The sequence below is a fragment of the Platichthys flesus genome, chromosome 19, assembly GCF_949316205.1.
Source record: "Platichthys flesus chromosome 19, fPlaFle2.1, whole genome shotgun sequence".
Lineage (NCBI taxonomy): Eukaryota > Metazoa > Chordata > Actinopteri > Pleuronectiformes > Pleuronectidae > Platichthys > Platichthys flesus.
The window spans coordinates 16560385-16612646 of record NC_084963.1 but is presented as its reverse complement, the minus strand read 5'-3'; the positions used below and the strand labels follow the sequence as shown (position 1 = coordinate 16612646).

The 52262-nt window shown below is 41.5% G+C and overlaps 2 protein-coding genes and 1 long non-coding RNA gene across 4 annotated transcripts; 1 reads left to right on the top strand and 2 right to left on the bottom strand.

The window, feature by feature from the left end:
- Positions 1 to 2135: 2135 nt before the first annotated feature.
- Positions 2136 to 4266, top strand: LOC133974896 (uncharacterized). The gene is made up of 2 exons (XR_009924713.1): positions 2136 to 2243; positions 3933 to 4266. It is a non-coding gene; the product is annotated as an uncharacterized LOC133974896 (long non-coding RNA).
- Positions 4267 to 5113: 847 nt separating this feature from the next.
- On the bottom strand, positions 5114 to 22083 carry arsb (arylsulfatase B). 2 transcript variants are annotated; one of them, XM_062412708.1, is made up of 8 exons: positions 21615 to 22081; positions 19607 to 19793; positions 18819 to 19009; positions 18518 to 18725; positions 14240 to 14483; positions 12981 to 13051; positions 7568 to 7702; positions 5114 to 7042 (listed from the first exon to the last, which is right to left on the bottom strand). In XM_062412708.1, exons 1-8 carry the CDS (start codon positions 21876 to 21878, stop codon positions 6777 to 6779), a joined length of 1566 nt encoding a protein of 521 aa, XP_062268692.1. In that variant the 5' UTR covers positions 21879 to 22081; the 3' UTR covers positions 5114 to 6776. The 2 variants fall into 2 exon arrangements, with proteins under 2 accessions (XP_062268692.1, XP_062268691.1); XM_062412707.1 differs by having other exon boundaries at positions 18518 to 19009; positions 21615 to 22083.
- A 10626-nt stretch (positions 22084 to 32709) lies between these two features.
- Positions 32710 to 51718, bottom strand: dmgdh (dimethylglycine dehydrogenase). Its single transcript, XM_062412706.1, has 16 exons — positions 51471 to 51718; positions 50827 to 50995; positions 49183 to 49281; positions 48933 to 49097; positions 48312 to 48516; positions 41556 to 41804; positions 41249 to 41447; positions 40601 to 40770; positions 40360 to 40513; positions 38871 to 39036; positions 38639 to 38769; positions 35822 to 36039; positions 34721 to 34878; positions 34338 to 34397; positions 33611 to 33745; positions 32710 to 33509 (listed from the first exon to the last, which is right to left on the bottom strand). The coding sequence occupies exons 1-16, from the start codon at positions 51587 to 51589 to the stop codon at positions 33297 to 33299; spliced, it is 2610 nt and encodes an 869-aa protein (XP_062268690.1). The 5' UTR covers positions 51590 to 51718; the 3' UTR covers positions 32710 to 33296.
- Positions 51719 to 52262: the final 544 nt, after the last annotated feature.

Here is a 52262-nt window from a genome sequence, read left to right as displayed (position 1 = left end):
TGCATTAGGTAATTTAATGATTAGAAATTAGCATTTTGTCACATGTATGAAATAGTCAGATTCCCACAGTCCCTGTTATAAATATAAACTATCCACACAGCAGTACGTGAACATTTGTGCACCGGACACATCTGACTCTCTGTGGATCTGAGTCTTAACCTTCACAGGGAGGCTAACAGCTGAGCCAAAGACCCTCAGCCGACAGCAGTCACTCCAGATTGCTCGCACATTCTGAAGGCTTAGTCAGGTCCAACATGTCGGTGTCCATGCTACACGGCAGAAAGACATACTTTGCATTATTTCCGGATGTGTGTCTATGAATGCACCCACTCCCAGTCTGAAGACTTCTACTGTTGCCAAGTCCAGTTGAAATATAGGTCACCTGTTTGCAGCAGATAGGGTGACGTGCTGCAAAAACCTTTTGTATATTCATGTACGGTTTCCACGACAGCGTGAATGGTCTATTTCGAGAATGTTGTGTCTAGTAAGGAAACAACTGGTGCCAGGACCTCAGTGCCCTCTTATTTGAGCTTCTTGGTCAGTAAAATGAGACCTGAACGAACACAAAGGCAGTGGCACAACTTTGGTTGGAGAGATTCTTGCTAAACAGCTCGGCAGTTATTGACAATAATAACAGGCCTGATGTTATCCATCCAGCTCCTCATCGTGAGGATCAGCGTTACTCCGAGTGACGTCTGCTTTGATTGTCAGACTTAAACAACAGGCCGCAGTAGAACGACCTCACTCACCTCGGGCAAATGACTGATTGTTTCCAAAAATGAGTCTTAAGATTTATAGTTTATCTGAGATCTGACTGGACTTGAGGTCTCTGTAGTCAGTGTTTCAATTACAATATACAGGAACTTTATTTAGATAAACATAGAGACAAACAGGGGAAGCCAGTTGAAACTGGTGGAGCTTTCACAATCATTATTTCCTACGTTTTCCCATCAGATGTGTGTATAAATACACTTTTTAGAACCTTGCAATATATTTCTGCTATTTATGGCATTTTGGATTTAAAGCATGGATTTTATAGCAGCTTTTGTTGATTGAAAATTGTTAGTCAAGAAAGCTAAAGAGAAAGAAAAAAAAGTACAAGATGAAAGCAAAGATTCTGCAAAAATTAACCAACATCAGTAAAAATCCAGCAAGAAATGGTTGCTTCTCTGCAGATTTTGCCTTAAAAATTGATCTGGAACGAAAATGAGGATTTGACAGCGTTCTAGGTAACAGTGTAATTATTTAGTATGTATGGTTTATCAATGAAGAATTTATTAGGTATTGATACTCTAACAAATGCAAGTATGTTAAAAGAAGCAAGACAGCTTTAGAAATGTGTTACATAGTACCTACGGAGTATTTACCAGACAGTCACAGCATAGAGACAACTAAAGATGAAACTAGATCAATTACAAAACGATGTAACACTGCCAAACGTTTTTAATTACAGGGCACTTAGTTTTAAAACGTTTGTAGTACACAGTTACTAAGCCTGGATAGAAGGATCTTTTTAGCTGTTTTTAAAAATGATATAAAACAAAGAGGAATAGAGAAGTAGTTGTGGTTTTCTCTGGTCCTAAGATCAAAACTGAGGTTTAATAAAGAACATACAATAGCTTCTCTGTTATGCTATATCATCTCAGAGGTGTTTGTCATTTTTACTTTTTATATCTGTGATGATTCATTAAAAGACACAAACGCCTCTGTCTGACTCTTGACACTTCAACATCACCATGATCTAGATCCTCCCAAACGGTCAAACAGGGAAATCAAAACCGTTGAAAGGTTTTCAGAAAAAAATTCCATTGTCGGCTTCATGGCATAAGGAGCATCATAAGCTTATTGTGTCTAATAAAATGACAGAGTGTGTCAGAGTTCAAATCTGGCACACACAGCTAACTTAAAAATCCTGCAATTGAACACATGATAAAAATAAAACAATGTTTTATATAAAAAAAAAAAACAGGCTCATTCGACATAATTATTTGTACTTTTAATTATTCAAGTTAGATTTTTCTGATACTTGTGTACTTTTACTTCAATAAATTGTGTGTCCGTGCAGCAGCTCGTCAGCTTCATTGAATGTGATCCGCCCAACTTACAGTCATGCTCTCTGGTGGTCTCCCTGCTCGGTGAGGGACTGTTGGGGTTTTTTCTTTTTTCTTTTTGTCAGGCGCGATGAGCTGTCGGATTTCCCCCCCCTTCCAGGCTCAAGGTTCAACACATTCCAGGCTGCACTGGTCAGTATGATTTTAATCTGTTTTCACAGGCAGGGCAGCACACACAGACAAGACACAATCTCGTTCGGAATTCCAATTCCCTCTTTTCCACGAGAGACCTTCAAGTACACCACAGAGGGGAATGGAGGGGAGGTGGCTCCAATTTCTGTGTCCCACGTGTGCTCACCGTCAAAACATCTGGGCCTCTATTTGTCAAACCCAATTTGTGTGAAATCTATTGAAAATATTAACCAGGGGAAATAAAAACAGTACATAATGTATACACAGAGATTATATATACAGAAATGCTTCTCTTTGTAAAAGAGAGGACAAATGTGATGAGGACAATTTAGTATGTGTCCGATTTATTCTGGTTTGTTTGTTTATACCATATATATGATTAATTCAAAAGAAACAAGATAAAGTGGAGTATAAGTACTCTTAAATGTACAAACTGGAATAATTCAGAATCTATTTTCCTCTTAACTACACTGCTTTGATGTATTATCAATACAGAAACAAGCTGTCATCTTTATAATAAAATAACTTTGACAAATTAGTTTTTAATGATAACATTTGTCAGTAAAAGTGAGGGGATCTTTCATTAAAGCCCCAAATCTGACTTTTAGCTGTTTTATAGATAAAAGCTGTGAGCATCATGCCAGCCAGTCATATTCTTGACACTGTCATATCTTTCCTCGGAGGCCCACACTTTTGTGTCACAGCTGAAAAAACAACACGTGAGGGTCAGGGCGACGTCAGGGCCGCTGTTGATTCAGCAGGGGAGAGTGTTTGTCACTCTCTGGGAGGCTGACTTCACGGGCCGGTCTAAGTGCAGGATTAAGTGTGAAAAACACACCGAAACCACTTTGAAAAGTATGAGGAGGAGACAAGCAGTGGCACCGCCAAGGTTGGCAACTCATAATGACAAGGAGGGGAGGGGGGGGATAGAAGTTCACCGCAGCCCGGGTCTGTGAAATGCAGCAGTGGTCTGCAGCCGAGCTGAGGAACTCGCAGGCCTCGGTTTTAGGTGACTGGCGAGTGCTGGCAACATCTAATTATACCAACCATCCCATCAGCCTGAAATGCAGAGTTTTGATTGCAGAGTAAACTAACAGAATAAGCAAGTGACAAATTTATGGCCTCAGCAGTGTAAGAAGTGCTTTCTCAGAAACAGAGAATAATCGTGCGGTCTACTGGTAGTCCTCCATTACGGAAATCCAACTTTAAATTCAATATCACAGCAGTCGGTGTAGAAAATGGCCACATGCACTTGTGAACATGGTTGTAATGTCATTTCCTGTTAAATCAGAGACCAGCTTTTCTTAAAAAGCATGTAAATATATGACCAGTTTACCAACCAGGCCCAACAGTCTCCATGTGAGCCGTTCCAATTCATTCAAATTCACGAAATCCAGATTTGGATCCTCACCCTATTACATAGATGAGATAAAGGCCAATGTATTTCAATGTGTTCCTCCTCATTTGCTTCCCACATGAACCGTTTACCTGCGGGCAACCAAAGCCTGCTCAAACCTGATTCCTCAAACTAGTAATGGAAACCAGACGACTTCCCTCACCCCCAGATTCTGCATATTCTGATTAAACCTTAATTTCTGCTCATGTTACACCCATTAGTGTGTGTGTGTGTGTGTGTGAGGAAGAGGAAGAGCAAAGATGATGAAGCTTGTGTTTTCTCTCTATGCGCAGTTGAACTGGAGGCATATGATGGATAGAGGCCCAGACAGGGAATGCACCGCGCCTGTGGATTTCCCAAAGAGTACAACCAGCCCTGCTGAGGTCACTCCTCCACCTTCTCCTCCATCCATGCCTGCTGAACCACAGTCAGCAGACATTCCCCCTCCACCAGCTCTTCCATCCATCCCTGCTGAAGCTGCAGCCCAGCGACGGCTGGCTAGACTAGCCGTTTTTTGAAATACTAAATTTGTTGTTGCATCGCAATTCGTCTGTAACAGTCCTTTCCAGTTCTTGTGAGCGGCAAAAGTAAATTAACACATAAATTAAAATCTGGTTTCTTAGTTTGCATTTAAATACATCCGGGCAGTGATTTTGGTGAAAATCGGTTATGTGGAATCCAGGGGCTGCGTTCCAGGTGGCGCTGTTGAGCCATTTTGCCATGCCCATTTCCCTGCAGCGGTGACAGGTCTGACGACTGAGCCAAAACAAAGAAGACGCATCTATAAAAGAAACGAGCTTCACTGACACAACGAACCAGCTTATATGTCAAATGGCTTTTCAGCTCCACTGTTTTCCCCAGTAACCGCCATTGTTGCTGCCTCGCTCGGCCGCCAATCAACTCCCAGAGGCGGGTTAAGGGTCACAGCCCGCATTAGGACGGGGCCGCCCTGTCTCTGCAGGGAGCATTTCCTGTGGTAGTCTGCACGCTGCCGCCAGTAGGAGGTTAAACACCAAGGGGCCAGGGGTCAAACTGGGAGTATGTATAGAGGGGTTAGAGTTAGAAGTTTGTTTATCCCGCTCTGACTCCAAATATGCTAATTACTCCTTTGGAAGGATTTGATTTTTAGAGTTTAGTGTTTATCCTTTGTAACCGTCTAACTTCAGCTGATCAAATGGAAAATATCGGTTTCCAGAGCAGCAGAGAAATCTCCCGGTACGTCCATGAGAACAGACGTTTCATGAATGACCGGCATGTGGGAGCCCTCTCTGAAGCCACGACATCAGAGATACCTGAAGTCCTCATGAGATTCCTCACATTTTCAGTCTCTAAACAGAAACACCCAGCCGACTCATTTAGCGCCTACTCATTAGAATCTTGAAGGCAACAATGAGGGAAAGAAATTACCTCAAAATAAATCCACTTGTACTTCGCTGAATACTAAACAAATTAACTATGAATAAAACTAAATCTATTTCACAAGAGTTTAACATTTTTATTTAAAAAAAATGTATGATACAAACCAATATTTAAAATAAAATTAGTGGATATTTCTGAAAATAGCTTTTAATTGTTTGAACCGGGAGAGTTGGATGCCGCTCAAAGCTGAAGAAGTGCTCCAACTGAGAGACATTCAATTTTACATATTGAACCAGGGGCACCCAAAATACCTACAAATAATTAAATCGGTTGGAGATCCACAGCAAAATTAGGTTGCATTTTTCCCAGTAAAGAACAAGAGCTTAATGACAGTTTGCAGTAATATTTTAGCAGTTTGGGCAGAGAGCAGACATCTATGTGATCATGAAGATATCTTTTAAAGATACAACTTACTGTTGTAAAACAAGTGTAAAAGTTACATTTCCGCCTGTGGTTTGAATGGGGAACGATATGTGGAGGTAACAAATGCAGTTACAAGCCTCCATCAACTCCTGGGGAAAAAGGCCTTACTTGTTAGCAGTTAGTTACCAACGTGTCAAACTTTTTCAGACATGAACTCCAGAGGATGTTCACAGAATTGGGTCCAGACTTTCTCAGGAGTGTGTCTTTTGATTCTCCGGCCAGATCAGTTCACAACAAATCTCCAGACCGTTCAGGTGAGGGTTGGTGCAGCAGGCATACGAATTCAAATCAATAAAGATTATTTCAAACTTCAACCTTGACTGTTAATCACTCAGCATCGATCAACAAGTGACTCTGGTCCTCACAAACACTTTTAACTGATCTCTATAAAAACCTGCTGAATTCATATTAATGTTGCTGAGTTAACATCGCACTTTTCCTTTTCGCTTTAGAAATATCAACACGCCCACTCGCTCGTGGTGAATCCTGCCGAAGTTCGCCTGCTGGTCTCACCCCACCATTGGGTGTTCAGCAAGAGTCTGAAAGCAGCTTTTGTCTTTTTGCTTCCTGGTGCTGAGGAGAGTTCAGTGGACCCATCAGAGCTTTTCTGCTGATACAGCTTCCTTCTGCGTAGTCCAAAAGTATGCTGATGAGTGGGCCAATATTAAAGTCAGTTGTTGAGTGTTGTAGAGCAGAGGGATCGTTCAAGATGAAGTGTCATCTCTCTGTGGGTTCATCACTGTGAGTCACTTCATCGATTTTCAGGACAAAAACTCTGGTTTAGTGTAGCTTTAAATTTCAAAATGTAGTCAAAATCTACTCTCCATTCTATCATAAAAGAAAAAGCTTAGAAAAATACCCTGGAGAGGCCCCACAGTTTGGATGGTGACATGTTTCTCTCAGGTTAAATACTGCCTGCTATTCCTGTGGGGCTTTGTGTTTGACAAAAACAAGGAGCCTGCAGCTTCTCAACAGTAGATAAACCAAGTGCAAATACCTGAAACAGCAGGGGGAGGCTCTTTACAAATCAGCAACATGTGTCTCTAACACAGTTTACGCAATCGCTTTAATTTGACCTCTGACAGCCTCTATCAGTCAATTAATTGATGGATGACATGTCACATTGAGATTCTGCAAAGCACAGGAATAACTTACTTTCTCCTTTAAAAATCTGCAGCATAAAATTTGGATTGGTCTTCATTGCAAATAATCAATCATCATACTCTAAAAACTATGTCTTTCTCCACAGAAGAAAAACAAAGACGTAAGTCCTTCACAATGTTCATCATCTCCACCTAAACCCAGGGTCCCCAGGCTCTGTCAGGGCCTGGGTCACATTTGGGGTCATCGTCTGGGAAGTTTATCGGCAAGGCACTCTTCTGGTGTTGGCGGAGCCTAGAGAGGAGATAATCCACCACCGCGGGGAAGTCAGCAGACACCTCGACCCTCTCCTCTGGATCCTTGTCTATGTTGAACAGCATGACGGGCTTCAGTGGATCCCGGCTGGAGGGGCTCGCCTCTGAGCTGTTGTGGCCGGGCCGCGGGAACCACACGCTACAACCTGGAGGAGGAAAGATGGAGGACATTAGAAGTAGTGGCGGTAAGTACATTTCATCAAGTGCTGTGTAGCTTATACTTTAATTACATTCAATTTGTTTTACTTGATTGGTATTATCACTGTAGCTTTACTTCCACTGGAAATGTCTGATGGTTCCATTAAAATAAAGAAATTAATGAGACAAAGACTTAAAACTACATCTAGTTTGACCTACAGTGGACAAAGATTAGTCTACAAACAATCAATAGAGATTCTTTCCTCTTCAATTAATCATCTCATCCCCTTAGACCTGAGGAGTCATGATAAATGGTGGAGAAGAGCTCCTTTAATACTTTAAGTTCTGTCAATGGAACAGTACATTTCATGCATGACTTATTTTTACAATAACGTTTGAGTCTTCCACTGATTAGCAGAGATAAGAAGTGATAAGAAGTGAATGTGTGCCTGTGCGTATATACACACACGTTCTTGATTTTGCACTCCCCACTCAGACTAAACATGTCATTGTGGGCGACAAGAGATACTGACCTGGGTAGCCCGTCAGCAGCTTCCAGCCTGAGGATCGAATGGCGGCGTGAATGGACACATTGAAGCCGGACTTGGCCCACAAGTCTGCTCCGGCGGCCACCTCGGCCAAAGGTAACCGATGCTCGCTGGTAGGACCTGCACAGAGCGGAGGACAGAGCTGATCACCGAGGTCATCGATCTTTTTAAAACAAAGATAGAAACTGCAGATTAAGATGATATTAGAGTACCACTGCACACAGGACGTGCTGTGTTGGTAGACTGGCACCGAGCCGTGCATACCTGGAAATCAGTCTGTATTAAGTGAAGGTGTGAAAATACACAGGCTGGGAGAAAGACTTCTTTTGTGCAGAGAAATCTGCAGGGAAACAGCAGAAATCTGCAGCGGTGCAAAAACTGCCAAAAACAAAACAAATTCAGCACTATCTCTTTCTGTAAGAGCAGAAATGATTTGACGTATTAATTTCTTTAAACACACGGTACTTTGGGGTTGGAAGAATGTGACAAATTTGGTGGTAATGCGGTCGACTCAGCACCAGCCTTTCACGTCTGCCAAGCACAATGAATAATTTGACTCTGCTGTGGTCGGGGCAGATTGGAAATGGGTAAGAAAAGAATGAAGGGACTTAGATACCCACTGGCTTCATTTTTAAAAGTTTCACAAGGTAAAAATAAATAATTGATCCTTATTTTGCTGTGTCCAGAATTATTTGCAGCCTCCTGCATGCTGCCTTTTCTGTTCTCGTGGAACATGTCTCCCAGAAGTAAGCACATATGTCGAGTCTTTTTTTTTTATATGGCCTTGGGAGTATTCTCAGGTTCATTCTGTGGTTGACCCCCACAATATGGTCCTGATTAGACAGATTTGTAAGTAATTTTTGCCTCCTCACGCTGTCAAAAGCAACTATTTCCCAACATTCTTCACAGATGGACAGAGCCCCGCCCACACAGAGCCCACGTTCCCATTGAAACCCGTTTCATAGAGCTGATGGGACCACAGCGACATGACGGGAGAATTAAAACGTTTCAGATCTCAGCGGGTTTTTTTGCAACCGCATGTTAATGCTGCGACATGGAATTCTTCACTGCTAGCAAATGACATGGGGGTGTCTTAATTGCCCTCACGAGACACGGAACCATACTTGCATATCCAGGTTGTGAAGCTCAAATCCTTGCATAAGAATAGTGTGTTGACCTCTTGCTGTATTCTGGTGTTGACGCTCTTATGCAAGACAAATTGTTGGAATATGTAAACATCTGAGTGGGAAAGGGGCTTCGGTCCCCAACAGTAACTCAGTAACTTTTATTATGTTCATTCTTCCCACGGGACAAGAGAACATCATAAAAGACCCTGCTCATCTGGATCCACAGCAGGAGGATCCACAAGGAGGCTCAAGAAAAAGCAGGGAGGAGAGGGGGAGAACCGGTGGGAAGAGACCCTTAGAGAGCAAAGCAATTGCTAGAAGGAGAGCAGAGGGGAAATTTTTTTGGGGGGGGGGGATTTAAGACTTAGTAGAGTCCAGGGTCTCTCGCCCTGACTCCCTTGAGAAGTGAGGAGTTCAGGAAACCCCTCTGTGGCCCATTTCAATCGGGATCCCTCTTGTCACACAGTGCAAGAGCAAAGAGGAAGGTTTTTGAGCAGCGACATGAAAGGAGAACGGTATGCAGGAGAAAAGGGCCACGGTCTTTTTAGGAGCTAAATAGACAAAACCCAAAGAAGCATGAAGAGGGAGCCGAGAAGAAATGTGGAGAGCGCGGTTCCAAACAGAGGCCGGGTTAATAGGAAAGAGAGGGGGTGAAAGAAAAAGAGGAATCTCCGGGTGGAATGCACCGAGGGAGGCTGGTTGTCACTGTGGAGGCTGACAATAAAGACTCAAACATAAAACATGGGGGCGAAGGCTTGTAAAGCGTCAGGGTTTTTCTCTGATCATCCGAGTGATTGAAATGGTAACGACCAGTAGTAAACTTGGAGGATAATTTGAAGATGGTTGGTTTAAGCTTTATAAACAGTCAGTTCTCAGAAATGCAACTTTCCATGGACATTATTCATCACACAGAGACCACTAGTATCCCAGTAGGTCTCGGCTACTTCTTAGCCATTAGAGGAAAGAGAAAGTCAATTTGCATTAATTTCCTTTCCTTTTTAATTCAAAGAGCCACAGTTTTTCTATTTGCATATTGACAACTGATAAATATTAGTTTAATGTGAAAGGTGACTTTGCAGATCCCCTCAGATCTGTGGAATGTTTTAGTGTCACTCAGCTAATGGTTTTGGTTTTACTGCCTGAACCATTAATGATTTGGTCTTCACACTCCATCAACCTTGTTTATGGTTGCGACAGGAAGCCGTATTCAGATATACAGATGTCATCGTACACAACCTTGCCTGGCACCACACAGCCCACAGAGAAAGTTAGCAACAAGCTGAACAACAGGGAGGAGTCCGATTTGTGCCTCAGGAGTTGAAAATGTGTCTCATAGGGCTTAACAAGGTGCCACATCCTCCGTCATCCAGCCTCAACAAGAAAAAGTACCTAAAAAACTGTATTAACAGGGTGAGAACCTCTGTGGGCCACATGTGAGGGAGCCATGTGCAAAAAGGATAAAAAAAAAAAAGCAGATCAACCAGAAACTCTGCGATACCTTCATGCTGGATCAAAAGCTGAGCATCTGCTCTCTTGTGGAATCATTGTGCGCCTATTATGGTCCATCTGTAAAACATTTTCAGGACAAAAATGTACTCCTCCTATACCTCTTCCATTTCTGAACGTTCGACAAAAAAGGTGCAGCGTCCTCCACAAAGTCAGAAATAGTGGCCTCTCACCGGGACCCCGCTTCCTCCTCAGAAATGGCGGTGGTTTGGTTCACCTAATAGTAAGTGGTTCAGGCAATAATGAGACCACTCCACCGGGTCTCAAAGCAACAGTAAAGGGCCGTCGCAAGACCCATTTCCTGGAAACCTCCCTACAATCACAGAGTTTAAACTGTATGCGCCCTGCCCTCAAACGTCAACCCTCTTCGATGACTGATTACAGTTTCCACAGTGACGGAGTACATTTTCAGACCCCTGTCCTCGGCATCCCTCACATGAAAGCACAGGGCAACTGTGTGCGGTACAGTGATCGGTCCACAGATACAATATTTTCTTAAGAGAAGTCAGATCCCCTTTGCCCACAAGTGGAGAAGGTTAGATTTTAATAAGGAGCAGGCAGAATTTATAAATAGTGGCTAAATGGGAGACCCACTGATGATAATCCAGAAACCACGTGCGATCAGCCACAAACAACATCCAGCCAGAGACTCGCAGTCCAAACAAACTTTGTAATGAGCATAATAGGCTAATAGGCTCAGTTTAGTCAAATGTTATGTAATACGCTTCCCCCGTCTGTTTTAACCTGCGTCAATTGGATTTTACAATGTCTGCTGTTTGGGACTTTTGGCCCAAACAATCAAGCCTTGATGCTTGTGGCCATGTTTGGGAAAAAGAGTGAGAGAGAAAACAGCAGAATAACATTAGAAAAGAAAGAACACGCTTGCCAAACAAGAGTAAAAAAAAGGGATCACACGTTTTCCATCTACTCAACATCCCATGTCAAATTGATACCTTCAGTGGAAAATGAGTTACGGCTCTGAGGGCTTCCACCAGCCAGGGCTGTGCACGTGTCTGCACGGGTTTCCTGCCACAGTCCAGAAACATGCAGCTTAGGTTAACTGGCGGCTCTAAACTGCCTGCAGGGGTGAATAGTTGTGTGTCTGTTTGTCAACCCAGTGACAGGCCGGTGACCTGCCCAGCGTGCACCCCTCCTCTCTCGCCCTGTGCGAGCGGGGAGGCTCCGGCCCCCGGCATCCATCCATGCATGCATAGATAATGGGTGGATGGATGGGGTTTAAACTAGTGGTTCCCAACCTGGAGAGAGGTCAGCAGATAATTAAAGGGATATAGTTTACAGACAGTGGGATCACAACCGTCACAAGGCTCAACCTTCTTGGAACTGTGAATGCTTATGCACATTCTTGGAAAGCTATTTTAAGCATCAAATAACATCCAGAAGTTTTAAATGAAGACTTCAGGTCCAAAAAGAGATATTTAACTTTCCAATCTGCTGGGGCTGCTGAAGGACTAACTCAAGAGATCACCAAAATCATGAGGATGTCTCCTCTCAGGAACATGAATGCGTCTACAATACATGTTGGTAATCCCTCAGGTGAATTTTGAGATATTTCTCAGGATATGATGAAAAGTCTGAGGATCACCATCATTACTAGGATCCAGTCAACACAAATGTCTGAAAAGAGCTCCATGACAATATCTCCAAAAAATAGTGAATCAATTGAAAGTGACACTGCCATCCATAGAACCATATGCAAGGCTAAGGAAATTTTAAAAATCTCATCACACAATTAATGACTTTTTGTCTGTGTCAGTGTGTGTATGGGTGAAAAAGAAAGAGCTCTATATAAATACAGACCACTAACTAGTCATATCCATAGTAAAGCTTCAACCTGGAATGAAAGACCACAGGCAGACATTTTCTTATTTTAAGCCGTCTAAAGACTGAAGAGTTGGAAACCAATGGGTTCAAATTCTTTCAATATGATTCTCTTCAAGGCTGAGAATACAATTTTATATGCATTAAATATATATAATATAAACCCTGCTCTGGTTGGATTTGGTGGTTCGTTCCACAATAGAAGTACTCCAGACCAGAGTGTGGACGTGCAGTGATGACGATGCCAGACCATGTTCCTTGGAGAAACGCAGAGTCAAGAAGAATGATTTACATATAGAAGTCAAATCATATCAGCCTATTGGCAGGACTCGCTGGGATCTGTTTAGCTTATGTCAGTCAATGTTTCTATTTCACCACTGTGTGTTACAACATTCATGTCAAAATTCTCTCTTCACCAACTCTGGAAAAGAACATATTCAGTGTATGGTACATACATTAAGCTGTGGCTCAGAGCACAGGGGAGGCAGAGTCGCAGCGTCCAATAACTGCTAACCAGAAGGTCAGAGGTTCAATCCCCGGCTCCTCAGCTCTACGTGTTGAAATGTCCTTGGGCAAGACTCTGAACCCCCAAATTTCCCCTGACGGCTGTGCCATCTGAGTGTTAAGAATGTGTGATAGAGAACTGCTAGTGTGTAATAGTTTGTGCACAGCCAAGTCATCTTTTTAAGCAAAAATGCAAACAATTCTCTCGCTGCAGCATCTCCAATAGAAAACTTTACTACTTTTCATGGTTTTTATATGCGTGTAACCTGAGTTATGTCATGATGGGCACTCTTTAGAATTGTCTGACATTTTATAGATTAAACCATTAACTGAATAATTGAGAGAACAATCTGAAAGTTACATGACAAAATCATTAGTTGCATATGTACATGTTCTGATATACATTGAAAATGTGAACTTACATGGAGCAATATCAATAAAGAGAGGGTCGATGTTGTGCAGCAGCTCCAGTCTGGGTGAGGCCAACCCATTGCTGTAACATAAAAGCAATGTTACTCCTAAAACACATGAACACAAAACCAACACACAAACTCAACAAAAAAAACACACACACACAAACACAGTCTAACTCAAGCACTGCAACATTTTCTGGGATGTGTAAATCTGAGCCAGCTGGCCGATGTTCACCATGCAGTCATATGCTCTGACCGCACTGCACCACAGAGAGAACGCACCGCTCTCACTGACCACAGTGTCTGATAACACAACTAAAATAACTCTCACTCTCTGCTGCCTGCCTACTGTTTTGGTTTCATTCGGTTCCTATTTCACGACCGGAGCCGTCAGGCTGCTGTTTTCTGTAACCGGCGAGCCCATTAAAAAGACAAAATGAAACTGTAAAGCAGTGCAAACAAACAGCAGTTTGTTCCCCGTGTTGTTGTACGGCTCACACGGCAACACCAGCGGTCAGCTGATGTGCGCCAGCCAATCGAGTCAAGTGGAAGCTGTGAGTAGTAGTTTGTGGTCCTGGCTAAGCCTGGATTTTCTGCTGGGGCTCTGCAGTAGCCCTCAATTTTACCTCTTTCACTGCATCCACATTTAGTTTACAAATATAATTTGTCAGTCAAACAGGACTTGGCGACAGCTTGTTCGATGACCTGAGCACAAACTAACATGGAAAATTGGCTTAATCTGATTTATCAATTTCTTTGCAATGTTCTCCAAACCATGGAACTTCAAGACCACATGATTTAATATATTGAGCATAAAATAAATACAACATCTCAGGTTTGTTCCACTTCCAACTTAAAAAGATTTGCAGATAAACAAATTAGCTGATAAACAAATTAGCTGACATAAAAGTAGGCTTTAATAGTTCTGAGAGGCAGATGTAGGGATGGAGAGCACATAATGGCAAAAAAACAGGGGGATGGGGGGGGACTACTTATTGGTGTGAGAGTGACTGATGGAATTTCCTTCTCTCTGAGCTCCCATTGCCACAGTAACAAAGGGCTTATTGAAGGAGCAGGAGCTCCTACAAGAAAAAGACGCTGGGTCAGGGAGACAGACGGAGAGAGTTGGAGCGAGAGTGCACTGGGGGAAGGATCAGGAAGGGGCACAAAGAGAGGGCCCGCTGTCAGAAGTGAAGAGCAGCTCACTGCAGGCCACAGGACGACCTACACATTCTCAGCAGTGAATTCAAACCTTCATCCCTGCTCACCTGATTGCCTGCCACACGTTGAATCCATCAAGAGGCTTTGGGGTTTTGGGGATCGCTCCTGCTAGGCCTACAAATGTAGGCAGCCAATCGGAGATGTGGATCAGTTCGTGGCTGACGGTTCCGGGGTGGTTCAGCAGCGGACTGGCGACAAATGCGACTCCTCGGACGCCACCTTCCCACAGTGACCACTTCCTGCCTCGCAGTGGCCAATTGCTGCCACCGGACATAGTCTGACCTCCATTATCTGCAGGAGGGACAAAATGTAAAGAGACAAGCAGCTAAATACACAATTTCAAGTAGGGCTGAACGATTTGGGGAAATAATCTAATTGCGATTTTTTTCCCCAAAAATTGCGATTGCGATTTAATATGAGATTTTTTTTCTCCCAAAAAAAACATAATGAATGATTTAAATATGACCAACACAATATTAGATATATTAACTGTACAATATTCTTTCCCACATTTTTATTTAACTGCTCATTACAGCAACAAGACAAACAAATCAGTGTGCATTTAAGTAATTTAATCAAAGTCATTGTAAGTATAAACACAAGGATTGCACTTTCCAATTTTGAGAAGTTTGAAAACGTATTCCGTTACAGAATACATGCCCAACCAATTTGAGTAACTTATTCAGAATAGTTGGATTTCTTCCACATTGAATTTAAGTGTTGGAAAGCGGCGTTGTTATAGTCAGTGGAGCAGCAGCAGTTTAGGCTCTGTGTCCGCGGATGCGGCGGGCCAGCTGGATGCGCTGGAAGGGCAGCGTGCGGATCAGCAGCTCCGTAGATCCCCGTTCATGTCCGGGTGGTCGTGCAGCGGTATGGAGGCGCCGGGCCTCAGCAAGAACACCCCCATGCTGAACACCACCGTCTCGCAGATGTGCATGTATGTGACCGGGGGGCTCTGGAGCCCCGCCGCCCCGGAGCACGGCTGGCTTTTCCGCGGAGTGATTTTCAGGTCCGCCGCCCGCACCGCGGTCAGCAGCGGCATGAGCTCGCTCTGTGAGTCCGCCACGTCGGCCGAAGACTTCAGAACCCTGTAGGTGATGCAGGCTTGCTTCGCTATCTTCTGGATCAGAGGAGTTTTGTGGTCCCGCGGCACTCTTGCTGCGGGTGAGGACAGCAGCCCAGTGCCCTACTCTCTTTCGCACGTTTTAATCGCGCACGCTGCGATTAGAAAATCGCGTTTTATCAAATCGCGATTTTATCGCAAATGCAATTAATCGTTCAGCCCTAATTTCAAGTCAGTGAATATAAAGATGACAGACAGGTCAATGTACAACAGCCGCACTAGCCCCAAAAGAACTCAAACTTTAGGGTCAAAGGCAGAATTTCCATCAAGGTTGAATTTCATCTGTGTTCCCATGAAAAACAATTCAAATTCAAAACACATAATTCTTCTCTTTACATCTGCTGTACTGATTTGGGTCTTTATAAATACAATTGAGTTAGCTTTTAAAGCCTGGCAAAGAAATATACAAGTTACAATTTTAAAACATGAGGGATGCAAGAGATGCTACCGAGTTTCCTAGATGAAGAAGACGAGTAGTGTGGTGCAGTCTGTCAACAAAATATCTTTCGAAGATGGCAAACGTTTCATCTTTCCAGACATAAAGTAGTAGATATCAGTGAGATCATAAATGATCCAGATATTATGCTTTTCTGTACCAAAGTTCAAGAAAATCCACAAGAGACAATTCACTCTAAAGTACAGATTTCAACCTCATGGTTGTGCTTCATGAAAAGTCGCACGCTAACAAATCAATCAATAGGATTTTTCCTCTGGGAACAATGACCATAGGATTATGAACCAATAATCAAAAATAATAAAAGCCTGATAGAACCAGGAGAAAAGTCAGGGGCTCAACACATTATGCTTCATCTTCTGGGGACCATGAATGATTGCAAAAACATGTATAACACTGCCTTCCAATAGTCTACGGGTTATTCTAATAAAAGCTAAATATCTGGTTTATGAGCAAGAGATCGACAACTTCAGAAAGTTTCATCTTCTGGGGACTAAGAAAACCTGCAAAAACATTTATGGCAGTCAATCCAATAGCTAAGTCTGGACCAAAGGGGCAGGGTGACTAACAGTAAGCATTGATAAAAACAAGTTATCCAAGATATTCAACAAACAGAAATATTCATCCCTTTGTCCGACCTGATAGACAAATATTCCTGCACCCCGTCCAACCATTACACAAGTGCACACACAAACAGCGAGGCCGACTGTCATTCTCCCAACAAGCCGGTCCAGTATAAACACACATGGCCAATCGCATCCCGACAGGGCTCCCCTTTCAGCGGCACAATGTCGTGCAGGTCCAGGAAGTAGTCTCTGCCGATTCCCGAACTGTTCTGGAAAAGACCGTCTCGCTCCTTAATGCCTTTTCAAGCTGCCTTGGCTCTCTGCTGCTGGCCACCCCTCCCACCGCCCCACACTTTTACTGCAGCTTATTTGCTTACAGTCAAGTCCCAGAGAGGCGGTCAGTTTGCAGTCAATTTCATCACAAAGGAACAAGTTCTGGGCTCATTGGTTTCCTGCGAGGCCTGATGCATGTGGGTCAATAGCAACAGCTTGATCATGAGAGAAATTCAAATTATCAAGATGGAAATTTCATTTTTTTCACCCCTCAGCCTCAAATCAGCAGAGTCAGTGTCTGCACAGCACATGGCTGACTGAATCCTCTGAGTCAGAGCCAACCAAATGTGTGGAAGAACAATGAAACAGGCCACCTACCGCAGCCCACCACACACATTAAAACCTCACACTTTACTTTCACAGCATTGTTCCTGTCTTCTAATTACCCCTTTAAACCCCTAAAAATAACCCTTCAAGGAGTTACCTACTTCAGATGCAATCCATTATAAGTTCCACGTGTGGAAACCAGTGAGTAGGCACATGTTTAGATGATGGCTCTAGCCTCGTCTTGGCCTTATTATGTTCCTCAAAAGGTTTAATGGGATGGATATTTTTCAAGATTCAACAGAACTGAGACTCCAGTGGTCTATTTGAAGACATGAGCCAAGTGAAGTCTTCCTTCTGTCTGTATAAGTCTCTGTGTCCTGCTCGACCCTGATAAACAAGATTCACGGTTACAACATTAATAGAAAAACACTGGTCTCTAGTGGACAAACTGGGTATAACAATGGCATTTTTTTTCACTGGAACCAGTCCTGTATTTGTGGAGAATGACTCAAAATCACTTAACGACAGCAAACATCCAACATGCAAAGCATGGGTAGGGGCTCAGGAACAGTTTTAAAGAAGGGGCCATGTTTGTCAAATGTTTAAAGCTCTGGTTCTTGGTGTCTAATAAACTGTATTATTAATATTAAATCTGAATATTAAATCATACATGTATATCTTATTGTTTAAACACTGATGGGAAATGTAAGGAAGTGAAATGCATCAAAAGAGACACAAATGAATAAAGTCTTCTAGGATCACTCTGAAGTGGATGTTTTGATGGTTTGGTGTCATTTTATGTCTTTTCAATAATTTTCTGTTCCTTTATACAAATCTTTTGTATTTTTGTGTTTGGGCTGTCACTTTGTTCGTCTTGCTTTTCATTTGGTTCCTCTTTGGTTGATTTGTTTCCATTTGTGCTTTTTTTTTATTCTCTTTAGAGTTGTTTTTAATCTTTTCGTTCCTTTATTCGTGATTCATTTTCCAACCAGCGTCACTTATAGAGCTGACAGTGTCCAGTCAGCCTATTCTGTAAACAACCAACTCCCTGTCACCCTCCGGCTCTGGTAACCATGAGCGCTCAATCTGAATTCTGACGCAAAGAGATCCACTTCATTCTAAATCAAGTTGTAAATTAAAATGTGCCATCGAACCCTCTGATGCATTGATTAAATAAACCTGGAACTAAGCCTTCACCTGAACTCCTCTTCACCCTGGAAAGATCTGACTTTGATGCTCAAAGGAAATCAGATTTTCTCTCTGCAAACATAAATGGGACTACTCTTTTACCTCATCAGCATCCACTGATCTGGTTTCCATTCTGGCACACTATAAAAAAATCCACTAGATGAAAGCATTCCCAGTGCTGTTCATGTGATTATCCCTTTTGTGGATAAACCATGTTTATGACTTGTACTGTAGCCAACCACCAGGGGGCGGTCAAGACACTCTGGCTTGACTTTTGGGAGCTATCCCGTTTTGCCAGCCTTATATACACAGTCTATGATCCCGAACAGTGGTTCAAATCAAAACCAAGAGAGAGACAGTGTGATTTATTCAGTGGCTCAGTTCAGACACATACCTGTCGAGAACACAAGCACCGTGTCGTCCCAAAGTCCTGCCTTCTGCAGAGCCGCAGTGATGTTGCCCACTGCCTCGTCCATGGCAGACACCATGCCGGCGTAGAGCTGGCGCTGGCGGTCTTTGATAAAACTGTAAGGGGCCAGGTAGCGCTCTGGCACCTGCAAGGGAGCGTGGACTGCCTGCAGCGCCACATAGAGGAAGAGCGGCTGAAAGATAGAGGACAACATGTGAAGTCTAGTCTCTGTGGGTGTGGCTAACTTTAATTGACACAAAAAACCTGATCTGCATGTGTGTGTCACCTCGGTGGAGTTGTGTTTCTCAATGGTGCTGATGGCCCTCTGGCTGAATAGCTCAGTCGAATAAACTCCTTTGTATCCGGTGGCGACTTCTTCTCCGTCCCTCAGGTCCAAGGCACAGCGGGTGACGTTCAGAGCAGCGATGCGATAACAGCGCTCATGTGTGAAGTAGTCCTCGCTGCCGGTCAGGTAGCCTGCAATATAAAACAGTTAACTGCGGGCGTAATGCTTCAGAAACAATCCTATTTTTGTCTGACTCAATTTGAAAGATTCATTGACTAAAAGACCCATGAACATTTTCCACTTCTTGTCTGAACGCCCAACTCATGAGGGAAGTTCTCAGTTCGTTAAAATGCTCATGACTCTGTGATTAAATTCCAACTTGTAATTGCTCCTAACCTGTAGCTTTCAGCTGCATTGGAAATACCATGGTTTTTCAAGACAAACTGATGACCAACAAATAAAATACACCACAGATAAAAAACATTTTTTATACTCATCATATACTAATATAATTCTAGCGGATTTCCACAAAGCAGATAATGATGACATTGAGGAGAAAGTATCAGGCCTCTAGAGTCTTTAATATGGGACTGGACTAATGAATTATAATGCAGAAATGTACAGGTATTTTTAAATGTACTAATATTGTGACTCCATGAAAACCAATTTAATAAGGATTTAAACATTTGCCAAATGAATTTAAATTATACATATTTTTTTATAACACATTAGTCACAGCATTAAGTCAAACTGCGCCCTCTGAGATGATTATACAACAGCAGACAAACCCAAGTAGGAGTCAAAGCCGCGGCGGGTGGGCAGGCATCCCTTCTTGTACATGCCCAGGTGCCACTTGCCGACCATGTGCGTGGCGTAGCCCTCCTTCTTCAGCAGCTCGGGCAGCAGCTCCTCGTCCAGAGGCACACAGTACGGCTGACAGGGCCAGATGATCTGGTGCTGCATGCCGGTGTGGATCTGTGCAGGAGTTCAAACCTGTGGTTAATGGCTCCAAGCCAAGAGGGAACTAACCGACTTCTGAGGTTACAATGGTGCAAAGAGACGTTTCAAAACACACATCCTGAAGGGGGGACAATGCAGTTTGTCTTCATCGTTAAAATGTTTTTACACAGCTTTTGAAATCATCTGTTTTAGTATCAGATGTTTTAATAATATGTTCATAAGTTGTTAAAGTTTTTGCATCTGTAGTTGTTTTGTGTCTTTTTGCAGGGACAGCAAGCCAATATCCAGCCAATATTGATCATCAGATGAAACTGCATAACTTTGTTTATTCATCACCTTCAGATTGATCTTTGGTCAGCTGACGAAATACCCAACATGTGGATTATTCAACTCAAAGCATTAATAGCTAACTCAATTTTTTCATTTAACTTTTTAAATTTAGTTACCTTGACATTTTGAGTTCAGTTTTTTTGTTGGTTTTACTTTTAATTGGGCATTGATACGTGACTGTTTTATCTACAACTACCAGAGTCCACAGGAGCTGTTGTCTGGTACTAAGGGCAAATTCTAAAAGCAGCTTTAAGTCACTATGCAGCGCAGAGATGGAACCAACTGTCGTATGGGATCAGGAGTGCTCCAGCTATTGCAGCTTTTGAATACAAATTCAAACTTACTAAACTAGTTTGCAAATTCTTAGGTCATACCATCATTGTAGTCTATTGTCATTCAATTATTTTACACATACCTATCTACGTAGCGTTCAACACAGCTTCTCCAGACACTTTAACGCCTGTCACATGTGCAATCAGTGTGTCATTTGTGAAGAGAACGGGAAGCTAATGGCGGACCTGCCAATTCTGGTGTTCTCTGGCAAATGCCATCGACCCTCATGGAGTCTGTTTCTGACCGTTTGGTCAAAGTCATGCACACATGTAGCCTACAGGAGGTCATTTTGTACGGCTCCAGTAGTGCTCCTCCAGTTCCTACGTGCACACAGGAGCAGATACCGGTCCTGCTGTAGGGTGGATGCCCTTCTACGGCCCTGTCCAGCTCTCCTTGTGTAGCCGACTCTCCTGGTACCTCCTCCATGCTCGTGAGCCCCTGCTTGGAGACGCAGCAAACCTCACGTATGGATGAACCTTTCTGGGGGACCTGGACTACCTGCCTAACCTGATAGGGCTACAGGTGCCGCCTCATGCTATCAGTAGTGACAAGGACACCAGCAGAACACAAAACTAAAGAAGAATTAGTCAGGAATGATTCACATGCAAAACCATTCCCTTTTGGGGGTTGTCTTGCTCCTTATTTTCCATTGCACCTGTTGTCACGTGAAACTGACCTGCTGTTATACTGTAACGATTAAGTGTATTGAGCAGTGCATTTCATTTTTTATTTTTGTACTCCTCAACTTATTTGTTTTGATACGGGTTTCATCCTTTTAATCTCTTTAACACTTATGTTTATTTCTTCACATTGGCTCGTTTCTCTTTCTTGAAATTGTTATTTTTGTACTTGTTAATTTGATTCTATTATTTCACACAATTCCATTAATTGTATTTGTATTATTTTAACCTTTAAATTATTACATTTGTATACAGATTTATCCCTCTCATTTCTTCTACCTCTTTGTGTTGCTTGAAAACTGTTTTAAACTGTGCTCTTTGATATTAAATTGATTATTCAATGTTGTCTCTGTTGTGTTTGATGTCCCTGTGGAGTATCGACCTCTGTGGATGAACTTTAGAAATGAAGCTGCCTCTCCTGTGGACCGGCCTGCAGCCCAGCCGCTGTGGCCGGGCTGCAGGCTGCAGTCAGCGGTATCACACATGGACTCACCTGGTACCTCCCGGTCATGAGCTGGTTCCGGGACGGGCTGCACAGAGGCTGCACGTAGTAGTTCTCCAGGCGGACTCCTCCCGCCGACAAGCGGTCCAGGTTTGGCGTCAGAACCTCCGAGCTGTGATACCCGACGTCGTTCCAGCCGAAGTCATCGGCCATGATGAACACGATGTGAGGCCGCCGGGCTGCTGCCAGAGTCGGGCAGCTGAGCAGAAACACCACGGTCAGGAACCTTTCCTCCATCGTTAGTGTGTTTGTCATGTGCGCAGCAGCTTCAGACTTAGTCACCAGACGCTCTGTTTAAAGGCGGAAGTGGAGCAGCGGTAACCGGATGCATCAAACTGAAGCTTGTATGAGTTGTTTAGTTTAGAACGGAAACACAAGCAAGTGTTTTTCGAATTTAAAGCGCGTCTGCTCTTCACTTCCCTGTTCAGCAGGTCAAAAACCCTGCCTCCGATGCAGCGACCAATTAGACTGGAAAAACAACCAATCAGGTGAAAGTACGGAAGCCCAGTGTCGTCACGTGTGGAAACGGTTTCAGGTTTCGTCATTTCTGGTATTTATGTTTGTACCTGTGTGTGTGTGTGATTGTGTGTTTGTGGGTGTGTGTGTGTGTGTGTGTTTTCACTCTTTGGCAACTTTTCCTTGTTAGGAACAGTGTTATGGAGGACCATACATGACTTAAGTAAAAATAAATAAATGTATAAATAAATACAGAAATAAATAAATAAATAAAAAAGGAAATAAATAAATTAATACATAAATAAATAAATAAATATGTTAATACCAAAAGAAATGTCAAAAGAAATGTCTTAAATATATTTTAACATTTATTTTTTCCCTGATACATTTCCTTTTCATTTGCAGTGTCCTTATGCTAATGAGAAAGGCGGGCCTAACCGCAGTCTCATGCAGGATTGGTCACAGGAGTGTAATGATCCAGCCCTACTACTTCTGCCTTTCAATGCTGGTGTCCAGTAGCTGTTTGCAGCGTTGAGCCAGTTCACATTTAAAATTAACTAGTTCAAGTTTAGAGGGTTGGTTAAGGTTATTTTTTATTGGGATGATTTAGGTGTCAGTAGTCCTGACTGTAAGCGTCACGTCTCGTTTTCTACTGAGCACAAGGAGGGAGCCGAGAGGAGGAGGAGGAAACAGAAACTCCAGCTCGGTACAAACCACCTGCAGCCTGTGCTCTGATCATGAAGCCGCTGATCTCTGAGCAGATGTGACCAGAGAAGCTCTGTGTTTTCACTGTTTCCACTGTTCCACAGAGTCACTAACTGGCTGTTTCACGGTGATGAGCTCAAGTCTCAGTCACTGTCCGTGTCTCACTGCAGTAAAGTGAGCCGTCATCTGGGAAGCCAGCCGCCACCGGATTTTTGTTGCGCGTCTACTCGTGCCTCATACGGTAAAGCGGTAGAGATAGTGTGAGCGCCTAAAAAGAACGTAAACACAACTATATTTTAGTTATAGTCTCTCATTTGATTATTTTATTCATATCTTCATGGTGTATCTGTTCATGTAAATTATGTACTTTTAATTCAAATTGAAGGGCAAGTCTGTAGGAAAGGATTAATGTATTCATAATGTAACCATATTTGGAAGCTTATTAAAAAAATTCCTTGAGAGGTTATAAGCTATTTCAAGTGGATTCCTGTTCATGCTGTCTCTGACTATGCTGACACATATTTTTGTGTACTTTTACTGCAGAATTACTGAGAAAATTAAAGGGCAAATCTGTGAAAGTGGCCCAATGGATTCATAATGTTGCCATATTTGGAAGCTTATTAAACAAATTCATCGAGAGGTTATAAGCTATTTCAAGTCGATTCCTGTTCATGGTGTCTCTGACTATGCTGACATATATTTTTGTGTACTTTTACTGCAGAATTACTGAGAAAATCAAAGGGCAAATCTGTGAAAGTGGCCCAATACATTCCTAATGTGACCATATTTGGAAGCTTATTAAAAATATTCATTGAGAGGTTATAAGCTATTTCAAGTGGATTCCTGTTCATGCTGTCTCTGACTATGCTGACATATAGTTTTGTGTACTTTTACTGCAGAATTACTGAGAAAATTAAAGGGCAAATCTGTGAAAGTGGCCCAATGGATTCATAATGTTGCCATATTTGGAAGCTTATTAAAAATATTCCTTGAGAGGTTATAAGCTACTTTGAGTGGATTCCTGTTCATGCTGTCTCTGACTATGCTGACATATATTTGTGTGTACTTTTACTGCAGAATTACTGAGAAAATTAAAGGGCAAAATTGTGAAAGTGGCCCAATGGATTCATAATGTTGCCATATTTGGAAGCTTATTAAAAATATTCCTTGAGAGGTTATAAGCTATTTCAAGTGGATTCCTGCTCATGGTGTCTCTGACTATGCTGACATATATTTTTGTGTACTTTTACTGCAGAATTACTGAGAAAATTAAAGGGCAAATCTGTGAAAGTGGCCCAATGGATTCATAATGTTGCCATATTTGGAAGCTTATTCAAAATATTCCTTGAGAGGTTATAAGCTACTTTGAGTGGATTCCTGTTCATGGTGTCTCTGACTATGCTGACATATATTTTTGTGTACTTTTACTGCAGAATTACTGAGAAAATCAAGGGCAAATCTGTGAAAGTGGCCCAATGCATTCCTAATGTGACCATATTTGGAAGCTTATTAAAAATATTCATTGAGAGGTTATAAGCTATTTCAAGTGGATTCCTGTTCATGCTGTCTCTGACTATGCTGATATATAGTTTTGTGTACTTTTACTGCAGAATTACTGAGAAAATTATCTGTGAAAGTGGCCCAATGGATTCATAATGTTGCCATATTTGGAAGCTTATTAAAAATATTCCTTGAGAGGTTATAAGCTATTTCAAGTGGATTCCTGTTCATGGTGTCTCTGACTATGCTGACATATATTTTTGTGTACTTTTACTGCAGAATTACTGAGAAAATTAAAGGGCAAATCTGTGAAAGTGGCCCAATGGATTCATAATGTTGCCATATTTGGAAGCTTATTCAAAATATTCCTTGAGAGGTTATAAGCTACTTTGAGTGGATTCCTGTTCATGGTGTCTCTGACTATGCTGACATATATTTTTGTGTACTTTTACTGCAGAATTACTGAGAAAATCAAGGGCAAATCTGTGAAAGTGGCCCAATGCATTCCTAATGTGACCATATTTGGAAGCTTATTAAAAATATTCATTGAGAGGTTATAAGCTATTTCAAGTGGATTCCTGTTCATGCTGTCTCTGACTATGCTGACATATAGTTTTGTGTACTTTTACTGCAGAATTACTGAGAAAATTAAAGGGCAAATCTGTGAAAGTGGCCCAATGGATTCATAATGTTGCCATATTTGGAAGCTTATTAAAAATATTCCTTGAGAGGTTATAAGCTACTTTAAGTGGATTAAGGGTTCATGGTGTCTCTGACTATGCTGACATATATTTTTGTGTACTTTTACTGCAGAATTACTGAGAAAATTAAAGGGCAAATCTGTGAAAGTGGCCCAATGGATTCATAATGTTGCCATATTTGGAAGCTTATTAAACAAATTCATCGAGAGTTTATAAGCTATTTCAAGTCGATTCCTGTTCATGGTGTCTCTGACTATGCTGACATATATTTGTGTGTACTTTTACTGCAGAATTACTGAGAAAATTAAAGGGCAAAATTGTGAAAGTGGCCCAATGGATTCATAATGTTGCCATATTTGGAAGCTTATTAAAAATATTCCTTGAGAGGTTATAAGCTATTTCAAGTGGATTCCTGTTCATGGTGTCTCTGACTATGCTGACATATATTTTTGTGTACTTTTACTGCAGAATTACTGAGAAAATTAAAGGGCAAATCTGTGAAAGTGGCCCAATGGATTCATAATGTTGCCATATTTGGAAGCTTATTCAAAATATTCCTTGAGAGGTTATAAGCTACTTTGAGTGGATTCCTGTTCATGCTGTCTCTGACTATGCTGACATATATTTTTGTGTACTTTTACTGCAGAATTACTGAGAAAATTAAAGGGCAAATTTGTGAAAGTGGCCCAATGGATTCATAATGTTGCCATATTTGGAAGCTTATTAAAAATATTCCTTGAGAGGTTATAAGCTACTTTAAGTGGATTCCTGTTCATGCTGTCTCTGACTATGCTGACATATATTTTTGTGTACTTTTACTGCAGAATTACTGAGAAAATTAAAGGGCAAATCTGTGAAAGTGGCCCAATGGATTCATAATGTTGCCATATTTGGAAGCTTATTCAAAATATTCCTTGAGAGGTTATAAGCTACTTTAAGTGGATTCCTGTTCATGCTGTCTCTGACTATGCTGACACAAATTTTTGGGTACTTTTACTGTAGAATAACTGAGAAAATTAAAGGGCAAATCTGGGAAGTGGCCCAATGCATTCATAATGTTACCATATTTGGAAGCTTATAAAAAATATTTCTGAGAGGTTATAAGTGACATTGAGTGGATTCCTGTTCATGCTGTCTCTGACTAGTGGCCCAATGCATTCATATTTGGATGAATTTTTAAGATATTCCTTAACAGGTTATGAGTATTTCCAGTGGATTCCTGTTCATAGAGCCTCTGACTATGCAATGTCCACATTAAAATTTAGAAGAAACCTCCTGTTTTCAGACTCATTCCACTTCAACATGATAGTAGACCATCTCTGAGTGTCAGTGACATTATATCAGTAAAGACTGAACTAAATTTTCAAAATGACTCCCCTTTAAACTGAAGAGGGATTTAGTTTTAAATGTATGATTCTCCGTTTTGATGGACTGGGACAGATAGGACCGCCTTCTTTGCCAGTGGAACCTCCTCTCCGGGCTCCAGGGAGAGTTCTTCGCTCTGATTTTTCTAACTACACGTCGGCATGGCGGAGAGCCTATGGATAGCCATTGGCTGAGATTGGTCAGCATTTTGACCCACTGGGTGTCACTTTATTTCATTTAGTCATTCTCTTCATATTTAAATATCAGTTACAATATCTGTCCAGTCAGTCTCTGTTGGGGGTCCTTCGTCACCTTTCTGCTCTGCTCACTACCTGCACTCTACTTCACCGTGACACTTTTGCACATCGATGATTCAAACATGGGGCAACCAATAGTCCACTCCTCTTCAGAGTCACCTTCTAATGAATCAGAGTTTGCAGACTCCAGTTGTGGCCCGCTAACAGTCGGACACAAATCACTGACTGTAAAGGAAATGTCCCGGCTAAATATCGCAGCTTGTTCGGAATGACTTTCAGGATGGCACGCATCCCATGGCTCTCTAACTTCATCTGGCATATGCTGGGGGCTGGATGTAGCTCTAGGCAGCTGAATTTGTCCTGACTGACGGGAGATGTTTGCTCTTTTATGAAACATTGCGAAGTAACCGTCATCATCCTCATCTGATACATTCAGATACAGTTTTGTCGTTAGCCCCCCTCGTCCATCCTCCTCCTGTTCATTCAGTGAAGGATGACTTCTCGTTCCCTGTGGTGCGTATAGACACCGTTCTGGTCCCTGTTTTCTCCACGGTGCGGTTCACGGGGATATCAAAGGTGAGCGGAACCTCGTCCATGTTGGTGATGTGCTCTGGCCGGATCTTCTTTTCAGTGATCTTGTTTTTGCAGTATGCGCGGAAAGTGGCCGGCTTTTCTTGGTAATCTTTTGGCAGTTGCTGCATGATGCATGTAATGCATGAATATGATTTTGCTTCGGAAGGCACGGTTCTTCTTTATGTACCACGGAAGAAAGTGGTCAGTCAGAAACTCTACGTACTTAGCTGAGGTCATTTTCACACCGTCAGGGACCCTGAAGGGGCCTACCAGCTCTCTCCCCATGATTCTGGCCCAAAACATGACTCTGCCACCTCCTTGTTGACGTCTCAGCCTTGTTGGGACATGGTGGACATTCATCAACCATCCTCTACTCCATCCATCAGGACCCTCAAGGGTTGCAAAGCACTCATCTGTAAACAAAACAGTTTGGAAGTTAGTCTTCATGTAGTCCTGAGCCCACTGCAACCTTTTTTGCTTTTGAGCTTGGATTAGGGGTGGCCGAATAACAGGTTTAAGGACACTTGCAAACCTCTTGAGCATCCTACATCTTGAAGTTCGCGAGACTCCAGAGGCACCAGCGGCTTCAACCACCTGTTTGCTGCTATTCAATGGCATTTTAGTGGCTGCTCTCTTAACCCTACGCATTTGTTTGGCAGAAATCTTCCTTATTTTGCCTTTGTCTGAACGAACCCGCTTGTGCTGTGAATCAGTGACAAATTTCTTCATCGTCTGATGATCACGCGCAATTCTTTTGGAAATATCCAATGTTGTGATACCTTGACCAAGGTATTGCACTATTTGCTGCTTTTCAGCAGCAGAGAGATCCTTTTTCTTCCCCATTTTGCCTGAAACATGTAGCTTGCTTAATAATGTGGAACATCCTTCTTAAGTAGTTTTCCTTTGATTGGGCTCAACTGGCAAACTAATTATCACAGGTGTCTGAGATTGATTTCAATCATCCAAATAGCCCTGAGACACAATACCATCCATCAGTTTAATTCAAAAACTAAAAAATGAATGTTTAAGACCCTTAAATCCAATTTGCATAATAATGTGGAACGTGGTGTACACACACTGTACCGGTAATATTATGTCCCCTTATATTCCACGTGGAGTGAGCACAAGGGGACAGTGAGTGGGGGGCTGCAGCTGTAACGGATGTAGAAATGTGACTCAGGATTTGGTTTTTGGGTCTTTATTCACCTACAGAAACCGCAGACACCTGCAGACACCAACATAGGTTTACTGTTAAAACCTCCTTTTTCTCCATACAAAAGTCCTCAGTGATGAAAAACTAAACTGAGGTCCAACAGGAAGTGACAAACTTTCAGGGAGCACAAAGGTGGTACACAGCAACATCAGCACCACAAGTAGCACTATCTAAATAAAGTAATAACTTAATAAAATTCACAAATACAAATTATAAATAAAATAAATACAGTGCATTCTTAACTCTGTTACACAGTGATCAGTGAAAGAGTCCAAAATGGCTGGAGTAAGCATCCTGAAAACTGCTCCTGAAGGGTCCTTTCACTCTTTTATCCATGTCAGCTTTAACGGGTCAGGAGGGAAGAGGAAACTCCGGCAAGATAGAGGAGTCACGGTCAATGTGAGACTAGAGGATCTGGCGCCAAACTTCCACCTGCAGTTACCGCTTACATTTGGCGTTCTCTGAGTTTTCTACATTTTTTACCCCCTGTTATTAGGGTTTTTATGTGTATTTTTTCCTTTCTCTTGTTGAGGGTTATGGACAGAGGATGTCGCACTTTTGTATTCATTGTATATTTGTATAAATATTACTAATGTAGGGAAAGCCATTGAATACATCAATATTAAAACATTTTTCAACAACACAATTAAGCCATCATAATTTAGTATGTTTTCTAATGTATTGATGTTCTACTTGTATTCTATGAAATATTGTCACTGCATATCTGAGTTATTTTAGTTCCATGTGAAATTTTTATTGCCAAGAAAGTGTATGAACAGTCTATATTATTATTCATTCTGTTAAACAAATCTTATTTCCTGCAACATTAAAACCTTTTGTGGTTACTCTCTATTTTTGTTTTATTTATTAATTCTCTAGTACTAAGTGACTGTGATCTTGTATGTTATCTCAGATGTTATATGTAATGTTACTTAGTATGTAATTTTTCTATTTTGTAAAGTCGCCTACTGCGTAGATGTTTGCCTGCCATGTCACAATAATTGCACTGCTCCGATGCCGCTGTCATAGGTGCATGTGACAATAAACTTTGATTTGATTTGATTTGATCAAAGTTGACACACTCCAGCTCATATCCTTGTACGTATATTTGGAAATGCTTTTTTGAGAGTACATCTAACAACATGGGGGAAGGTAAGACACCAAAATGATATTCAGTAACTAATTGTTTAAAAAAAAATAAAACTAAATCCCTCTTCAGTTTAAAGGGGAGTCATTTTGAAAATTTAGTTCAGTCTTTACTGATATAATGTCACTGACACTCAGAGATGGTCTACTATCATGTTGAAGTGGAATGAGTCTGAAAACAGGAGGTTTCTTCTAAATTTTAATGTGGACATTGCATAGTCAGAGGCTCTATGAACAGGAATCCACTGGAAATACTCATAACCTGTTAAGGAATATCTTAAAAATTCATCCAAATATGAATGCATTGGGCCACTAGTCAGAGACAGCATGAACAGGAATCCACTCAATGTCACTTATAACCTCTCAGAAATATTTTTTATAAGCTTCCAAATATGGTAACATTATGAATGCATTGGGCCACTTCCCAGATTTGCCCTTTAATTTTCTCAGTTATTCTACAGTAAAAGTACCCAAAAATTTGTGTCAGCATAGTCAGAGACAGCATGAACAGGAATCCACTTAAAGTAGCTTATAACCTCTCAAGGAATATTTTGAATAAGCTTCCAAATATGGCAACATTATGAATCCATTGGGCCACTTTCACAGATTTGCCCTTTAATTTTCTCAGTAATTCTGCAGTAAAAGTACACAAAAATATATGTCAGCATAGTCAGAGACACCATGAACAGGAATCCACTTAAAGTAGCTTATAACCTCTCAAGGAATATTTTTAATAAGCTTCCAAATATGGCAACATTATGAATCCATTGGGCCACTTTCACAGATTTGCCCTTTAATTTTCTCAGTAATTCTGCAGTAAAAGTACACAAAACTATATGTCAGCATAGTCAGAGACAGCATGAACAGGAATCCACTTGAAATAGCTTATAACCTCTCAATGAATATTTTTAATAAGCTTCCAAATATGGTCACATTAGGAATGCATTGGGCCACTTTCACAGATTTGCCCTTTGATTTTCTCAGTAATTCTGCAGTAAAAGTACACAAAAATATATGTCAGCATAGTCAGAGACACCATGAACAGGAATCGACTTGAAATAGCTTATAACCTCTCAAGGAATATTTTTAATCAGCATCCAAATATAGTTACATTATGTTCACATTGTTGATTTTTTATAGACTTGCCCTTTAATTTGCAGTAAAAATACATGATAAGTTACATGAGCAGATACGCCATGAAGGTTTGAAAAATAAAAAAAATAAAAATAAAGTTGTATTTGTAGTAATTTTAGGCCGTTTCAGCCAACCAAGCTATTTTACCGTAAAGCCACAAGTAGACGCGCAAAAAAAATCCGGTGGCGGCTGGCTTCTCAGATGACGGCTCACTTTACTACTGGCAGTCGTGTCTCTGAGCGATTGTGTGGCGGAGCGCAGGGGCTGTGTGTGTGCTCAGTTGACCAATCCTGCTCGAGACTGAGGTTAGGCCCGCCTTTCTCATTAGCATAAGGACACTGAAATCGAAAAATAAAAGTTGGAATAAATGTGGAAATAAATAAATAAATGTGGAAATAAATGCAGAATTAAATAAATCAATGTCTTAAACTTATTTCCACATTAGATCTTCTCTGGTCACATCTGCTCAGAGATCAGCGGCTTCATGATCAGAGCAGAAGCTGCAGGTGGTTTGTACCGAGCTGGAGTTTCTGTTTCCTCCTTCTCCTCTCGGCTCGCTCCTTGTGCTCATTACAACACGAGACGTGACGCTCACAGTCAGGACTACTGACAGCTAAATCATCCCAATAAAAAATAACCTTAACTAACCCTCTGAACTTGAACTAGTTAATTTTAAGTGTGAACTGGCTCAACGCTGCAAACAGCTACTGGACACCAGTCAGCATTGAGAGGCAGACGTAGGGCTGGATCATTACACTCTGGTGACCAATCCTGCATGAGACTGCGGATAGGCCCGCCTTTCTCATTAGCATAAGGACACTGCAAATGAAAAGGAAATGTGTCAGGGAATAAATAAATGTGCAAATATATTTAAGACATTTATTTTGACATTTCTCTTGGTATTAACATATTTATTTATTTATTTCTGTATTTATTTATTTATTTCCATTTTTATTTATTCATTTATTTATTTATTTCTGTATTTATTTATACATTTCTTTATTTATTTATTTTTACTTATGTCATGTATGGTCCTCCATACAGTGTAAACCTTATGGGGATAAAAGAATGGTCCTATTGAGGCTTAACTTGGTTAAAGTTAACGTTAGGCATGAACTGGTTATGGTTAACGTAGAGGTCACATGAATCCCACCTGTATCAGTTTTTTTTTAACGCAGCCCGACTTTGCAGCATTACTCAAAAACTTCTTGATGGATTTCCATGAAACTTGGTGGAAGGATGTGGGTAAAGAAAGAAGGATTGAACTTTGTTGCTGGTCTGGATCTGGGGATGGATCCAGGAATTCTTCCTCTTGCTCTTTGACATGGTGAGATAGGTCGTGTTTCACTGATTGCTCAGAGAATAATTTGTGGATCTTGAGTCTCACTTGATCAACAGGAAATAAGGTCTAACACCTCATTGATTCTTCACTTACAACCTGCTGCTGTGTTTGAATTCACAGAGCGACTCCCGCCTGCACAGTTGTGTGACCAATGTTCCCTTTAAGGGATAAGGTTTTGCTTAGGTCCACAATTAAAATAAGTCAACGACAAGTCCTAATAAAAGTCGCTACGCAATATGCTTGTGTGTTTGTGTGTACAAAATAACTCACAAGGCGCAGACAGATATTTTCCAAACTTGATAGGATTATAACTCAAGCTCACCCATCTTAAAATAATAAAAATTGCATCTGTTTTCTTCATAGCTTTCTGCGAATGTGTCCCATTAAGACATCCATAAACATTTTACTTTAATGCTTGTTTAGGCATAGTCTGTGAATGAACGTTCACAGGGCATTATCACAATATGACAAAGTTAGCACCTGATTGTGTCACGTACAACACACCCACTGGGATGGTTTTCATTTGGTTTTGTTAATTGGTTGTTTGTCCTTTTTTGCTATTTGGTCTTTGAGTTGTGGCTTTTGTTGGGGTTTGAGTTTTCTTCATGTGGTTTTGCTTTTAATCGATTTTTGCTGTTGATTTATTTATTTGACTGCTTGGCGGTTTCAAACAAAGAAAAACTTCATTACAAGACAGAGTAAATGGCTTTTTTAATTATCAAGGTATCGATGTAAACCAATTTAATTACATACAAGTAAAAAAAACAGATTTATAAAACAATCTTTGTACAAGTTTGCAAACATTCTGTTTCTTTTTGTTATTTGTGATGTTATTCTTTGTCAGAGTTCTCTCATGACCATGAAAACTGCAACGGCATCATTTGTGACTTTGAAATAAACAAAAAAAAGCATTTATTTTGCAAAAATCAAGCATTTTTTCGCAAAACACATTAACATATATTCATTCAATTGCAAGAAGTAAATTACTCCTCCCAAATTGTAAGACACGGTGGTGCTCTGGCATTAGTCAACAGTTGTTCTCTCTCAGATACAAACTCTGAAGATGACTAAACAGTCTCACTTGATCAACAGGAAAGAGCACAGGAAGAGGAACTGGTCAATGATGTGACTGGGATGTGACCGCTGAACATATCAGTACATGGATTGCACATGATTTCTCCCAATGAAAGCTTTACACATCAAGTCAGATCCTCATATATAATTCACAGTAGGATCGTTCATCTGTAGCTGCTGACAAACTGATCTGAGGACAGTCCATGCTTATGCTTTGCCCTTTGCCTTCTTCTGCAGCCGGGTCCGTGTGGGCTCGGTGAGGACTAACGGCTCCTGGATGACCATGGCGGGGTATTTCTTCCCCAGCAGTTCCACCTCCACCTTCTGACCCACAGAGCACAGGTCCGGAGGCAGGTACGCAAACGCCAGGCTCTGCTGGATGCTGTAGCTGTAGGCTCCGGATGTCGTGTTGCCGACCACCTGATGAGAAGCACGAGGGACACGGTCAGCAGCCTCAAACTAACCACGTGAAACAGGAAGTGTTCATCAGAAGACTTCAAGAGGCTGGCGATGTTGCTTACCTTGCCATTGTACCAGACGGTCTCGTTGCCCTCGGGGTCGATGTTATCCGTGTCCAGTGTGATGTAGGACAACTTCCTCTTCAGGCCTTTGGCTTTGATTTCCTGAAGAGCCGCTTTGCCGATGAAGTCAGCCGGCTGGAAAAACACAAACAGTTCACATTCAATTGAAATAATAGTAATATTATATAAGTATAATAACTTTATTTGTATAGCATCTTTCAACACAGTCATTACAAAGTGCACAACATGAAGAATTCAAAACGGTAAAGACAACGAAATACAATAGCACTTAATATCGCAGAAAGCAAATATATATATATATATCCCTTCTATATATGCTAGGTGTGGACAGGGTCAAAGAGTCGGATCTTGAAAACATTTCAATGAACCTTTGTGGAGCATGTCCCCGTCTCTGTCAGCCACAGGAACAAGAATTTTGAAGAGAATAAACTTTATTAACTTTATCAATACACTATTGAGCTTTACATTTTTCGCTGTGGTAATTGCTAATATTTTTTTTTCTCTCTCTTTCTCTTCAAAACATCGCCTAATATTATGACAATATATTATAGTTCTATATTATCTATATCCCTGGCAGATTTTGTAGCAATTCCTCCACAAGTTGATGTACAGTAATTAAATCTGGACCATAGGGTCGTGGAGGACAGAGCATCCGACATCTCGATCCCTGACGTCACACACAACTGAAAACAGGACAGAAGGTTACCTTGTTCAGTTTGATGAAATAATCCAACCCAGCCTCCAGAGGATTGGTATCACAGTTCATCTGAAAAGATCGACAAGTTAGCAAAAATGTCAGAAGTGGTTAATAGTCTTTATTTATGCAGCATTGTTCTAGTCTTGATGATCACTTCAAGCGCTTTACAGTGCAGTTTTGCCATTCACCCATTGCCACACACATTCATAGAATGCATCTCTGGGCAGCATTTTTCTTCCATGAGGAGCCATTCAGGGTTCAGTATCTTGCCCAAGGACACTTCAGCATGCAGGTGGAGAAGACTGGGTTTGAGCCACCGACCTTCTAGTTGGAGGATGACCGCCGACCGTGTGTGTGTGTGTTTGTTTGTTTGTGTGTGTGTGTGTGTGTACCTCAGCTCCCCAGCCCCTGAAGCCTTTCTCCAGTCTGAGGGAGGACATGGCGTAGGTGCCGAAGTTGTCGATGCCTTCGTCTTTCCCTGCTTCCATCATGGCCTGGTACACAGCTGCCATGCTCTTCTGGTCAATGTATAGCTCCCAGCCGAGTTCACCTGAACACAAACAGACACACACACACACAGGGACATACAGTATCACCATATGCAGTAGGCGATTTGTGAGGGGATGCCATCCACGGTTAATCAAAATGACAGAAAATGTGTCCTGCTTGAAAACCTGACTATACTGTCATTCTCTCTCAGCCACTCCCCATCACCTCTGAGAGACAGGGCTGCGTGAGCAAATAGAGAATTACTGTGTCCAAATGAGAATCCTAGAGATAGTGCTGCTAACAAAATCACAGGTTTATTTTTAACTTAAGCATCCTTGATGCAGAGTATTAGCAGCTGTTGGTCAAACTTCTCATTACCTACAACTGTAGGTGACTTTTACGTGTGTAACAGCTCTCTTTTTTTAATCTGCATTCTATTGGCACTTATTTCAATGTGAATTTGTAGAATTACATCACACCCAAAACAGTGGTTTTGAGAGCCAAAAGAGCCAATTATATTTGTTTAATTCTTACAGCTTTTATTGTCTCTCCACATTTATGGCAGTGTGAATACATCGATGGAGGCGAATATCTGAGGGGTTCGTACTCTCTGTCAGAAGTGTTGGCTGGATGGTCGGAATATCAACCACTTCTTCGCTCGTATAAGAAAATAAGAAAAGAGGGGACTTGATCTGGAGCCGAAGCTCAGTCCTGTAAATGTTAAGTAGTGGATGGTGAGCCGAGTAAAGTGTACAGGACACTGCTGTGCTGTTTGGGTCGTTGAGTATAATCTATATCCGCTGTATTATGCCGGAGTACAATATCCCACTGTTTGTGTTTGTAAAACCTAATACTTGTTTGTTTTGTTATAATGCTGTTCTTGTGTTGCTTTTTTGTGACTCAACTAAATTGGCCTGAGGAGCTGATTAACTGGAATATGTTTAATATTGTTTTGAACTGGACCGACATAAGATGATTTAGAACTAAGAGGGAGTGCTCTGTACCGGTGTAGGAGATCCTGATGGCCCTGAGAGGGATGCCAGCCAGCTTGATTAACTTGCATTGGAGAAATTTAAATCCTGCGTCGCTCATGTCCTCATCCGTCAGTTTCTGAAGGACTTTGCGCGAGTTTGGTCCCGCAATGCCCAGCACGCCGATATCTTCTGTTACATTGCTGATGTCCACGTTGAATCCACCCTCTGTAGCTTCTGCCTCTATCCACCTTAAAAACATAGCATAGCAAAGACATTTTAACATTAAGCATCTTTACAGCATACGATTTTTGCAGATTAAACACAATTTTCATGTGGTCAAAAGTGTTTTGGTCTGCTTAGTCATGATAGACCCGCCCCCAACCCTCTTTTTTCTGGACCGGCATAGTGTAGAGTGTTAGGTGTCAGAGTCAAACTGTTGATCTGCCTGTCGGTAGAAAAGGAACTGTAGTGACTCCCCTGTACTCCTCATTTGTAGTCTTGTCGCATCACCACTAGAGGTCGCTACATAGAATGAAACTGTCCTTGCCTCCTTCATGCTCAGGAGTGTTGGTTACAGCGAAGGACAGGAAATGAATGATTAAATATGCCCCCTACAGATTGGAACAAATGGAGAGGCGTTGTGTTAACAGATGCTGAGTGGTCTAAAGTTTCTGCAGCGTAAAAGGAGACTGTGAGAGAGTTTCATTATGCACAGCTTGTGTTTACTATTGTGCATGTGCAGCTTTGGTAAGATGCATCGATATGGAAGAAACAATGATTTTATGCAAGTAAGTTTATCCTTTATAAAAAAAAAAATAATCAACTTGTTAGCACAGGAGAATATGTGTGAGGGAATGTACAAAGGAAGTGGACACATTTCTGCAACAACTGTGTGTGTTGGGGTATGAATCAATCAATGCCAACAAGGTTTCTTAAAGCAGAGGTTAGGGCTTAATAACAGGTCTCATTGTAGCTTATTTTATATAACTGGAAGAGCTCACATATACCAAAATGTACATAGTGGCTTAAACTCCTGTGTTCCAGAGGGCACAGGGTTCTTGTTAAAAGACCATCAGGGAATACTGGGAATGTTCTTTTAATGCTTCCTTTGTTTGCATAACTGTCTCTACTTTTTTCTATAGCATTATTACTTTAGAAGAAATCTTACTCTAGATTTTTTCACTGTGTCAGATTTGTACAATCTGTATTAAATATATATAGATCAAAAAAATGCTTAAGGAATAAAGAATTAAATTGAAAAAAAAGAGTTTAAAGTTTATTTTTCAGAAGACTGTTGTCCTTTGTTTAAACTGTATGTAACTGTACTTCTGTAGGACTTGTTGTGCCAAATGACGTGACTGTACACTGTGTACATGTTGAGCAGCAAGCTTTTTTCATTGTATGAAAAACACACCTGTGGCCTTTTATTGCATATGACAATAAATCATGGGAGGGGAATGTCCGGCCTCAAGGATATTCATGACCCACAAGACAATTTGATCCATGCCGCAAGACAATTCATAAATACCAAAAAAAAGGACCGAAGGACAAACTTATTCTCATGACAGATATTAACTTTCTGAGAGTCATGGACAAACTTGAGTCTGTGTCTCTAGATCATTGGAACACAGTTGCCTTGGTGAAAAAGGTACATGTTAAGATTCATTACAGGTGGAAACATGCAGATTAACTGAATGAGTTGCTTGGATGAAGTTAATGTCCAACAAACAGCTATCAAAGACCTGACAGGGACAATATTCTGTCATGAGCAGGCAGAGAACTGAGGGTTGAGATTCCGATTTGTTTTGAAGGAGCAGCTGCTAAAATTGTTTCAAAGTGTCAGTTTGTCTTAAAAGACTGTCCCGGAGCAGATTAATGACATGGTACAAGATACCAAAAAAACACTGAAAGACACAACTAGAAACGTATACTTTTTCTCTCTGGCTTGCAATACCAGCCATTTTTTTAGGTGACAATACTGCTGTGTTTGATAGTTGGAAGGTTTAAGTGTATTTGCCAGGTGAGGATTTGCTTAAGCAAGTTGTTCTTGCTTAAATCAGCAGAATGGCATCATCATCATCATCATCATCATCATCATCATCATCATCATCATCATCATCATCATCATCATCATCATCATCATCATCACTACCATCTGACATCAGACACCTCGTTCAAAAGAAGAAGTTCAAGCCATCAGACTAGTCTTTAAGTAAGGCCTTATTATGATGTCATATAATTATGATATGAATAATGCTTTCCCAAATGTGCAACAATTGAATCCTTCTGCATTTTACCCTGGAAATGATAGTTTCTCAAATTTTCTCCTGTGACAATATCAGGTGACGCACAGATGGGAGAATTTCTACAGCTTGGATTGGCATGAAACTCCCCTTATTGAATCATCAGTACAAAAGATAAACATCTGTGTTAAAAGGTATCTGGTAAAAACTAAAGACAACAATGTTGATTGGATCCTCCGTGCTGTCATGATGAACTAATCCACGAAAAACGAAAACCGGTGGTCAAAACATATAACTGTTGGATTGCTAGATTTTTATTTTACCTATCATGAACGTCTCACCAAACCGTCAGTTGCATCATCATTCACTTGGAGTCGTATTTGTGTCCACTTGACAACACTAAGCCCAGTATTATAGCTCAAATTTGGTCTCTACCGACTCCCGAGGGAAATATCTGACTCTTAAGCTGCTAAAACCTATGCTACAGTTACCAGCTGGTTTCTGATTCGCTGATGTAAACCACTTCTTGCTCTGGCCCCCCCGAAAAAATAAAAAAAACATTTTAACTTGAGCATTACTGTGCATGTGTTGTGATGCATTTCACCTGAGGTCATGTAGCTCTGAGCCCGAGCCAGTGAGGAGCAAGAACTCTCCAGGTGCCAGCTGCGTGATGGTGACCTCAGCAAAGACCCGCCCAGTGGCTGTCAACATGTGGCTGACATTAGTATGGCCAACCTGAAAATACACAGGTGAAAGGACACAGAGTCAGAGAGAAGCAAGTCGAGGAGTTATTTAATGGTGCATCCCCAAATCTGTCACTTTTAAACTGGCTCTACCTTGGGCATGTTGTTAGCAAAGAGGCGGTCCAGCAGCTTGTGCGAGTCCTTCCCCTTCACGATGAACTTGGCAAAAGGAGTCAGGTCGATCACTCCAACCTTCTCCATCACCAGCTTGCACTCTCTGCCAACTGGTCCGAACCAGTTAGTGCGACGGAAACTGGGCCTAAGTAAAAGCACAACGGGGGTCAAGAGCTGCCTTACATCTGGATCCATTATTTAATGCACAAATAACAACTTCTTAATACCACAACTGTAATTGGCAGTTTTTTAATTAGACTGCACAATACAAATCTCGTATATGGGTGTAATAATGAATTAACATTGTTCTTACAGAGAGACAGAATTATGAAGCTATTGCTTAAAATGTATATACAGTAGATCTATAGGACAGTTCCGCAAGTAGGTACCTCCTGAGCAACAGCAATTTATAACAAAGTTTACCTGAGGGAGATTAATGTATTAACGCTCTCCCTTTTTTTTGAGTTTTTGATCATCATGATGCAAAGTGTCGGACAAATTGAACTTTTTACCCGAGCTTTGCACTTGATGTTTTGTCAAGTGCTCGACAAAGTTATGACTCATTCTCTGTGGAGCCTGAATCTCTGACCCATATTTCAGGGCAATCAGCTGTTTAGATGATTCAATTCAACCGCACCATAAATACCACAAGTGTGCCTTAGAATACAATATAGCAAAAACTGGGGAAAGCACATTGCATGGCAGGATTATGACTGCTGCCTTCATGTCTGTACAAAGACACATCTCTGTCTCACAGATGAGTTGAGTATGCAGTCACTGAGAAGGCCGTCTGAAATCAACACCCGGGGTTTGGTAGATCTTTGGCCGTGAGTTTTTAAAGAATTTCATGGTGCACATTTACAGACTCAGATCGTATGATATGGTGTGTGATCAGCTGTTCTGTTCTTTCAAAGTGGTATTTCTGTATATATGAAGGGTTCTCTTGTCTCGCAGTTTGGAGTCAGTGTAGTCTGTTGGATGATTTGTGTCCAACTGAAGGAGCTGGGAGGGAGCTCTGTGCGAGAGCATGTGTATTTGTTCTCCTGCGTAACTCCTATCTTCACCGAGAACATTGTGTCCTTTACCATTTATTCTGGCATGCCTTCCTTCACACCACCATCATTCACCCAGTATGCACATGTATGCAGAGCTGATTGTCCTACACCACAGACTATTGTTTCTTCTTGTTTTATGCACTGGTATGCAAGCACCATCACTATATTATCCCTCTTTCACAACAGTTATGATAGGGTATTTTGAAATGTAGAGTGGACGTGGTGTGGATCTAGAGCAGGCACGGTCGACGTGGCTTGAGGACAGCAACAGCAGTCAGCAATTAAAATGAAATCAGTTATGCAAGAAAACCCAAACATCCTATTCAAATGTTTACTTATGGAAATGTTGGTCCATTCTGAGATACTGTGTATGCAGCTGGTCATCAAACAGAGATTTAACAAAGAAGCATTACTTGTATCCGGTGTCGTCTCCAGGTTGGTAGAACCAGTGAGGTTGTTCCCAGCCTGCGTGAAAGCCCATAGATCCACTGTCCTTCAGCAGGTCGTAAACGCCACTTTTTCGGCTGGTTGGCCGGCCAGCGAAGCGCTCCTCCTTGGGGTAACCAACTGGAGGCATCGACAGAGGGCAAGGAGTTCATTGGAAGTATAAAGAGAAGTGCTAGCCCAGAGAACTCTCAGATATATTCGACTTACCAACATTGTTGAAGCCATAGGACTCTCGGGCTTTGGCACACATGAAAGGCACATCTGCCCATTTGCCGTAGCGGTTAGGGTCGCATTCAATCAGGTCGTAAGGAGGCTCTCCATTCCTGATCCAGTCGCTCAGGAACTTACCTATACCGCCAGCATGGATGACTCCATACCTGAACACATGAATTGGTTATCTCTCCTGGTCGTCAACGAAAACTATGTTGAAATAGTTATGGACCACTTGGTTTTCACAAACTACAACTAATTAAAAGATGACTTCTGACAACCAAATCCTTGGCATATGTAGAAGTGATCAAATTACTTTTCAATATAAAGTCTAAGCATGCATCTGCAGACCCTTTTTATAAAACAGTTTCCTCCTCTGAACAATTATCTCTATCTAAGGTGGTCATTTAGCCAGTTGACTGGAATCAATGCTGTTGTTCAGAAGCATGGTATGTTTAGGAACATGTAGGTATTAATAAAACGGTGAGCTAGTATAACATTTACATACATTAATATAATTTTCAGTAAGGTGTCAGGGCTTGAAGGTGACAGTGCTGTAGGTGTTTGCTAAAGTGGACAAGTCGGACAAAACACTCCACTCAACATAAATACTGGTGTTTACAAACTGCTATCATCCACACATACCCAAAGCCTATGGCAGTCCAGTAGTTGGGAACTCCCTGGTGTGGTCCCACCATGGGCAGCAGGTCAGGAGTGTATGTGATTGGTCCCGACACGACGTTGATAATGTCAGCTTTCTTTAGCACTGGGACCATCTCCATGGCCATCTCCACGTGCTCCATTATCCTGTCAAGGTCCGACTCAAACAGCTCCTTACCGAAGCCTGTGGCAGCCAGATGGGACACATAGTGGAAACAAACATTACATTTAATCTCCAAGAAATGTTCTTGTAGTTCTTGAATGTATGGACAAAGCATTGCGGAGGACAGACCTGGAGGCACACCATCTCTGACCCAGGAGTCCTGCAGCACCATCTTCTCCATCTTTTCGTAGGGGCCAAACAGCAGACCGTCTCTCTCCTGACGCAGGTAGTAAGAGCCCTCCAGGTCCCTGATGACAGCCAGCTCCTTCTTAAGAGCCTTCACCTCCGGTACTGTTGCTGTCACTATGTACTGGTGATGCACTGGGATGGTTGGGTGATCGAAACCAATCAACTGTCCCACTTCCCTTGCCCAGAAACCTGTTGACCAACAGAGATTAAACAATTTAACACAATGCATACATTACTGAATGTACTTTTAACTGAATGTAGATTTTCTTTTAATTGACCAAATTAGTTCACTCTTGGTGATGCACAGTTTTAGGTTCAAGAGTGTACACGAGTTGCTCAATTTTGAACCCTTCAGTCGACTGTTGCATCAACACGTAGCTAATCAGCACCAAAAGCCTCGTGTTTATTCTGTGGCAACTAAAGGAATAGTTAGAAATTTTGGAAAATCAACTTCTTCTCCATCTTGGTAGGAGTTACATAAGAAGGTCAATATGTGCCCCTGAGTGGGAAGCTGGAGCCAGTTAACAGCTTATCTGGCCTGGTCATATACAAAGACAGGTTCACAAGTCTGTTTTATACTTTGCTGGTTGGTCCGTACTGAAAACATTTTTTGATGCCTTTTTCTACATCTAATATTTAAAGCTGTTCGCATAAGTACTTCATTTGCAAAAGTTGCATTGAATTCTGCTTCTGGTAACATTGGCTGTTCAGACTGAGGTTTCATTAAAACAAATATCTGATCTGTATCTGCTTTGGAACCACAAATGAAAGTGGCTCAAATCTGATTTGAAAAGATCAGATTCGTTTTGGATTTGTTCTGTTCACACTGTAATCAAACAATCAGATCTGAGTCACATATGAGGTGAAACCTGGGACTGCATATGCGAACTCAGTCAAACAGACATGAGATTGGTACGGCTGTTCTCTTTTAGCTCTCAGCTTAAAAGTGAAACGATTCCTTTATAGCCGCTTCCACTGTACATTTACTGTAAGGGAAAATCTGCAGGGGGCTGGTACAGTATGTTCTCCAGCTGCCTCTATGTTTTATTGGATCTATAGGGGACGCACAAAAAGCGATGAATGGATAGTGTTTCCAAGTCCCACCTCCTGCGACACCCCTGTTATATCATTTGGTATTAATGTGAATTCAGGCACAGTTCCTTATGAACCCAGTGCACTTATTGTAGCACGTTCTTCCCATCCAGAGAACACTACATAATACTATAGACTGATTCATTTCAGCCAGGTACACACAGTCGTCTGCTGACACTTTCAATCAGGCCTTCATTGTCTTAGATATCATGCGAACAGTTGAAAATGCAGGTAATCTGCGAAATCCCAAATAATTGTGCACTACAACAAATGCTGAAAAAATAGGGTGTCAACATTTTGCATTGAAATTATTTGAGCAGCATTTCTGCCACTGGGACTTCTGTGGAGTATCCAGACTTCACAGGAACACCACTTCTGTGCCATTGCTCTGGTGGAGGAAGAAATATCTGGGACTGCAAACTCGCAATCTTAAACCAAAAAACTATCTGCATGGCTTGATATGATCGGGGATTGTTAAATGTCCAGGCTTTTAATAACCAGATAAAAAAAATTTACAGGACAGAGCACATGTATGATCATGTTGAAATAAGTACAAATAGATTTCAGACACATTCCAGGAACAAAAATAGACACCACGAGCAGAGACAGATGCACAAACACTCACAGAAAAGTGTGGACATGTGTGAATGAGGAAAAAATCTGTGATTTAGTGTCACCCACAGGAGGATTCAAAGTATTTTAAGGAAAGTCCTTTTTTTTTTCTAATCACCACAGAAATCTGCTGTATTAACCTGCTTGTCCTTACAGGATGGGACATAGAAGGTAAACAGCTACACATGGGCTGTGAAAGCTCAGATAAATTGCAACCAAATGTCCACGTTCGTCACAGGAGCTCAAGCGGATCTGATAAACCGCCCAAAGCCACAGCATCAAGGAGAACTGCCAAGATTATATTTACTTCCGGAGGGCTGTTTGTGAGCAAACAGGATATTATTGAGCTACACAGCATTTAACCTCAGGGTTTTACATTATGTAACAATAGCAATTTATCATTTCCCAGAGTCCCTCTTCAATATTGTTGCAGCATCTCAATATCAGGCTGAAATAAAAGTCAGCTGACTGAAATATGGACCAGAATATCAGAATAATACATTTACTTTTTTGTTATTATTTATTATTTTTATACTTATACTTTATATTTTTTAAACACAATTCATTGACAAACAAAACAATTGGATCATGCTATTTACTACCATCTTTGCTCTGTTTTGGTCTCCACTATGTTCCTGCTTTTTCAGTTGCTGAGTTTGTTTTGTCTGCTGTTTGATAGCAGGAAGCCTGTGTGGGTTTATTAGAGATGTTGTGGTTTTTTTACTGAAAAAACAGTTGCATCAATCTAGAACAAAGCTACTGAGAAAAACAGTAAAAATGTGGGACTTAAATCTTAAGGTATTAATGAACCGTACAGTCTAATGTTTTGCCATTGGAAAAAGGTTTTATGCAACTTGGTTCATAGACTCCAACAGCCACAAAACAAATATACGCTGTGTGTGTTTTGAGTCTGTAAGTGGGAGTTGTGACCTCAACAAAAATCAATGTGGACCTTGTGCCAACTCAGCTTCTGTGACCAGAGACAGCTGGAGCATGTGGACCTGTCCGTCTCAGCTGCTATCTTCAGCCGCGTGTCGCAAGAGGGACACTTATCAACAGTGCTCCACAAATCCAGCTTCATTTTTAAAGTTTACACTGCAACATGTGTTAATCTAACAAAAACAATGCAGCTTCTATTTAAATCCTGTACTGGCTCCATAGGTGAACTTTATCTCAAGGTAAATGAAGAGGCGGGGGTGCATAAACACAACATGCTGATAAATGCAGGCAGTTTAGGTAAGAGTGGGGCCTGTTTACCAGGCGCGTGCACACTGGGCCGATTCAATGCAGGTTACACACACGGAGTCAACAAGCTCAACAACATATATAGCAAACTTTGAAGCTCTGCTGTGTCTACATCAGCCATCCCTGCTCTTAAACTCTATTTATGAATCTATATTTATAATAAACAAGCAGAGTTTGGTGACCAGTAGTTAGAAAGCAAGCAGCGAACTTGAAATCGTTTGCTTAACATAATGCAGAACTGATCCAGATTGTTTAGAGTAATGAATAAACAGTTAAATCTATTCAAAAGGGATGAATACATTTTTGGATAATAGGGAGAAATATTCAAATTTAAAGAAGTAAAGTTGTCAAAATGAATGCATATACTTAGAAATTAGAAATTGAGCTGCTGCAATTCCAAGTGGAAGCACAAATGCAAATTTGTGTTGCATGTACCACAATCCATGTCAAACAGAAGCGGATATATAATTGGAAAAGTGCAGGCTCCTGTTTATACAGAGCTCAAAGGACTGCTCTCCTGTTGTTGGTCCCAAAAGCTGATCTGAGGAAACTGATCTTATTGGAGTGTGGGGGGGGGGGGGGGGGGGGTCACATTCCAAGGAACATGACCTTTGTATTTTATTTAGGCTCACTGGTCAGGGGGAGAACAGCCCATAGTATGAGGTTGTGGAAATATTATATGGGGGGGAGGAGATTCATTGACTGGAATAAAAAAAAAAAAGGGTGAGTCTCTGTGAAGGCGCTGGATGAAACTGAGAGCATTTTGAATCAATAAAAAAGGAGAAGAAAAAGGAGGGGAGGAAAAATTTAACTGAAGATGCTTGGTGTTATGCAAGCTCAGCATAAAGAGCTGCCTGTGGGTTTTAACAGTACGAGAGAACGATGCATTTAAATAAAGACTGAGGCCACAGTTGCTTCTTGGGAAATGTCTGCTTTGTTATGTGGGATGATTAAGGCTTAATTTTCTAACTAGCTGATTTACGGCTGCAGCTCACAATGCAGCTGTTGTTGCAAGGGAGTCTGAACTCCCAAACTCCACACGGCGACCCTGAGATTGGAGCACCGCTTGCAAAAAAATGTAACACAGACAACTTGGCTCACAGTGAGAATAGAGCATGGAGACAAACTTAAAGAAATCAAATTCAACTGCAAAACTCATGGACACTGGTCTGACGTGTCCATCGCTGCACATAAAGCCTCGGCGCTGCGGCAGAAGAGATAAACCCGACCTTCGGGAGGAGTGCTTGCGCTGCTGCTTTAAGATTGGATGAAAACTGAACTGCTGGTCTACTTGGATTGGCCGACGGTCACAGCGAAGGCAAAGGGCCAGCTGGGCCCCACAACATAAACCGCCTCCAACCAGAAAACAGAATGTGCACATTCAGGGAGAAAATACGGAGCGAGAAGATGTGCATGAGATGTTTGGAGTGCACAAATGTTTGATGCCATTTACAGTATAGTGCTTGTGAGTGTAGCAACTTTTACCTCCACCGAGGAGATTCTGTTTTTCTCCCCTCTCCCTTTGGTTTTTCTATTTATATGTTTGAGTGTCAGCAGAATTATGCATAAACTATTTGAAGGTCTACCACGAAACTCGGTGGAAGGATGGGACATGGGCCAAGAAAGAACCCATCACATTTGGGTGCTAATCTGGACAAAAGAGCGGATCAATATATGTTTTTACTTTCTTTTACATTTAAGGAGGCTGCTTTTTGACATTTTGACCAATTTCCCAGGGATTCATTCATGGATCTTAATGAAAAAATGAGGCACATGAATTGTACATAACATAAATTCGGGATAGTGGTACTGGAGATAGTTGAACTCAAGATAGTGGTACTGGAGATGTGCCCAGCAAAAAGTCAACAAAACACATAATGACCATTACTGCCTACATTAGACAAAAAACGTGCATTGTTGAACCTTTACCTGTTAAAAGCCTAACCCTCTTATCTTACTTATTTAACTGCTGTAAATTTGTCCAGATTCTCTTTTGTCACTGTACTGCTGCAAACAACAACAACACAAGGAAATTGGATATAAAGTTGTAAGCGCTGACGCTTTATGTAAAGACGTTTATTTGGTTGGGGTTAGTTTACATGTTTACAAGTTCTCCCCATTTCTACCTTGGTTTACTTTGGGGACTCCAGATTCGTCCCACAGACCAAAGACCTGAAAATTGAGGTTAGACTAATTTGAGACTTTAAATTGCCTGTGGGCATAAATGTGAGCATGAATGGATGTTTGTCTCTATAAAGCGAAGCGAACCCTGCGATACAGCAGTAACCTGTCCAGGCTGTACCCCGTGACTCACACAGTCAGCTACGATTGGCTCCAGCTCCCTGTGACTTTCAAAGCACACAATGGAGGGATGAAGGGATAGAAATCACACATTATTCAGTGGATTTCATATGAATACTATAGCTTATGTTTCGATCTGGTTTTGTTTTGCACTTCAGACCCTCAAGATATACCTGCATTCACATGGTGTAAATTTATTCAAATATTATAGTCGATAATGTTTAATATTCAAGGACATATGCTTTTAGCAATACTTGACTGGCACTATTACACAGTGTATTAAAGTAATTGAATCATAGTATTTTAAGTAATAAGTTGACTGTAGTTCAGTCTTCGGACTCTTGTCGCAGCTTTTTAATTTATTGTAATTTTTTCATTATATTATCTATCTGTCTATCTCTATTGTTTATTGGTCGATATTTAAATTATTGAATGTCAAAACAAGGTGATGCATGACACATACACTACAATGAGATACTGAGATATGTCACACAATAACCTCTACAGACCAGGCAAAGAGACTAAAGTGATTTCCTGAACCTCACCAGATAAACAAGCGACAGCAGGAAAATCCCCCCCTGAACTGGTATGACCCAGTTCAGGCCGAGACTCTTCTCCCTGAACTGGGCGAGCAGTGGTCTGGGTGGGCAAAGGTCTCCTGCTGCAGAGTTTGTTTAACAACAGGTCTAACAACCAGATAAGGTGCATAGAGCAGAACCTCCTTTTTTTTTAAAATAATGTACAGTTATGTACAGAGAGCGGGGGGTGTAATGATTCACCAAATCTACGATTCCGGTCAGATCTTGATTATTGAGCTACAGTTAAGTTATCTTATTTTTAGCCTGCTGACTAGAAGATAACTGGGGGGTCTGCAGCCTCAGGGTTTTTTTTATTTTCCTTGAACTAATTAAGAAAAGCCAAAATTTTACCACTGGTGCGATCCCTTGAACATGACTGGACCAAAATAATCATGTGACACATAGAGTTGGACAATAAAATAGGGGTTATGTGTAATATTAAGGCAATATACAGCTTTTCCCGACTCGAACTGGAATAATGATTTAGTCATTCACACGTGTTATAGTGTTAATTATGAAAAAAAGAGTTTTGTTGCATAAGTATAGTAAAGAGAGCTCAACAGGCTGCAGCTGCATCAGTGGGTCGGGGTTCTGAGGTTTCTGGTTCTGTATCGTGATGCAAAACCCAGGACACTGTTTCGGTCTCTGTTTTACAATCATTACATCTGATGGTCATACCTCAGAGCCCAAACCATAAGGAAAGCAGGGGTTCATTAGTATATGACTGGAAAATCCTGTTTCAAGCGGAAGCAGGCTGAAGTATAAAGATCAAGAATATCTCTATTTCAGAAAAAAAATTGACTTTCCCATTTTCTCTGATTTGAGAGAAGATGCACATTTGGAAAAAAAAACATGTTTGAACACAAACCTGAAGCATTGACAATGCGGTTGGCGCGGATCGTTCCATGAGGAGTCTGCACGTCCCACTTGCCATCAGCGGTTGGAGTGAGGGCAGTTACCGGGGCTGGATTGTAGATCTGGGCGCCGTACATACGAGCCCCAGCCGCCAGAGCCATAGTCAGAGAGTAAGGGTCAATGTGGCCGTCTCCTGGGGTCCACAAACCTGCCAATACCTGAAAATATACACAACAGAACTTGCTTAAAACATCAAACACAAAACGAGTTCAACAAGTTTTCTGCACTGGCATAAGTTGCGATTCTTCATCCACCTGTAATCTTTGAGCACTGAGTATAGATCTATATATCACTGAAGGAGGGCTGCCCAATATTCGGAAAACATGCGATAACGTTGTTTAATATCGCGATGACAATACATCGTGACTCCCTGCCTGAAGTAACAAATGTGTATTAATCTGCTGCTGAAATTTTTCTTGTGTTGTTTTAAAGAAGTCAAGAAGGTTAGCTTAAAGTCACAGACGTTGAACGAGCTGTGCTCTCATTATTGATCGATGGATCAAAGGCATTTCACTGCTAATCTATCATTCATTTATGGGGATGCATTAGTAATGTGGCTGTGGTCCTAACAGACCTTGTCAATGTTGAGCAAAGGGAAAAGTTCGTGGACTTTCTCCGGTCCGATGAAGTACTGTTCCGTCACATGCCAGTGCGTGCGGGTCATCTGGTACCTCATCTCGTCCACCCGGGCTGCTGTCGAAGCGATACGGACACTGCCGGGCTGGTGAAAGCCCACCGCCTGCACAGAGAACCAGTATAAACGACATGCGGGTGCACAAACACACATCTCATCATAGGTACGGAAGACGAGCACAGCAGCTCACCTGTCCAGTTTCAGCCTCCAGGGTCTCGTATAATTTGATGCTGTCAGAGTGGACGTTCTTGAGGTTGATGCCAGGGTGGTAATATGTTGTCAAACCAGCCTGGAAAACAAAACCCACAATTATCTTTTACACATAAAGCGAATACAGGGCATCATTGTTACAATCTTGGAGTCATGTTTGTGTCCACCTGATCGGTGTAAGTCCAATATTCACTGTCCTTTTAGCTTTGATTTTGGTTTCTACCACTAAAGGAAACAACATCCGGCTCTTTAGCTGCTTTATGCTGCACAGTGGAAGTATTAAATGCTTCCTAAGTAAAAGCAGCAGCAGCGCTACAGCCGATAACAGTTAGGCATTGGACCAAAAACCAAAACATTGAGCTAAAAGAGGCTAAACCTCTTCATAGTGGCAACTCTAACATGCACAAAGTCATTCAATGCAATATCAATAAAGAATACATGTATTTTTAATGGAAAGTATCTTTAAATTTTATTCATGTCTTATAATATAAAGAGTATGTCTGTGTGTGTTGACTCCGGGTGCGGCTTTCTCCAGCGCCCCCCCCCCCCCCCCCCCCCCCCCCCGAAAAAAAACTCTCGCCCCTCGGAGGGAACATCAACCTGCCAACTCGCCTTTCACCCAGTGCATGCTGGGATAGATTTCGCTGAAGTAGGGGGTAACCAAATACTTCTGCGAAGTCAAAAACATGTAAATGCCGTTAGAGTGAAGTGCATGTAAGTGAATGGGAGACAGCGAGGAGGGGTAAGTGGGTCAAGACCTCGAATGCCTTGACAACCTATAACGTGACAGATGCTACGACTGAATGACACAGACAGAAGTGCTGGTAAACACCCTCACTAAACGAGGCAGAATCACTTCATACTTTTATTTTCTAGTTTCTTTACAAGCTCAGCCGTCACTCGAGATATTATTCTTACTAGTCATGGGTCAGACTAACGGACTAATTGGTCATTATCAAGAAATAGCCTCAATATGAGAGAACTCTGGTTTTGTCACTTGTGGCTGTGCCATCGTTGCAGCTTCTAACTTGTGAGAAGTTGCTTTTTGCCTGGAGAGCTGCAGCGATTGGTTGATTTATTGATTTGCAGGAAAACCCTTATTAAACTGGTTTCATGATCTCTAGGTTCCAGATTTTCAAATGTGACAATTTCCTGCATTTCTTTGCAAATGATTACATATAATAAGCCATCTAATAAATGTTCTAAAAATAATTATGAATAACAAATTAATCTAGGATTAAAAGAAAATGAAAAACTGATAGATCCAGTCCTTGAATGCTATAAACATGGGCCTTGGCAAACTGCAATTGCAAGCTGCACTTTTCTCTATTTTCTGATATTTTAGAGATGGTGTTATGGATCAAGAAATCAGTTAGGATCCATAATGATTGTAATCATGAGTTGCAGGCCTAACTCGACGTGTATTGGAAGCCAGGAGTGTAGCAACATATGCTGCTGGGAAATCACTATGGGACAAAGGCCTTTCTGGGTCTTCCATAATAAAACTGATTATTTTATCCTTTACAAACTTTGTCCACCTTCACATTCATGAACCTGGGGACACTTGTGACCAGCATAGTGCATATGCCATAGGATAGAGACACTCAGACTGTGGTAGACGTACAGCGTGCCAGGTGGATCCGGCCGTCAGCTCAGACTTCTCCAGCAGCACCACGTCCTTCACGCCACCTTTGGCCAGGTGATAAGCCAAGCTGACCCCGACACATCCACCGCCGATGATGACGGTGTCCGCTGTGTCCTTCCACCGCTTCCCCAACACCAGGGACTCATCACTGGAGGAAGGAGAGAAAGAGAGGGGGAGGAGTTGGGGCTGCGATTAGGATTATATTTCATTTTCAATTAGCAGATTAATTAACAGTTATTGATACAAAAGGCAAATCCCAAAAGATACTCACTCAAGACTGGAAACTAGAAACCTGTAGCGTTATTCTGCAGATAAAATTTACTATATTTGCCAATCAATTTTCTGTGAAGAATCATGTAAACCATGCAAAACATTTGCAATCTTGCAACCACAGACTGAAGTCACCATGAAAATATGAGGTGTCGTACATTGACTGTAAGAATCTTTAATAGGTATATAAACAATAATCTGTCACCCAGCTCAGCTGCAGGACTCAACCAGCTGTGCAACTTTACGCATGAAACTACAGCACTGGAGAGTTTTATTTATACTTTAAACCCACGTGTGAGTTGAATAGTCTTCACCAGAACGTTTTAAATGTATAAACTGTCCAATGGACTCACCTTTCAGCGTGTTTTCTTGTCGTGCAGCTGATGGCCCTCAAAGGAACCCGAGCCGTCCCACGACACGCGGATACATCTCTCCGCAGCTGAACCCTCAGCAGGTTTAATATTCGAGACATGATTATAGAAAAATATATATTAAAAACCCATACATGTACAGCTCAACGCATAAACAGCACGCCAGTGCCCTGCGGACACTACTGTCTCTCCTCTGCGTCTGCACGCAGCCGCGGTGACACGCCCACACGTCGACAACCAAGTCGGGACGAAACTTTACCCAGAACAACCCTCAACCAAATTAACACTTGCTGTGCCACCGCCCCCAAATATAGATCACACACACACACACACACACACACACACACACAACCTGACAGCTCTACATGAAAAGTTACAGGATCGCCAATCTTTGCACCAACTTTCACAGCAATCCATCACAACAAACAGTTTTGGTCCCTTTTTAGACATATCTTTTTTTATTCTTCTTTATTCCATCTAGCAGTTGATAAAAAACACAGATTTCTACAAAGAAAAAACAACCCAAACAAAACAATGAGACCACCATAGACAGTAACATGAACAATTAAAAAAATTGTATATATGTATATTCAGTCACTTTGAAATAAATATGAAATATACCATCCAAAATACTTGCAGCATGTTTTGGTGTGTTTGCAGATAAATAAATGAATGCCACAGTGCAGAGTGACAGTTCCGTACTGATGTTGATATTTATTGGTTGGTGAATCGTTGTTGTGTGGTCAAGCCCTGGAAGCGTCTGTCTGATCCAGT

Coding starts and splice junctions, on each gene's coding strand:
- arsb (XM_062412707.1), bottom strand. CDS start 21,878: ATGACAAACACACTAACGATGGAGGAAAGGTTCCTGACCGTGGTGTTT. Junction 19,794..21,614: donor TCATGACCGGGAGGTACCAG/GTGAGTCCATGT, acceptor ACTCCTGCACAG/ATCCACACCGGCATGCAGCA. Junction 19,010..19,606: donor CGGCTTTGACTCCTACTTGG/GTTTGTCTGCTG, acceptor TTTATATTGCAG/GCTACCTGACCGGCAGCGAG.
- dmgdh (XM_062412706.1), bottom strand. CDS start 51,589: ATGTCTCGAATATTAAACCTGCTGAGGGTTCAGCTGCGGAGAGATGTA. Junction 49,282..50,826: donor CCGGATCCACCTGGCACGCT/GTACGTCTACCA, acceptor TTTGTTTTCCAG/GCTGGTTTGACAACATATTA. Junction 33,746..34,337: donor ATTTCATCAAACTGAACAAG/GTAACCTTCTGT, acceptor GTGTTTTTCCAG/CCGGCTGACTTCATCGGCAA.